A 72,089-nucleotide genomic window follows, 5' to 3' on the forward strand; every position below is an offset into this window, starting at 1 on the left:
CTCGGCCTCCGATTTGGTGGGCGGGGCCCCTCGGCCTCCAATTTGGTGGGCGGGGCCCCTCGGCCTCCAATTTGGTGGGCGGGGCCCCTCGGCCTCCGATTTGGTGGGCGGGGACCCTCGGCCTCCGATTTGGTGGGCGGGGCCCCTCGGCCTCCGATTTGGTGGGCGGGGCCCCTCGGCCTCCGATTTGGTGGGCGGGGCCCCTCGGCCTCCGATTTGGTGGGCGGGGCCCCTCGGCCTCCGATTTGGTGGGCGGGGCCCCTCGGCCTCCGATTTGGTGGGCGGGGCCCCTCGGCCTCCGATTTGGTGGGCGGGGCCCCTCGGCCTCCGATTTGGTGGGCGGGGCCCCTCGGCCTCCGATGTGGTGGGCGGGGCCCCTCGGCCTCCGATGTGGTGGGCGGGGCCCCTCAGCCTCCGCTTTGGTGGGCGGGGCCAGGCCCCTCGGCCTCCGCTTTGGTGGGCGGGGCCGCTCGGCCTTCGATTTGGTGGGCGGGGCTCCTCGGCCTCCGATTTGGTTGGCGAAGCCCCTCGGCCTCCGATTTGGTTGGCGGGGCCCCTCTGCCTCCGATTTGGTGGGCGGGGCCCCTCGGCCTCCGATTTGGTGGGCGGGGACTCTCGGCCTCCGATTTGGTGGGCGGGGACCCTCGGCCTCCGATTTGGTGGGCGGGGACCCTCGGCCTCCGATTTGGTGGGCAGGGACCCTCGGCCTCCGATTTGGTGGTCGGGGACCCTCGGCCTCCACTTTGGTGGGCGGGGCCCCTCTGCCTCCGATTTGGTGGTCGGGGACCCTCGGCCTCCGCTTTGGTGGGTGGGGCCCGTCGGCCTCCGATTTGGTGGACGGGGCCCCTCGGCCTCCGATTTGGATGGTGTGGACCCTCGGCCTCCGATTTGGTGGGCGGGGACCCTCGGCCTCCAATTTGGTGGGCGGGGACCCTCGGCCTCCGATGTGGTGGGCGGGGCCCCTCGGCCTCCGATGTGGTGGGCGGGGCCCCTCGGCCTCCGATGTGGTGGGCGGGGCCCCTCGGCCTCCGATTTGGAGGGCGGGGACCCCCGGCCTCCGATTTGGTGGGCGGGGCCCCTCGGCCTCCGATTTGGTGGGCGGGGCCCCTCGGCCTCCGATTTGGTGGGCGGGGCCCCTCGGCCTCCGATTTGGTGGGCGGGGCCCCTCGGCCTCCGATTTGGTGGGCGGGGCCCCTCGGCCTCCGATTTGGTGGGCGGGGCCCCTCGGCCTCCGATTTGGTGGGCGGGGCCCCTCGGCCTCCGATTTGGTGGGCGGGGACCCTCGGCCTCCGATTTGGTGGGCGGGGACCCTCGGCCTCCGATTTGGTGGGCAGGGACCCTCGGCCTCCGATTTGGTGGTCGGGGACCCTCGGCCTCCGCTTTGGTGGGCGGGGCCCCTCTGCCTCCGATTTGGTGGTCGGGGACCCTCGGCCTCCGCTTTGGTGGGTGGGGCCCGTCGGCCTCCGCTTTGGTGGGTGGGGACCCTCGGCCTCCGATTTGGTGGGCGGGGACCCTCGGCCTCCGATTTGGTGGTCGGGGCCCCTCAGCCTCCGCTTTGGTGGGCGGGGCCGGGCCCCTCGGCCTCCGCTTTGGTGGGCGGGGCCGCTCGGCCTTCGATTTGGTGGGCGGGGCTCCTCGGCCTCCGATTTGGTTGGCGGGGCCCCTCGGCCTCCGATTTGGTGTGTGCTCTGCCTGGGGCCACTGTGCTCTGCCTGGGGCCCCATATGCTGCCTGGGGCCCCTGTGCTCTGCCTGGGGCCCCTATGCTCTGCCTGGGGCCCCTGTGCTCTGCCTGGGGCCACTGTGCTCTGCCTGGGGCCACTGTGCTCTGCCTGGGTGTAGGACACTGGTGACGTCACTTATCTCCGGACATTAGCTCCAGACATTAGCTACGGACATTAGCTCCGGACAATAGCTCCGGACAAAGCCACGGAAGTTGGCACAAATTGCAGGAAGTAGTATTCTAGGCAATTATATATTAGATTGCTATTATCATTACAAGAACCATTAGTCTCGTTTTCCAGCATATAATCCTCTGTCTTTCAATAAAGTCATTTTTTTGTTTCTGCCTCCTCGTCTACTGTACCGTGTTTGAGTCCTCCCTGGCGGTGTCGTTCAGGCACCGCTTCACTGTTCTGCTCCGCAACTGCTTGCATCTCACTGCTGCCAGTGTAAGAAGAGAGACCGGACCGGGGGTCGGGACTGTCACCTTTGTTGTCCGGGGGGAAGCTTAGAGACCCGGACCGACCTTTGCACTCGACAGCAGGGGGTGTAGCTAGGATAAAAAGGGCAGAGCATGCAAAGCGGCAGAGAGACTTGATGGGAACATGCAGCGCGCAGCAGGGGAAGTTTGGTGCTCCGTCCTCTGAGCACCGTGACAGCGCAGGTCCATGCTACATTGTCCCTGCTGCCACTTACAAAGACTGTGACTGGAAAACGGTATTCCACTCGTTGGCCCCTACTTCTGAAGGTGCTCAACACCACGGGTCAGTGAATAATGCACGCATGCCGCCTAAGAGATGCCGGGTGACGTACGGAGAACTTTACCCTTACTCATCCGCATACTACTGCCGAGCTTTGTCAAGCCCCTACAGTGTGGGAGACTGTCCTCCTCTGTGCAACCCAAGACCCTGTGCAAGACATCAAGGACTCATCGTCACCACCTGGAACCGGATCGTTAACGCCTGCAAGTCTACACCGGACCCACCACATACTGACCGTGTCGGCACCACCGTGAACATCAAAGACTCTGCACGCAGGAAGCCATCGGACTGATAACTTTACTCTTAATGAACAGTTGTTATATCTTTTCCCCTCATTACCACCCCCAGCACACAGATTGTGCTAATATCACCTGCCTCTACTTTTCCCTCTCCCTGCATGGAGTATACCCCTGTTACAGTAAAGCTAACTTTATCCCTTGCTCTGCTTCCTGTCCGTTACTGCATCCCGCAACTTGCTCACACTAGCAGCGGGTACAGCTGAACGGCGGGGGCACCAGGTGTCGCACTCCCTTCAATCTGATATCGAGGACCTCTAGCCTAAGGAAGTTATTATTGTTAACAGCAGAAAGGGCATTAATATCTACAATACAAGTAGGAAAGATCATATGGTTAATAAGTTAATTTGCAATTTTATCAAATATTCTACAGTTCAGAAATCAGTGGGATAGAATCAGCTACATATCTAGAAGGATTGCACTTCCCAAGGTAAATACAACAAGTTGACAGTCTGGAAGCTGATATCACTTTGGAAGAAATGTTAGGATTAATTAAATTGGCACCTCTTAAGGTTCCAGAGTCAAATAGGCTATGTCACGTACCCTCTTCTCAGCACGTGACTTGGGGTTGCACCTGCAAGGGTTAATCTATTTCCCCTCTCTCAGTCCAGCATTCAACCTCTGTCCTATGCTGTAATGGGAGCATAAATCACACTCCGACACAGGCCACACACCCCGCTCATACACGCTGCCACCCCTCACTGAACATATGGGCGATGAGTCCCAGAAATATTACTACTGGTGTCTGCCAATCATAAGGATCACACACTTTAAGGCTATGGATTCTTTAGAGCATACAAGGTTCAGACTTATTAAAGTTTTAAGCTTTAATAGAAAAGGTACAGTGCTTACAATAAAAAGTGACATACAAATATGCAAAAACAGTGATAAAATAAAGGGATAACTTACAGAAATATCAAACTTTGCATTCTGATTCTCTGTCCCTGGCGGAGGGAGAAATATGGAATGGATCACATCAGCTTTCCAGGCTGCCCCCACATGCATACAGCTTTTTTTGTGTCTAGGCCTAATTTATAGAGTCAAGCTGGAGGTCAAATTTCTAGATCAGCCTCTCAGGTTAAAATTATAATTGCTGGTTTGTGACTGGAACATGGCCACTCCACCAATGAATATATTATTTTCTCTGAAACTCTTTGTGTCACGTTTCTCATAGATAGATAGTGTCAGGCTGTAATTGACATCTCTCTTCAAAAGAGCCAGAAGGTGTGAAACATTTCCCCTTCCTGGTTCTTAGCAAGGCCCCCTGGCGAAATTGGGGACAGGAGACTGCCTTCTCAGTATAACATAAGCTGTGACCCCTGTGAGACCTGCAGTCTCAGGACAGATGTTAAATTACTGCTGGCCACACACACACACACACACACACACACACACACACACACACACACACACACACACACACACATATATATATATACGGTATATATATATATATATATATATATATATATATATATATATATATATATATATATATACGGTATATATATATATATATATATACGGTATATATATATATATATATATATATATATATATATATATATATATATATATATAAATATATACATATTTCACTACAGGCTGTCATATAAATTTTACCAAAACTATAAGGAAGTGGTGACCCCTCATCTCCTGGAGACGTTTACAGCCTCTTTCATCTTGGATGCCTTCCAATTATGAAGCTACAATTACTTTAAAACCAGGTTATGAGGCAGAGGTTTATTGCCCAATTTAATCTTTTAATGTCGACACTAAGATACTGATAAAGATCTTGTTGAACTGGTTGGCCAGGGCTGTGTTCTCTATTTATATAGACTGTGTAGGTCCAATTTAATTTGCTCCCTAAATTTTCTAGTTATAATTGTCTACACAGGACATATAATCAATGGGGTCCTATGGGCTATTTGTGGATAATGCTAAACAAAATAGATCTGAGTGGGAAAAGGTTCTAAAGCAGACCCATACAGTCTCCAATCAGAGAGAGACCCCGCAACGTTTCTCTCTCTCAGCTACAGTTGACATTTTGGCTGGTCACTCACCAGCTCCTGCACACTCGATTCTGCTTCTTTGAACACAGGCCTGGTTCTAGTAAAAAGTTGGGCAAATGCATCTAGTCAAATCTGGAAAAGCTAGGACTTAACCCTTCTGCCTGGCTCAGCTACAATATGTACTTACTGATAGTATTCCAACTAGGTTATATGGCTGTCTTCGAATAAATGAATAAATCCAAGGGTGTCTAATTTATAAAGCTTATTTTTTATATTTAAATGCCTTATAAATAATTTTGAAAAATACCTAGATATTAAATACATACAGAAGAATAAATAATTTCACTCCCTGATGAGGCAGAAAAAAAAGGAGTCAGAAAAACTTTTAAAAAATTCCTAAGCCCGCTGATATTTATGTCCCAGCTATTTTTGCCTAAGGCTGGGTTCACACTGCGTTACATAGTTATTAAGGTTGAAGGAAGACTTTAAGTCCATCTAGTTCAACCCATAGCCTAACCTAACATGCCCTAACATGTTGATCCAGAGGAAGGCAAAAAAAACCCATGTGGCAAAGAGTAAGCTCCACCTTGGGGAAAAAAATTCCTTCCCGACTCCACATACGGCAATCAGACTAGTTCCCTGGATCAACGCCCTATCAAGGAATCTAGTGTATATACCCTGTAACATTATACTTTTCCAGAAAGGTATCCAGTCCCCTCTTAAATTTAAGTAATGAATCACTCATTACAACATCATACGGCAGAGAGTTCCAGAGTCTCACTGCTCTTACAGTAAAGAATCCGCGTCTGTTATTATGCTTAAACCTTTTTTCCTCCAGACGTAGAGGATGCCCCCTTGTCCCTGTCTCAGGTCTACGATTAAAAAGATCATCAGAAAGGTCTTTGTACTGTCTCCTCATATATTTATACATTAAAATGACTTCACCCCCTAGTCTTTGTTTTTCCGAAATAAATAGCCCCAAGTGTAATAACCTATCTTGGTATTGCAGACCCCCCAGTCCTCTAATAACCTTGGTTGCTCTTCTCTGCACCCGCTCTAGTTCAGCTATGTCTTTCTTATACAACGGAGACCAGAACTGTGCACAGTATTCTAAGTGTGCTCGAACTAGTGACTTGTTGTATAGAGGTAAAATTATGTTCTCCTCATGAGCATCTATGCCTCTTTTAATGCATCCCATTAATTTATTTGCCTTTGTAGCAGCTGCCTGACACTGGCCACTGAATATGAGTTTGTCATCCACCCATACACCCAGGTCTTTTTCATTGACGGTTTTACCCAGAGTTTTAGAATTAAGCACATAGTTATACATCTTATTACTTCTACCCAAGTGCATGACCTTACATTGATCCCCATTAAAGCTCATTTGCCATTTATCAGCCCAAGCTTCTAGTTTACATAAATCATCCTGTAATATAAAATTGTCCTCCCCTGTATTGATTACCCTGCAGAGTTTAGTGTCATCTGCAAATATTGAAATTCTACTCTGAATGCCCCCTACAAGGTCATTAATAAATATGTTAAAAAGAAGAGGGCCCAATACTGACCCCTGTGGTACCCCACTGCTAACCGCGACCCAGTCCGAGTGTGCTCCATTAATAACCACCCTTTGTTTCCTATCCCTGAGCCAGCTCTCAATCCACTTGCACATATTTTCCCCTATCCCCATTATTCTCATTTTATGTAACAACCTTTTGTGTGGCACCGTATCAAAAGCTTTTGAAAAGTCCATATACACTACATCCACTGGGCTCCCTTGGTCCAGACCGGAACTTACCTCTTCATAGAAGCTGATCAAATTAGTCTGACATGATCGGTCCCTAGTAAACCCGTGCTGATACTGGGTCATGAGGTTATTCCTCTTCAGATACTCCAGTATAGCATCCCTTAGAATGCCCTCCAGGATTTTACCCACAGTAGAGGTTAAGCTTACTGGCCTATAATTACTGAGTTCAGTTTTTGTCCCCTTTTTGAATATTGGCACCACATTTGCTATACGCCAGTCCTGTGGTACAGACCCTGTTATTATGGAGTCTTTAAAGATTAAAAATAATGGTCTATCAATGACTGTACTTAATTCCTGCAGTACTCGGGGGTGTATCCCATCCGGGCCCGGAGATTTGTCAATTTTAGTGATTTTTAGACGCCGCCGTACTTCCTGCTGGGTTAAGCAGGTGACATTTAATTGGGAATTTTTATCACTAGTCATTTTGTCTGCCATGGGATTTTCTTTTGTAAATACTGATGAAAAAAAGTCATTTAGCATATTGGCTTTTTCCTCATCCTCATCCACCATTTCACCCAGACTATTTTTAAGGGGTCCAACACTATCATTTTTTAGTTTCTTACTATTTATGTAGTTAACCCCTTTCTGTCATTGGACGTACTATTCCGTCCATGTGGGGTGGGCCCTACTTCCCAAGGACGGAATAGTACGTCCAGCGCGATCGGCCGCGCTCACGGGGGGAACACGGCCGATCGCGGACGGGTGTCAGCTGCCTATCACAGCTGACATCCGGCGCTATGTGCCAGGAGAGGTCACGGACCGCCCCCGGCACATTAACCCCCGGCACACCGCGATCAAACATGATTAGGGTTAGGGCTAGGGTTAGGGCTAGGGTTAGGGCTAGGTTTAGGGTTGGGGCTAGGGTTAAGGCTACAGTTAGGGTTGGGGCTAAAGTTAGGGTCAGGGTTTGGATTACATTTACGGTTGGGAATAGGGTTGGGATTAGGGTTTATCGGTGTGTCTGGGTTAGAGGTGTGGTTAGGGTTACCGTTGGGATTAGGGTTAGGGGTGTGTTTGCATTAGGGTTTCAGTTATAATTAGGGGGTTGCCACTGTTTAGGCACATCAAGGGCTCTCCAAACGCGACATGGCGTCCGATCTCAATTCCAGCCAATTCTGCGTTGAAAAAGTAAAACAGTGCTCCTTCCCTTCCGAGCTCTCCCGTGTGCACACACATTGTTTACCCCAACATATGGGGTATCAGCATACTCAGGACAAATTGGACAACAACTTTTGGGGTCCAATTTCTCCTGTTACCCTTGGGAAAATACAAAACTGGGGGCTAAAAAATAATTTTTGTGGGAAAAAAAATATTTTTTATTTTCACTGCTCTGCGTTATAAACTGTAGTGAAACACTTGGGGGCTCAAAATTCTCACAACACATCTAGATAAGTTCCTTGGGGGGTTTAGTTTCCAATATGGGGTCACTTGTGGGGGGTTTCCACTGTTTAGGTACATTAGGGGCTCTGCAAACACAATGTGACGCCTGCAGACCATTCCATCTAAGTCTGCATTCCAAATGGCGCTCCTTCCCTTCCGAGCCCTCCCATGTGCCCAAACGGTGGTTCCCCCCCACATATGGGGTATCAGCGCACTCAGGACAAATTGGACAACAACTTTGGGGGTCCAATTTCTCCTGTTACCCTCAGAAAAATACAAAACTGGGGGCTAAAAAATAATTTTTGTGGGAAAAAATTTTTGTTTTATTTTTACGGCTCTGCATTATAAACTTCTGTGAAGCCCTTGGTGGGTCAAAGTGCTCACCACACATCTAGATAAGTTCCTTAGGGGGTCTACTTTCCAAAATGGTGTCACTTGTGGGGGGTTTCAATGTTTAGGCACATCAGTGGCTCTCCAAACGCAACATGGCGTCCCATCTCAATTCCTGTCAATTTTGCATTGAAAAGTCAAACGGCCCTCCTTCCCTTCCGAGCACTCACCCAAACAGTGGTTTACCCCCACATTTGGGGTATCAGCGTACTCAGGACAAATTGTACAACAACTTTTGGGGTCCAATTTCTTCTCTTACCCTTGGGAAAATAAAAAATTGGGGGCGAAAAGATAATTTTTGTGAAAAAAAAACTATTTTTTATTTTTACGGTTCTGCATTATAAACTTCTGTGAAGCACTTGGTGGGTCAAAGTGCTCACCACACCTCTAGATAAGTTCCTTAGGGGGTCTAATTTCCAAAATGGTGTCACTTGTGGGGGGTTTCAATGTTTAGGCACATCAGTGGCTCTCCAAACGCAACATGGCGTCCCATCTCAATTCCTGTCAATTTTGCATTGAAAAGTCAAACGGCGCTCCTTCCCTTCCGAGCTCTGCCATGCGCCCAAACAGTGGTTTACCCCCACATATGGGGTATCGGCGTACTCAGGACAAATTGTACAACCACGTTTGGGGTCCATTTTCTCCTGTTACCCTTGGTAAAATAAAACAAATTGGAGCTGAAGTAAATTTTTTGTGAAAAAAGTTAAATGTTCATTTTTATTTAAACATTCCAAAAATTCCTGTGAAACACTTGAAGGGTTAATAAACTTCTTGAATGTGGTTTTGAGCACCTTGAGGGGTGCAGTTTTTAGAATGGTGTCACACTTGGGTATTTTCTATCATATAGACCCCTCAAAATGACTTCAAATGAGATGTGGTCCCTAAAAAAAATGGTGTTGTAAAAATGAGAAATTGCTGGTCAACTTTTAACCCTTATAACTCCCTAACAAAAAAAATTTTGATTCCAAAATTGTGCTGATGTAAAGTAGACATGTGGGAAATGTTACTTATTAAGTATTTTGTGTGACATATCTCTGTGATTTAATTGCATAAAAATTCAAATTTGGAAAATTGCGAAATTTTCAAAATTTTCGCCAAATTTCCATTTTTTTTACAAATAAACGCAGGTAATATCAAAGAAATTTTACCACTATCATGAAGTACAATATGTCATGAGAAAACAGTGTCAGAATCACCGGGATCCGTTGAAGCGTTCCAGAGTTATAACCTCATAAAGGGACAGTGGTCAGAATTGTAAAAATTGGCCCGGTCCATAACGTGCAAACCACCCTTGGGGGTAAAGGGGTTAAAGAATATTTTGGGATTATTTTTACTCTCTCTGGCAATGAGTCTCTCTGTCTCAGTCTTTGCTGCCTTGGTTTGCTTTTTACAGAATTTATTTAATTTTCTATATTTATTTAATGCCTCCTCACTACCTACTTCAATTCTCTAAATGCTTTCTTTTTGTCACTTATTGCGCCCCTTACAGCTCTATTTAGCCATATTGGTTTCCTCCTATTTCTAGTATGTTTATTCCCATATGGTATATACTGTGCACAGGTCCTATCCAGGATGCTAATAAACGTCTCCCATTTTCTTTGTGTATTTTTATGTCTCAGGATATCGTCCCAGTTAATTGCACCAAGATCCTCTCTCATCCGTTGGAAATTTGCCCTCCTGAAGTTTAGTGTCCTTGTAACCCCCCTATTACACATCTTATTAAAGGATACATGAAAACTTATTATTTTGTGATCACTATTCCCCAAGTGACCCCCAACCCTTATATTTGACATGCGGTCTGGCCTGTTGGTTAATATTAGGTCTAGCAGTGCCCCCCTCCTTGTTGGGTCCTGAACCAGTTGTGAAAGGTAATTGTCTCTCATAGTTGTCAAAAACCGATTACCTTTGCTGGAACTGCAGGTTTCTGTTCCCCAATCTATTTCAGGGTAGTTGAACGTTGAACCCGTCCGTTAGACGGACTACGTTACACCGTGGCATAACGCGGTGTAACGTAGTCAGCTAACGCCGCCATTGACTCCAATGTCGGACGCATCGCTAGCGCACGCCCACAATGGGCGTGCGCTAGCCATGTTCCGTCATTGAGTAACGGACCCTGAGACGCGGGCTACAGCATTTCCGGGTCCGTCACTGCTAGCGCAGATAGAGCTAGCAGATGCTCTATCTGCGCTAGTGTGCTGCCATACCGGCACTTGCGTTTACAGCAGCCCATTACCGTATGTGTTGAACGGGCTGCTGTAAATGCAGTGTGAACCCAGCCTTACTCTTCATCGTCTATCCTTCCTCTCAAATTACTGTAAAGAATCAACTTTTCTCTCAGTTTCACAGACATGATCAAGGTTCTCTAGTCTATATACAGATACAAAAGTAGAGGACAGAATAAATTTTCTTCAAGAAAGCTATTCTCCTAAGTTATCTAATGATCAGCTGGTTGCTAACTACCTGCCTGTTGTGCCTGGCTCCAACGTCTGCCGGGGCAAAGAGTAACAGACCGCTCCTACCAGCGATTCTGCTGCCTTCTGCTTATGTGACATCAACAGAGCATCGGCTTCTCTTTCCCTGTGCTCTGTCAAATGGGTGCTCCTGCCGATATCATGCCAACTGACAGCCGGCTCCCTGCTGCCTAATTGCAGGGAGTCGGGTGTCAGTCAGCATAATGCTGACAGTCATGGCCCTTTCAAGGGGATGGAGCACACTCAGCAAATTAGGTGGTGCAGGCTGTGCTTGGGAAAACCCACAAAGTCCAATAAGCGAGAAAACAGCCGCACTCTCTCAGGTTATAACTTGCAAAAATGGTGTATTTATTTACACATGTTTGACATTTAAGTATATATACACACACAGCAGGATAAGGGATAGAGTAACGTTTCGACCCTATTCCGGGTCTTTCTCAAACTGAGTTTACTGGTACTGAACGAAAATTTGAGATTTTTGGTTCCAAAGAGGGCTCCTCTTGGCGTGGCGCTGGGTATCCTGCTTCCTGGGATTGTGTTGACACCATATACTTTGCATTCCTGTGTGAACATGCCACATACAGACTATTTTTTTGCACGGGTGCTCCAAGCAGCCAATTCCTGATTGTAGGTTGGTTGCATCGGTATTATTTGCACCTGTGTTTTCGCTATCTTCATTTGGGCCTGGTGCACCCTGGGAAGTGCAATTGTTGGAGGCCTTGAACAGGTAAGCATCCCTGCCTGTGTTCTGGTGTTTTTTTGAGTGTGTTGACACAATGTGTTAATATGTTACTATATATATGTGTAAAATGCCTTCTTTGCATCTCTATCGTTTAAAGATCTAATCATCAAAGATGAAAATGCTAAGTAAATGGAATGTAAATGTTGCCAGAGGTCAGGTACATACCTTATTTTTAATTGCATAGTATAATTGTCAAGTGTCTTATTGTAACAAGCAAAATTGTGCAAAACATCAGAGGTCCCTCCCACTATTCCTGCTATTCCTGGCTGCTGACACTATATATAGGGTGAGCAAAATTACCAAATCAGTATCTTGTGGGCACGACAGATTACGGAAAGACATGGACGGGATTGGTAAGTAGAGTATTTTCCAAAGTTCTTTCTATTTGGTATACTGGCATGGTTATGTAATTTAGAAACTAATAATCATAATAGAGCCAGGAATTATTAATCAATTATTAATTATTACATATTATAATAACATAATATAATTATAAATGGAGATACACATATGTTAGCCATTAGCTGTTTCACTGTGTACTTCCATGTGCATGACTTAATATTGATTTTCATCCTAAAAGGCCTATGTTCCCACTCTGAAGCAAAATGTCATCAGTGACGTCCATTTCAGGGGCAGGGCTAGTCCTTGCTGTACTGAACATGCATTAGCTGTCAAGTCTGACATATGCTTAGTATGAGTGCCCTTCTTTATATACAATATTCTTCTCCATGCACAGTGACAGTGTGCTCCCTTACTGACATTAATATGAAATGACAAACCGACAACAGAGCACACTGTCAGTACACATTGTAAGGAAAGAATGTGTCAAGCAGGGAGAGCATGGACCAGTGAAAGTTGTCTGTTTCAGGGATGGGGCTGGCCTCTGCTCTCCATGTTCTTTCTTTACAATGTGCTGTGATAGTGCGCTGTCTTGCCAGCTCATTACTTCCGATCAGTGCAGGTGACTGAGTGCACTGTCACTGTGCACTGAGGAGACTATCACACATTAAGCAGGGAGCTTTTACTGAGCATGCATCAGAATTGACAACCAACACATGTTCAGTAAAGCAGGAACTAGCCCAGCCCCTGAAATGGATGTCACTGAGTATCCCAGCATGCACTGTGGATTGTCAAACAGAATGTCATCAAAACAGAAAAAAATAAATTTAATGGCCTTGTCTTCTTATATATATTAAATGGCATTACTGTCTCCATCTCTGTTATCCTCAGTATTTCTTCCCCTGGTATTCTGGTTATTGACTGGGAGGGTAAAGACTGATGTGAGCACTTTGGAAGATTGCTTGAAAGACCCTAAATATGAAGACTTACTGGATATTGCCAAAAATGGTCTACCCTATGCCAAACAACATAATAGCAAACACATTGTGATCGTCGGTGCAGGAGTCGCTGGACTCTCTGCAGCCAAAACTTTACAAGATGCCGGACACAGGGTAAGTTGCCTAATAAATAACTCCTATCTTCAACACGATTGTTCAAGATGCTTCTATTAAATCTGGTGGTACACAAGATAGCGTACAGAAGAATATTAGCTCAAATGACGGTTGTCTTTTCCGACACCTCCGTACAGAAGACCAAAATAGTGTAAAACCTAGAAAATCCTGATAAAAAAAGTCACCCAACACATCTGCTAGAGCAAAACGTATTGTTGACGCACATTATGGTAACTCGAAAAGTTGTTGATTCCTTAAAATCGAAAGGGTCAGCAGACCTAAACGGGAAAAAAAATGGAGAAAAGGGCTGTGAAGAACACCCTGTTCCTCCCACGTCACCAATCCGTGACGTCACTGCACAGGCACAGCTCTCCGGCGCCCCCTTTGTCTCTCAGGTCAGTAAGGGAACTGCACCTAGAGCAAATGGCCGCCGGGGAGAATGCCCTGTTACCCACGCTGGGTATTCTAAGATTCACAATCAGAGTAAAAGGATCAGCCCAAAATTAATTTATGATTTAATTGCCTTAAGGGCGCACTAGGTAATTACAAGGAATATACAGTCAAACTATATCAAGAGTTACAGTCAGAGTACAATATAACAATAATAATACAAGGCTTAAAGGTAAAAAGCTGGAGGTCAATTTATTACCAGGTTGAAGGTCGCTTGTGGAAGCCAGGGGGCTCTGCGCTCCACAGGTAGACAGCTTAGTTGCTGGGCAGCCCCCAGAAAGCGTGTGCTTGCCCCCCTCTGACTGGCCTGCCCTCTTTCGTAGTTCCTCAGTTAGTCATCTTCTTCTGTGTGTGTGTCACTCTCCAAGTGTCCCAACTCTTAACCCTGCTGCGACCCTCCCCCTGTAGCTGGGTGGGCTTAGCAATCTCCCCCCCCCTCTGCAACCTTGCAAGATTTATTCCAATATCTAATAAATGGGATAACTTCTCTCAGGATGATCGGATCAGTACACGGGCAGTACCAGCGCCTGTGGTTTGTTCTGCCGGTCGTACAGGGATCAAACCTGGACCCATTCGGTCCCTGTGGGAGGCTGATCTCTATATCTCGGGTTTCAGACCTCCCACGGACATGGGAGTCGCACTGTTAGATGCGCAATTTCTTTAGGGCGAGGGGAATATTTTTTATGAGCCGGTACCTCGGATGATGCGTCCATAATTCACGATTCCATGTTGAAGACGGTTCGACTGGACGGCCATAATAAATGTGTATCCTGTGGCCACTTGACATGCGTGCTATAATTAAGCCCCCAAGCACCTCTAGGTCCCCTGCTGGGGTGGCTTCCTCACTCAGACTTTGAAATGCTATCTGCCTGCCACATTGCGCTCAGCCAATTACCATACTAATAGGAACTTTAGTCATTAGAAAAGGTGGGGGCCAGGAGCACTCCTCTCTGCAGACCTGTGACCAGGAGACAAAATGGAGTCACGCCAATCTCTGTTAGTATACCCGTCCAAGATGGCGGCTGTTCCCTCATTACACCTCCCTGCTTTAGAGGGCGCTAGGGGGCATCACATTCCTGTGTTCCCCCATGCGCCCTTCCGCACCTTTTCCTTGCTGGGACAACCCATCAGCGTTACCATGGTCTCTGCCGCTTCTGTGGCGAATGCTGAAGTGATACTGCTGGAGAGCCAGGCTCCAGCGTAGCAACCTCCCATTTGTCCCAGAGACCGAGTGTAACCAGCTGAGGGGGTTGTGGTCTGTTTCCACGGTGAAGTGGCGTCCGTACAAGTATGGCTGCAGACGCCGCAGGGCCCATACAATTGCCAGACATTCCTTCTCCATCGTGGAATAGGCCACTTCCCTCAGCATGAGCTTCCAGCTCAGGTACAAAATGGGGTGTTCATGTCCCGTAGTGTCGACCTGGCTGAGCACAGCACCGAGGCCAAAGTCATTGGCGTCGGTCTGTACTACGAATGGCCGCGTGAAGTCGGCTGCCTGTAGTACAGGAGAGCTAGACAAGGCGGTTTTGAGCGCCTGGAAAGCTGTCTCACAGGCAACTGTCCAATCGACTGCGACGGGCAGCTTCTTCTTGGTGAGCTCCGTCAGGGGCTTGGCCAGGGTGCTATAGTGTGGAACAAACCTCCTATAGTACCCGGCCGTCCCCAAGAAGGACATCACCTGCTTCTTGGTCCTGGGGGAGGGCCAGGAGGTGATGGCATCCACCTTCCCGGGCTCTGGCTTCAGAGCTCCCCCACCTACCCGGTGTCCCAGGTACTGGACCTCACTCATACCCAGCTGGCACTTTTCCGGCTTAATGGTCAACCCTGCCCTCTGGATCCTCCCTAACACCTGCGCCAGGTGCTGTAGGTGATCCTCCCAGGTGGGACTGAAGATGGCAATGTCATCCAGGTACGCGGTCGCATACCCTTCCAGTCCTTTGAGCAGCGTGTTGACCATCCCCTGAAAAGTGTCAGGGGCATTCTTCATGCCGAAGGGCATCACCGTGGACTCGTACAGTCCAAATGGGGTGATAAAGGCAGAGCATTCCCGTGCCTTAGGGGTCAGGGGAATCTGTCAATATCCCCTGCTCAGATCCATGATGGTCAGGTACTTGGCCCCGGCCAGCTGATCGAGCAGGTCATCGATGCGCGGCATTGGGTACGCATCGGTGACTGTCACAGCATTGAGCCCCCGGTAGTCCACGCAGAACCGCGTAGTTCGGTCCTTTTTAGGGACGAGGACTACAGGCGAAGCCCACGCGCTGTTGGACGCTTGGATCACCCCCAGCTTCAGCATCTCGTCTATCTCTTGGCGCATGTGCTGCTGCACCTCGAGAGAGACCTGATATGCTGAATGCCGGATTGGGGGGTGATTGCCGGTGTCCACATCATGGACGGCTGCCTCAGTCCTTCCGGGCAGGCTGCTGAACAGCTCCCGAAAGGGGTGTAGGGTGACCCCCAGCTGGGAACGTTGGTCCTCCGAGAGCTGGTGGCCAACCCCCACATCCTCAATGGATCCACCCGCCTTGGCTTGGGTGAGCAGATCCAGGAGGGTTTCTACCTCACCTTCCTCCGGGAGGTTGCACACTGGGTGGGCACAAGCCTCCCGCTCATGATGTGCCTTCATCATGTTCACGTGGAAGACCTTCCTCCTTCCACGGGCGTGGTCCAGGGTGACCAGATAGGTGACGGCGTTGAGCTGCTGGTGCACGAGGTATGGACCCTCCCAGGCCGCCTGAAGCTTGTTTTGTGGGACGGGGACCAGTACCCACACCTTTTGACCCACCTGGTAGGTCCTCTCACAAGAATTCTGGTCGTACCACCGCTTCTGGTCAGCTTGGGCCTGGGCCATATTGTCATGCACCAGCCGTGTCAAGGCCGTCATTCTGTCCCGGAAGCGCACAACATACTCAATGGCCGACACTCCAGGGGTGGCCAAATCTCCTTCCCACGCTTCTTTCACCAGAGCAAGGGGCCCCCGTACACGTCGCCCATACAGGAGCTCAAAGGGGGAGAACCCCGTTGAGGCCTGTGGAACCTCCCGGTAGGCAAATAGAAGGTGTGGGAGATACCGCTCCCAGTCTCTCCCGTGGGAGTCGACCAACATCTTAAGCATCTGCTTTAAGGTGCCGTTGAACCGCTCACACAGGCCATTGGTCTGTGGGTGATACGGGCTGGCTACCAGATGTTGCACCTGTATCTGCTTACAGAGAGACTCCATCAGCTGTGACATGAACTGGGTCCCTCGGTCGGTGAGCATTTCCTGGGGAAACCCCACTCTGGAGAAGATCTCCAGTAAAGCAGTGGCCACTTTGTCAGCCCGAATGGATGACAAAGCGACCGCCTCCGGGTACCAAGTGGCATAGTCCACTACCGTTAATATGAAGCATTTCCCGGAGCGACTGGGAGTGGACAGAGGTCCAATGAGATCCACAGCCACCCTCGATAAAGGCTCTTCAATGATGGGCAGAGTTACCAGTGGGGCTTTGGGGTGCCGCCCCACCTTCCCCACCCTCTGACAGGTGTCACACGAACGGCAGTAGGCAATTACCTCGGTCCTCATTCCAGGCCAGTAGAAATGCTGCGCTAGCCTGGCCCTGGTTTTAGCGATCCCTAGGTGTCCGGCCATGGGAATCTTGTGTGCTATCCGCAACAATTCCGCCCTGAACGGATAGGGTACCACTAACTGTCGGTCCCTGGGCCACGCCTCCGGTGAACCCTGCTGAACCGTTACCCGGTATAGCCGTCCCTGGTCCCAGACCACCCACTCGCGGTCTGACTCCCCAGGAGGCTGTGCTGCCTGCTCCTTAAGAGCTTTCAGGCTAGCGTCAGCTTCCAACGCTGCCTGAAATCCCTGACTCGATGTGGCGAGAATGGACGACACTGCCACATCTGCTGTCAGCTCCCTGGGATCTGTCTCCTGGCCGCTGTCTGACTAGGCAGCCACTTGGTCAGAGAGGGGGAAGCCGTCGGACCTCTGCAAGGCTCCTTGGGCTCTGGCGCTCCCACTCCTGGTGACAGCGGCCACGACCGCTGTGCCCACGGGTAGCGCCTGCTTCCCCCCGGCTCCTGACCAAGTCGCCGGGTCAGGCAGACTTCCCTGCTCTCCTGACATCCCGGGTGTGGGGAACTAATGCCCTGGGGTCTTACCTGGTGGCTCCTCTCCTGAGACGCCTCCTGCCCCCATGGCCTGTTCCTCTTCCTGCAGGGGCCCTAGACTCAGCAGGCTGGATTAACTTAGGGGCCCTACACTGCCCATAGCAGCCCCTCCCTCCACCTCTGAGCTCTCCCCTACAGTCTCCTCACCTGTCCTCACTGTGAGCCCTGTGTGTGTGGTGTCAGTGTATGGAGTACCCTCAGGTTTCACTCCCTCCTCCACTGTTGGAGGCACATTCAACACATCAACATTCACAGTAGAGTCATAACATTCTTGGGGAGCCGAACTTGGGGGTTCAGTGGCCACATACTGAGACACTAGCCGCCCCAAATCGGTCCCAAGTAATACATTGGCAGGAATATTTGACGTTACTCCCACCTCCCGCACTCCCCTCCCGGCGCCCCAGTCCAAAAACACCTTGCGACAGGCAGCGCCGGTTCCACGCCTCCAATTCCGGAGACGGAAAGGGTCCTCCCCGGCACCAAGTCTTGAGGGGACACCACCTCAGGACGTACCAGGGTTCGTTCAGCGCCTGTGTCCCACAGTCCCATGACTGCTGAGCGGCCGATAGTGACGGTTTGATAATTGTCCAGGGACCTCCCACCACCCCCTCCCACACATAAAACAGTGGACGGTTTCGGGGACAGGGATGGGGCCTTAAGACGCTGGGGACATACAGCCTTGAAGTGTCCCAGCTGGTTGCAGTGATGACAACGTCTGGGTTCTGCGCCTGGCCTGGAGAGGGCAGCAAGGGGGTACACTTCTTGCACTCTGGGGGCTGGGGAAACAGGGGCAGGATTGGGCTTACCCCCTCTCCAGGAGCTGCTGTCAGGCTTCTTCGGCTCCGGCGCCCTGTTATTGGCATACTCGTCTGCCAGGGCGGCTGTAGCAGAAGCCCCCTTCGGTTTCCGGTCACGGAGGAACTGCTGGAGGTCCTCTGGGCAGTTCCACAAGAACTGCTCCGTGACAAACAGTTCCTGGATCTCCTGGCGGGTGGTGAGCGCTAGACCCGAGGTCCAGTGCTCTGCAGCTCTCAGCAACGCCCGCATGTGGTCGGTCCAGGTGTCCTTTGGGCCGCGCTGCAGGCTCCGGAACTTCTTGCGGTAGGACTCCGGGGTGAGGTTGTAGTGCTGGATCAGGGCCCGCTTGATGCTGCTGTAGTCCTGCTCTGCCCCGGCAGGTAAGTCCCCCAAAACTTCCAGGGACTTACCCCTCAAACAGGGGGTCAGGTATCTTGCCCACTGAGCCGGTGCCAGATGGTGTTGAAGGCAGGTCCTTTCAAAGGCCAGCAAGAAGGAATCCAGGTCTCCATCCTTCTCAAGCAGAGGGAAGTCCTCGGCACGGACTTTGGAAGCCCTGGACTCTGGTGGTGCTGGGGCGTCCAGCGGGAGCCCGTGTTGAGCCATCTCCAGTCGGTGCTGGCGCTCCGCTGCTCTCTCTGCCGCTGCTTGCTCCGCTGCCCGCTCTGCAGCTTTCTCTGCCTGCTCCGCTGCCTCACTGCGTTCTGCACGCTCTTGCTCCGCCGCTTCACGGTGTTCTGCACGTTCGGCCTCCGCTGCCTTCTCTGCAGCTGCCATGAGTCTCATATAGGCGTCTTCATTACCCGCCTCGAGACGTGCCACTGCCGCTGCAACAAGGGCCTCTGATGTGGACAGTCTGGGGTGGGTAGGTGGTAGGTAGTCCCTTGCCGGACTAAGCATGGGTGGCTGGCTCCTTGGGGAGTCTGGGCTGAGCTCCCCCTCGCCTTGAACAGTAAAGTCCACCACCACCTCCTCATCGACCATAGCACTGGCCTGCGCCCTCACTGCACTCCTGGTGCCATCCGCCATTTTTGGAACCTCTGATTACTGACACAGCTGAAACCCCCGACCTTGCACACAACTTATTATATCTACACTCTGACCGTCTAGTGCTGGGCTGACCTTAAGACCCCAGCAGTGAAAGTTACCACTGGTAGTCTTTAGTGTCTGGGAGTAGGGGTCCCACGCACACTATTACTCTGTTCCCACCCGCTGCCACCAATGTGAAGAACACCCTGTTCCTCCCACGTCACCAATCCGTGACGTCACTACACAGGCACAGATCTCCGGCGCCCCCTTTGTCTCTCAGGTCAGTAAGGGAACTGCACCTAGAGCAAATGGCCGCCGGGGAGAATGCCCTGTTACCCACGCTGGGTATTCTAAGATTCGCAATCAGAGTAAAAGGATCAGCCCAAAATTAATTTATGATTTAATTGCCTTAAGGGCGCACTAGGTAATTACAAGGAATATACAGTCAAACTATATCAAGAGTTACAGTCAGAGTACAATATAACAATAATAATACAAGGCTTAAAGGTATAAAGCTGGAGGTCAATTTACCAGGTTGAAGGTCGCTTGTGGAAGCCAGGGGGCTCTGCGCTCCACAGGTAGACAGCTTAGTTGCTGGGCAGCCCCCAGAAAGTGTGTGCTTGCCCCCCTCTGACTGGCCTGCCCTCTTTTGTAGTTCCTCAGTTAGTCATCTTCTTCTGTGTGTGTGTCACTCTCCAAGTGTCCCAGCTCTTAACCCTGCTGTGACCCTCCCCCCTGTAGCTGGGTGGGCTTAGCAATCTCCCCCCCTCTGCAACCCTGCAAGATTTATTCCAATATCTAATAAATGGGATAACTTCTCTCAGGATGATCGGATCAGTACACGGGCAGTACCAACCCCTGTGGTTTGTTCTGCCGGTCGTACAGGGATCAAACCTGGACCCATTCGGTCCCTGTGGGAGGCTGATCTCTATATCTCGGGTTTCAGACCTCCCACGGACATGGGAGTCGCACTGTTAGATGCGCAATTTCTTTAGGGCGAGGGGAATATTTTTTATGAGCCGGTACCTCGGACGATGCGTCCATAATTCACGATTCCATGTTGGAGACGGTTCGACTGGACGGCCATAATAAATGTGTATCCTGCGGCCACTTGACATGCGTGCTATAATTAAGCCCCCAAGCACCTCCAGGTCCCCTGCTGGGGTGGCTTCCTCACTCAGGCTTTGAAATGCTATCTGCCTGCCACATTGCGCTCAGCCAATTACCATACTAATAGGAACTTTAGTCATTAGAAAAGGTGGGGGCCAGGAGCACTCCTCTCTGCAGACCTGTGACCAGGAGACAAAATGGAGTCACGCCAATCTCTGTTAGTATGCCTGTCCAAGATGGCGGCTGTTCCCTCATCACAAGGGCATCTTGGATGAAAATTTCTGCATAAACTAAACTATACAAGCAGCTTGATTTTTTATATTTGTTAGATGTTTGTTATATATTTTTTTAATTACATGTTCTTATATCTGCTGCACGTCACTACGACTAAGATGTTAAGATGCTGAAACGCGTCGGCTCATAAAATCGCAATTTTTAAAAAATGAAGAATTAATAAAACGTTATGGCCCGGTTTATCATTTGTTGGATTTTTATAAAGTCACTTTTCTATTTTGTCTTGTATTTACTGATGTTTATTGCGCCAAATTCATCACAACGCCTCCTATAATTCATGAAAGAAAGAGCTTCTTCCCTTGTCATTCCATTTCTTTTGAGACTTTTGAGCAGAAAGTCGGATCGTTTTTTCAAATGCCGAAAAAAAAAAAAAGATGTTGAATTTTGGAAAAGAGCCATAAAACTATACTAGTTTTAGGTCCTTTGTGCTCTCTGAAAGTCATACTGTCCCACTAGCTTAGAGTCCTGGGACTGCGACCGACTTTCACATGAAAAGTACTCAGATCATGGTCCTCAACTTCATGCATTGGTCACATACTTAAATAAATAATCTCCATACATTATGCGGTTGAAAAGCAAAGTCAATGTCACATGCTCCATACGTTATACTTCATATGGCAGGTGACGGTCCTGGAAGCCGACAGCCGCGTTGGAGGTCGCGTGAGGACACACAGAGATCAAGAGGGCTGGTATGCAGATTTGGGACCCATGCGTCTGCCCGAGACTCACAGGTATCAGTTATTACTTGACTCCTGTAGCTCATAGTGCTGCGTATACCATATATGACCTACAGTGGGGGTCTGAAAATGTCTTTGGTGTCTCAACATTTTGACCTAGGAAAATAAAGAAAATGCATCTAGGTCATGTAACATACACTCTGAAATGAATTATATATTTTATGCAAAGTTTATCGAATATTTTTGAAGGTACTTCTTAAGATAACCATATTGAACTTGCATATCGATTTTCTTCAACCCTTCTCATCAGAAGATGCTCCTGTTTCGGTGTTAGTTTCTATGGTCAACCTGGACGTCTCCGTGAGATGGTTTCAGTTCCATCAATCTTTGTTCCATTTTTGTATCACTTTTGCTTTTGTAAAGCTTTGTTGATCTTCTTGTAGCCTTCATGTTTCTTGTGTACAGAAATTATTTTCTTTCTCAGGGCATTTCTCTTCCATGTGGTGCTATTGCTGACAGCATACAATGGGAAAGGGTTTTCTTTGTTAAGTAACATCGTTTTCTTGTCACCAGTATGCTGGACACCTGTGTAATGAATATTAGACTTACCTGTGGTTGAATTCTTGTTCATTAGAATTTTGTAGTCTAAATTTTAACTTTGCTTCTAAGAATTTTATTGGGACATACTAATTTTTGTGGCATGATTTTTAATTTGTTATTTTTTTGGCTTACAAAATAACAAATCTTATTTGCAATTAAGGAGAGTATTGTATCCCATAGAAAATGTTGATTTTGAAAGGAAACTAAACGATTTTGACAAATCTATTGGGGTGTGCTCATGTATGCAAAGCAATGCATGTTCATGTGAAACAGTAGACGACTGAGAATAGTGGGTGGAGGGGGATGCAGCTGCAGTATTTCTTTGAAGCAGCATAGTGGAAAAGCCTCCCCACTGAGCAGGGTGTCCCTCTGCCCCTTTATGGTTTTTGGACTGCATGATGCATTAAACAGTCACATGTTTCAGATGGATGATGATTGCATGAAGATGATGTTCCATTAGTCATTAATTAGACTTTGACATAGTGCTTGAAGAAAATCTTCATTAAAAAAATCTATATTTTTTTAACTTACCTAAGCTGAGAAATCAGCAATCAGCTGTGATCTGGGGGTTTGCTTGGAAATAAGTGTTTCATTTCCTTGCAGCGCCACCACAGGTGGAAATAAGGATTACACGGAGACAATTCAAATCAATGGTTTCTCGGTGTGATGCAAAACAGGACAGGTCCTCCAGCACAAAAGACGCTTTTGGAACCAATTAGCCAATAGATCGGCATCCTGAACAAGGGACTTCTTCTTAAAATATATGAAAATATGTTGTTTTCCTTTATATTGGGTAATTGAAAATTATAGTTCTATGGTCAGATGCTAAATATTTGTAGACCACATAATCCCAAACGATATGGGGGTCAATGGTAAATGCTTTTTTTTCAGTGAAAACAATTTATCATCCATAAGATAGTGAGAACTTGATAATTGGTGGTGGGCTGAAAGCCATGACCCGCGCCAATCGGCAGAAGGGGACACTTTGACCTCCATTAGAATATAGTGGCAGTGACCGCTGATTCATTCATTTTCTTTGGGGCTGTCGAAAGCTACCCTTGGCTTTTTCCAGAAGACCCAAAGAAGATGAATGGAGTTTTGGTCGGGTGTCCAACCTGATTCTCTATTTTGTAACTGGGATAAAAGTATTCAGTCAATGACACAATTCCCCAACTGGTGCTGGTTCCAGTGATTGGACCCCCACCGATCGGTGATGACTTGTTTTCCTGAGACAACCCCATGAATTATGCCTCTGTTCCCTCTTACAGGATTGTACGGGAGTATGTTAGGCAGTTCGGCCTGAACTTGAGACCTTTTATTTCATCAGATGAAGATAATTTTTATCTGTTCAACAACATCAGACAAATGTCTAAAGACGTGGCGAAGAATCCAAATCTGTTTGGATTTAATCTAACATCAGCGGAAAAAGGCAAATCTTTAGATGATCTGTATAATCCGCTGTTATACAAGGTGTGTTCACTTTAATGGGGCGGCTATGGGGGGCGGACGGTGTCTGCTCTTCCAAAGACCTATTTAGGGGTAACTCATAAGAAGTGCAGTCCTTTTTTGACCATATGGATGTTCTTGAGTTTTCCAAGCATTGATAAACATGTGGGGGATGTCTAAAATTCAACAGAACCTAAGGGTATACTAGACCTCCACCATGGCCAAACTGGGACTGAAATTCAGCCCTGGCATTTGAAATCACACAGGCCCATGCTTTCCCCATCCCCAAACACCAGATGGAATATATTATTAATATTACCCTGGATGGAGGCAAGCAATATTTACTAGAAGATCAATATTTCTAATAATACCCGCGACGTTGTGCTCCATCAGGCAAGCAATATTTACTACAAGACCAATATTTCTAATAATACCCGCGACGTTGTGCTCCATCAAAACTCTTAACAGTATGGGTATCTTGAGAACACTGATTCTGTTAACAACGTAGCAGACAAGGCGGATCATGACCAAATAGGCCCTTCTGGCATTTGCCAGAATTGCCAGATGGCCAGTCCGGCCCCGGCCTCCACCATGTTGTGTGCAGCCACCTAAGAAAGCATAGTATCATATCAGACATATATATGTATATAGTAGATATAGACTGTAGCAGCCAAGAATGTCCTACCCTGGTCACTCATGTATCCAGTGTCTTCTGCTATGCAAAGGGAATATCCTCATATAGATGATAGGTGGGTGAGATGGGCAACATATTGACCGTACTGGTGTTACAATCCAAACTGATCATATTCATCTTTTTCAGGTCATCAAAAAAGCAAAAGGCAATTGCTCTGAAATGCTGAATGAATTTGACCGCTCTTCCAAGCAGGTATTACAAGTCATTGATCAAAAATATATAATATTCTATGTAGACGGGAAGAGGAGGAGCTAAAGGCAGAGCTCCTCCCCCTCTGGTTGACATAGAATCTTATCAGCACCAACTGTCATCTCCTATCTCAGTAATAGAATAATCTGTCTTCACTGAATGCAGATTTTACCCTTAAATTGAGAATTTGGAAATTGAAAAATCAGTCCTGGAGGAGAAAGCAGCAGATTTCACTGATAAGATATATGACAAAGTTTCTTATTATTTTGTGCGCTATTGATTTATGAAATAAAAATTAAAATAGCGGTTACACTTTAATGGTTGGGGTTACTTAAGACACATTTTTTGTGTATCATTATCACCATCATGAGTATTTTACATACTCGTGATGGTGATAATGATACACAAAAAATGTTGCAGACTTCACTACACAGAAAGTAAAATATTTAGAATTGAGAGTCCTCAGTGGTTGATACCTTTTAATGGCTAACTGAAAAGATGGTAACAAATTGCAAGCTTTCGAGACTACACAGGTCTCTTCATCAGGCAAAGACTAAAAGAAATTCTGTAGAATCACATATTTATGCACAACATAGCATAGAAAAAAAAAAGAGGAAACACCATGGATAAGACAGGTGACATGAAGCAGAATTACCATGAGTGATAAACAGTTATGTCCATAGATATTGGGCCAGTTCTTAGATAAGGTCCTTAGATAAGGTGAAGATGCCAGTGCATGAGTATGTGACCCAGGGCTTACATTTAAAGCACCACTCCAGCACTGAAAAAAAAAAAAAAGCTGGAGTGGTGCTTTAAAGACGTTATTTCATTTTTTTAACTATGGGCTTAAGAAATAATAGACCGGTTCTGAGTGGTCATTGTCGGCAAATCTGCTCTTTCACGTCAACAGAGCAGCTCTTCCGGGCTGCTCTGTTGACAGGGTGTGAATTATGGCATCATTCTGATTGACAACTAGCGGCTCCCCGCAGTTAGGCAGCGGGGAGCTGTGTTGTGAATTCCGTTCTGGAGCTCCCTCCTGTGGTTGCTAATGGTATTTTTGTGAGTTCTGCCCTTGGGCTCCCTCTGGTGGTTTTGAGTGGAACTGCTGCTCCTTTAGGTGGCTGTAGCAGCTGCCTTCACTAATCGCCTTGCCTGGGTTTGTTATTTAAACCTGCTCTGGGCTTTAGTTCATGCCAGCTGTCAATGTTCTTGGTTGGATTTGGTTCTCTCCTTGGATTTCTCATATGGCCTGTCCTTGTCAGCAAAAGATAAGTTTTTGCTAGTCCTTGTTTGTCCATTTGTTTTGGACTTTATTGCTCTGCAAATATGTCTCTTTTTGTCCAGCTTGTCACTATGTCATATTCAGGCTAGCTGGAAGCTCTGGGAAAGCAGATTTGCCCCTCCACACCGTGAGTCAGTGTGGAGTTCATTTTTGTAAACTCTGCGTGGATTTTGTAGTTTTTAATACTGACCGCACAGTATCCTTTTCTCTCTGTCTATCAAGTTTAGTATTGGCCTCCTTTGCTGAAACCTGATTTCATTTCTGTGTACGTCATTTCCCTCTCCACTCACAGTCAATATTTGTGGGGGGGCTATCTTTCCTTTTGGGGTTTTCTCTGAGGCAAGATAGCTTTCTATTTCCTTCTTTAGGGGTAGTTAGTTCTTAGGCTGTGAAGAGGTGTCTAGGGAGAGTCAGGAACATCCCACGGCTATTACTAGTGTCGTTGTTAGGATTAGGGACTGCGGTCAGTAGAGATACCACCTTCTCAGAGCTCGTCCCATGTTGTGTTTTAGCCACCAGGTCATATCAGTGCGGCCTCTTAACCACCAGGTCATAACAGAGCTGGCTACCAATCAGCATGACGTCGACAGCAATGCCCCATCAACAGAGCACAGTGGATGAGAATCTGCTGCTCTGTCAATGTTATGTCAGTGGAAGTTACAGAATCGTCGGCAGGAGCGGTTTGTAACTGCTCTGTGCTGGCAGAGATTGGCACAACATGCAACAACCTGCCTGTTAGTTCTTAGGCCTAAAGTTAAAAAAAAATAAAACCATTCCAGATAACCCCTTCAACGTTGAAGAACTTGGCAAAATTTAACAAACCAAATCCCCGCTGACTTCACATGGGCCACAGCCAGGACTCACACAGTCCTCCTCAATTGCTAATACCTTTCCTATCGATTTCTAAGTGGATGTTCCTTCTAGAGCAGTCCCATTGTTTCCGAATACTTTGACATTGGCACGGTAGCTTGCTGTCCCCCCCATCTTCACTGGTACCCAGTACTTGGGGCATCTTCCCATGCCCCTATATAACTTCTTGCTCATACTTTATTTAGCACAATCTTGTATTTAGAGTTGGGCTTTTGCTTCTGCCAAGTTCTGTCTGTCTGGATCAGTTGGTTTTGGCCTTGGTCCCGTCATGTCTGCTAAGCTATTCTGGAGCTAGAAATCTGAACATGTAGTTTGATTGCAGAGAAAGTTGAGAATTGCAGACCTTGACGCTCAGCAGAAGCTGGTTGTGGATGGTTTGGTGTTCATCTACTGTTTTTTGCTTCTTTTGAACAGTCTTTCCTGGTGGACGAAGGACATCTAAGCGCAGGAGCGATTGAAATGCTTGGACACTATCAAAATGCTAATGGAAACTTCTACATCTCCTTCATCGAATCAGGACTGACTTTGATTAATAACAGAAGGTACCGGTTGTTCCAATTCTTCGTCAATGTCAGATGAGCCATGGTTGTGTGTCCTGTCCGTCCAACTGTGATTGACCAAATAACAATGTTTAAGGCTTCAATGAGCATTGATGATCTTAGATCTGTCCAAGACGACAAGAAATATCTAGAACTTCTCCATGAGTCCGATTGAGAGGATTCTGGAACTGTCATAGCCGACTTTCCTCACTTTATTCAAACATCTTAAAAGTCATGTTTTTAATTCAGGCTTCCAAAATTTTCCAAAGTCATAGCAAGACTTCTTCTCAACTTGTAACTAAGTATTCTGACAGCAAGACACAGCGGATATTGTTACCCCCCAACCCTTCCCCAATGGTTGGCTATTTAGCCGCCCCATACACATTAGACTAATCTCAGCAGGACAAGTCAATAATGATAGTTCGGCTGCCAGTCTAATGTGTATGGGTGCCCTTTAGAATTAATGATCGGGGGAGTTAAGGATCCAACATGTTCAGTTTCGAACTGCCGATCCTTTTGTTCTCCAAGAAATAAGTCGCCACTAGTGTTGAGCGATACCGTCCGATACTTGAAAGTATCGGTATCGGAAAGTATCGGCCGATACCGGCAAAATATCGGATCCAATCCGATACCGATACCCGATACCAATACAAGTCAATGGGACTCATGTATCGGACGGTATCCCTGATGGTTCCCAGGGTCTGAAGGAGAGGAAACTCTCCTTCAGGCCCTGGGATCCATATAAATGTGTAAAAGAAAGAATTAAAATAAAAAAATAGGGATATACTCACCCTCTGACGCGCCCTGGACTTTACCGCCGTAACCGGGAGCCTTCTTTGCTTCAAATGCGCGCGTTTTCTTCATTCCGTGACGTCACGGCTTGTGATTGGTCGCGTGCCGCCCATGTGGCGGCGACGCAACCAATCACAGCAAGCCGTGACGTAATTTTAGGTCCTTCAGGATTTTAAAATTACGTTCCGGCGTTGTGATTGGTTGCGTCGCGGTCACATGGGCGACGCACCCAATCACAAGCCGTGACGTCACGGGAGGCTGGACACGCGCGCATTTTAAAATGCACGCGTCTCCTGCCTCCCGTGACGTCCCGGCTTGTGATTGGTCACGTCGCCCATGTGACCGCGACGCAACCAATCACAACGCCGGAACGTAATTTTAAAATCCTTAAGGACCTAAAATTACGTCACGGCTTGCTGTGATTGGTTGCGTCGCCGCCACATGGGCGGCACGCGACCAATCACAAGCCGTGACGTCACGGAATGAAGAAAACGCGCGCATTTGAAGCAAAGAAGGCTCCCGGTTACGGCGGTAAAGTCCAGGGCGCGTCAGAGGGTGAGTATATCCCTATTTTTTTATTTTAATTCTTTCTTTTACACATTTTTACATTAATGTTGTTTCGATACCGATACCCGATACCACAAAAGTATCGGATCTCGGTATCGGAATTCCGATACCCGCAAGTATCGGCCGATACCCGATACTTGCGGTATCGGAATGCTCAACACTAGTCGCCACTAGAGATGTCTGGCAGGAGCTCTTTAATATTGTCAAGCGAAATAGCTGTCAGCTGAACGATCGTTCTGTGGAACCCATATAATGCGTGCGGGAGGGTTTATGCTATTGTGGAGCTAAAAAATTGAAGATATAAAGGATGGATGGATGGATGAATAGAATGATGGATATTTAGAGAGATGATGTATAGAGAGATGGATGGATGTATCAATAAAGGGATGGATGAATTTATAGAAGGATGGATATATAGAGAGATGGATGGATGTATAGAGAGATGGATATATAGATGGATGTATAGAGGGATGAATGTATAGAGAGATGGATGGATGTATATAGAGAGATGGATATATAGAGAGATGGATATGTAGAGAGATGGATGGATGTATAGAGAGATGGATATATAGAGAGATGGATGGATGTTATAGAGAGATGGATATATAGACAGATGGATGTATAGAGGGATGGATGTATAGAATGAAGGATGGATGAATATATAGAGGGATGAATGGATGAATGGAAATATATAGAGATGGATGGATGTATAGAGGGATGGATATATAGACAGATGATGTATAGAGAGATGGATGTATAGAAGGATGGATGAATAAATAGAGGGATGAATGGATATATACAGATGGATGGATGTATACTGTAGAAAGAGGGATGGATGGATGGATGGATGGATGGATGGATGGATGGATATAAAAAGGAATGATAGAGGGATGGATATATAGAGAGATGGATGGATGTATAGAGGGATGGATATGTAGAGAGATGGATGGATTTATAGAAGGAAGGATGGATGAATGGATATATAGAGATGGATGGATGGATGTATATAGAGAGGGATGGATATAAAAAGGATGGACAGATGGATGGATGAATGAATATATATAGAGATGGATGGATGGATGTATAAAGGGATGGATGTATATATAGAGGGATGGATGAATGGATTTATAGAGGGTGGATGGATAAAGGGATGGATGGATGGAAGGGTGGATGGATAATATTTGTAACATCTTAGTTGTTTGTGGGTCAAAAAATTAAAAACTTCTACTTTATTTATTTAATAGGTTAGATGAGATTATCGGCGGTTTCGAGCAGTTGCCCTTAGCATTTGCTAGTAGGCTAAAAAACATCATCAAGCTAAACACCACTGTAGTCAAAGTTACGCAAGGAAAAAAGAAGATAGATGTCCAATATCGGAGAACCAATTCCTCAGATCTGACCAGCCTATCTGCAGACTATGTCATCATCACTGCCACTGCCAAGGCCACCAGACTTATGGATTTCAGCCCTCCTTTGAGTAATCAGAAGTCCAACGCTTTGAGTTTCGTTCACTATACAAGCGCCACAAAGATTTTCCTGAGCTGCAATGAGAGGTTTTGGGAGAAGGATGGAATAGTGGGTGGCATAAGTTCTACTGATCGACCATCTCGTTACATCTACTACCCAAGTCATAACTTCACCAATGGAAGAGGTGTCCTGCTGGCGTCATACACTTTAGAAGAAGATTCACTGTTCTTTCTGTCACTCAGTGATGAAAAATGTGTTGATGTTGTCCTGGAAGACTTGTCCATCATCCACCGGAGACCAAAAGAGGAGCTGAGAAAACTCTGCCCAAAGTCAGTGGTGAAGAAGTGGAGCCTGGATCCATATTCCATGGGGGCATTTGCTTATTTCACACCCTATCAGTTTGGAGATATGTACGAAGATTTATCCAAACCAGAAGGAAGAATTTTCTTTGCTGGGGAACACACTTCATTTCCTCATGGCTGGATTGACTCGGCTATTCAAAGTGGCCTGAACGCAGCATGGGATGTTCACAAACTCTCCATCATTCCTATCCATTATTGATCACCTTGTATAGCCTCATATACATGTAGAAATACAATATAATCCATGGAATAGACGTGGCCATAGATGGCTGATGACTGGGGAACATCTGCCGCTTATGTGGATCGGTTAGAGACGTTCATGGCCATCTTTGTAGTGTCCTGCTAAATGCGGACGTCGATGGATGTCTTGGTCTTGCACGCAGGACAGCACCTTTCTTCTGATATATGGACACAAGCAATTGTTACCATCCACCCTTCGTGTCTCCCCTATTTCCTTATAGATTGTTAGCTTGCAAGCAGGGCCCTCACTCCTCTTGGTATCTGCTGTTATGTGATTATTGTTATCTGTAATGTCCGATATTGTATGTACAAGTCCCCTATAAAATGTAAAGTGGTGCGGAATATGTTGGTGCAGCGCCCCAGAGTCCTGGTCGTTGCAGTACTGTGGCTCCGCCAGTATGGGGAGCTATGGTGCGTCTGATGGCACTGAAGGAGTTCATCGGATCAGGTATCACAGACACCAATACATTTCACAGTCGGGCCTCCGGGGGGAGCTAAGTGTTCTATTCACTAGGCCACTCCCCACCATAGTGGGTAAACTGGGGGTCAGGCAGGAAGTTAGATCAGAAAGCTGACTGGGTTGGAACCAGGCAACACCTTGTGGCAGAGGGTGTTGTGGGGGAAGATACAGTAGGGTCTCTGTCAGGGGTGGGATCCTGACAGAGGCTTGGCAACTTGAACGAACGTAACGGGACTGCGCCTGCTCCGGGTAGCGGCGGTGCCCAAGGAAGGAATAGAAGCGAGATAGATTGTGCTGAGTGAGAAACGAGATCACGCAAAAGGAGTAATACCAGTAGGAGTCGTGCTGTAAGACCGAAGCAACATCCTACTGAGGCGCACTACCGGTGGCCGGAACGCCGAGGGAGTATCATAACATTCAGCTTCAAGCAATACTCCAAACAGCGGCAGGACAGTCAGTCTAAGGCGGGCTGTCTAACTTTAATCACCTATGCAGTCTTGGGGGGCAACTTGTGGAGAGGGGCGACTCTAGGGTCCCGGAAGAGCTCCGAGCCTACCCGTCAAACGGGTGCCGTCCCAACCAGAACACCAGGGAGGGACGGAGGATTAGCAGAACATCATCTAATCGAGTTGTGAGGGAACTTAAGAAACAGACACAACAGTTGTGGGGACTTTCTGTAAGCACAGCAGGGAAGGACCACAACACCTAGCGCTAGAAGGAAGGCACAGATTTCCACCTGCTAAGAGAACTCTGGAGGTGCCATTGGGCCGGCCGGACTTGCGCAGCCTGGTTATCCGGATTCCGGACTGAGGACCTAGAGACCTTCAGTAAAGAGGTAAAGAGACTGCAACCTGGTGTCCTCGTTATTTACTGCACCGCACCACTACAGCCTCACCACTACCATCATCCATCATATCTATCACTGTACGCCCCTCAGCAGGGTCACGGACCGGGCCTAGCCACCGTGACAACCCCAGAGCAGAGACTCAGAGGCCCGGTACCGGGTACCCCTCGGCCCTGCGGCAGTGGGGGGGCGTTACATTGGCACTAGAGAAATAAAATTATTATTATTTATTATTACTGTGGAATGAAATAGCACAAGAAGTAGTAATGACACATACAGTATCAAAGCCTGGATGTGTACCATAATAAATGAAATCCAGTAGAGATGAGCTAACCAGTTCTATGCTAATTAAATTCACTATAAATTTCCCCCAAAAAACTCGTAATGAATTCTAATTTTTGAATTTTTGAGAATTCTATTTGCGCAATGTCACGATTCCAGGCCGTGAATCAGCGAAGTCAAATGTTCCGGGGTCAATACCAAAAGAGCATGTAGTTAACCAAGGGAAAATAAGAAGTTGTAAGTCAGGTCACATGCCAGGGTCAGAAAACCCTGATGAGCAAAGGGGCAATAACAAACGGGTAGTCAGAACATGGTCCAAAGGTCGGCAGCAGAATATTATTGTTTTGAGAGTATTTTTACACATGCACTTTATTAGCTGGGTTAGGTTCATGAATGTGGTGGGACGGTCATAGCCTTATTACAGGCTTGTTTGCTGTGTGAGCCCTTTTGACTTTTTAATGTTTTTACAATTGGAGTATCTCTTGTATGTTAATAAAGGTACATATGTTTTACATTTAATATTTGTGAGTGATCCCTGATATTAGTATGCCTCGTTTTCTTCCTTTTTGGGCTTCTAAGATCACAACTTACAGCGCAGGGTACAGGCGAACACACCAGAGGGCACAAGCTTAGAACAAGCTTTTCACTGGCAGTGATCTGGGCCAGACAGCTCACCTAAATAGCAGGGCAATTACCAAGAACAGGGAGCACCTGTGGAAATCTCTGCACCTCCCAGTCAGATAGGTCAACCATGCTGTCAATCAAAGCATTGACAGCTCAATACACCCCAGCACAGGATGACAAAGCTGTCCATCAAAGAGCCTAGACACTGAGCAGAGGAATTGTGACACACAGCCATCTGAGCTGCCATTTTGCTGGATTCTGATGACCTGGAAAAGGCTAAAAAAATCTTATAGTTGCCTCTCCTTGGCACTCAACACTTTTCCTACAGCTGCTGCTCCTCCTTCTATCACCGGTCTTCCATTGGGCTCTGCCGCTGACTACTCTCCACGTTGTCACGTCAGGCGCAAGGACTGTAGAGCACAACACGTAATTTACATAAATGATGAGCGTCTCACCCTACATGATGGCGAAGGGTTTAATGAGTGACTGTTATGATCCTTAGTGGTTGAGGATCACAAATTACTCCAGCTAAGTAACAAACATAGGACAAGCTCTAGGGAGGTGGCAAACTGGACTGACCGCAAATCTGAACCTATCCAAACACACTAGAAGTAGCCGGTGAACGTGCCTAAAAATCCTAGACGTCTCAAGCCAGCCTGAGGAACTAACTACCCTTAGAGAGAAAGAAAGACCTCTCTTGCCTCCAGAGAAATAATCCCCAAAGATATAGAAGCCCCCAACAAATAATAACGGTGAGGTAAGAGGAAGGCACATACACAGGGGTGAAAGCAGATTCAGCAAATGAGGCCCACTAATACTAGATAGCAGAAAATAGAAAAGGGAATCTATGCGGTCAGTAAAAAACCCTTACAAAATATCCACTCTGAGATTTCAAGAACCCCCACACCAACTAACGGTGTGGGGGGAGAAACTCAGTCCCCTAGAGCAACCAGCAAGCGAGGAAATCACATTTTAGCGAGCTGGACTAAAAACATAATGAACGCTGATAATCAAAAAATGATCAAACAAAAACTTAGCTTGTCTTGGAGAGACTGGGAGCAAGGTAGACACAAGGAATCTGAAGAGCACTGAATACATTAATAGCAGGCAAGGAACTGAGTATCCAGGTGGGCTAAATAGGAAACCAACCAAGGATAACGAACCAGCTGATGCTGCAACCTGCAGAAAGACAACACTACACAGTACCGCTTGTGACCACTAGAGGGAGCCCAAAAATAGAGTTCACAACAGTACCCCCCCTTAAGGAGGGGTCACCGAACCCTCATCAAGACCCCCAGGGCGATCAGGATGAGCCGCGTGGAAGGCACGAACCAAATCGGCCGCATGAACATCAGAGGTGACAACCCAGGAATTATCCTCCTGACCATAGCCCTTCCACTTAACCAAATACTGCAGCCTCCGTCTAGAGATACGAGAATCCAAAATCTTCTCCACCACGTACTCCAATTCGCCCTCGACCAGCACCGGAGCAGGAGGCTCAACAGAAGGAACCACAGGTACCACATACCTCCGCAACAAAGACCTATGGAACACATTATGAATGGCAAACGATGCTGGGAGATCCAAACGAAAAGACACCGGGTTAAGGATTTCCAAGATCTTATAAGGACCGATGAAGCGAGGCTTGAATTTAGGAGAGGATACCTTCATAGGAACATACCGAGAAGACAGCCACACCAAATCCCCAACACGAAGTCGGGGACCCACACCGCGGCGGCGGTTGGCAAAGCGCTGAGCCTTCTCCTGTGACAACCTCAAATTGTCCACCACATGGTTCCAAATCTGCTGCAAGCTATCCACCACAGAATCCACCCCAGGACAGTCAGAAGGCTCAACCTGACCCGAGGAAAAACGAGGATGGAAACCAGAATTGCAGAAAAAAGGCGAAACCAAAGTAGCAGAACTAGCCCGGTTATTAAGGGCAAACTCGTCCAAAGGCAAAAAAGTCACCCAATCATCCTGATCAGCAGAAACAAAACATCTCAAATAAGTTTCCAACGTCTGATTAGTTCGCTCGGTTTGGCCATTAGTCTGAGGATGGAAGGCCGACGAAAAAGACAAATCAATGCCCATCTTAGCACAAAAAGTCCGCCAAAACCTGGACACAAACTGGGATCGTCTATCAGACACAATATTTTCAGGAATGCCGTGCAAGCGAACCACATTCTGAAAAAATAGAGGAACCAAATCGGAGGAAGAAGGCAACTTAGGCAAGGGCACCAAATGGACCATCTTGGAAAAACGATCACACACCACCCAGATGACAGACATTTTCTGAGATACTGGAAGATCCGAAATAAAATCCATGGAAATGTGCGTCCAAGGCCTTTTCGGAACAGGCAAAGGCAAAAGCAAACCGCTGGCACGAGAACAGCAAGGCTTAGCCCGAGCACAAATCCCACAAGACTGCACAAAGGAACGCACATCCCGCGACAAGGAAGGCCACCAGAAGGACCTAGCCACCAAATCTCTGGTACCAAAAATCCCAGGATGACCCGCCAACACCGAAGAATGAACCTCGGAAATAACTCTGCTGGTCCATCTATCCGGAACAAACAGTCTCTCTTGTGGACAACAGTCAGGTCTATCCGCCTGAAATTTCTGCAGCACTCGTCGCAAATCTGGGGAAATGGCCGACAAAATAACTCCCTCTCCGAGAATACCAGCCGGCTCAGAAACTCCCGGAGAGTCAGGCACAAAACTCCTAGAAAGTGCATCAGCTTTCACGTTCTTCGAACCGGGCAGGTATGAGACCACGAAGTTGAAACGGGAGAAAAACAACGACCAACGAGCCTGTCTAGGATTCAGGCGCTTGGCAGATTCAAGGTAAATCAGATTTTTGTGATCCGTCAAGACCACCACACGATGTTTAGCTCCTTCGAGCCAATGTCGCCACTCCTCAAATGCCCACTTCATAGCCAACAACTCCCGATTACCAACATCATAATTCCGCTCGGCAGGCGAAAACTTTCTTGAAAAGAAAGCACATGGCTTCATCACAGAGCCATCAGAGCTTCTCTGCGACAAAACAGCCCCTGCTCCAATCTCAGAAGCATCAACCTCGACCTGGAAGGGGAGAGAGACATCTGGCTGACATAAGACTGGAGCTGAAGAAAACCGGTGCTTCAGCTCCCGAAAGGCCTCCACGGCCGCAGGAGACCAATTAGTCACATCAGAACCCTTCTTGGTCAAATCCGTCAAAGGTTTAACCACGCTAGAAAAATTAGCGATGAAACGACGGTAAAAATTAGCAAAACCCAAGAACTTCTGAAGACTCTTAACAGACGTGGGCTGAGTCCAGTCATGAATAGCCTGGACCTTGACTGGGTCCATCTCCACAGTAGAAGGAGAAAAAATAAAACCCAAAAAGGAGACCTTCTGTACTCCGAAGAGGCATTTTGAGCCCTTCACAAATAAAGCATTAGCACGCAGGACCTGAAACACCATCCTGACCTGCTTCACATGGGACTCCCAATCATCAGAAAAGACCAAAATGTCATCCAGATAAACAATCATAAATTTATCCAGATATTCTCGGAAGATGTCATGCATGAAGGACTGAAACACAGAAGGAGCATTAGAGAGTCCAAAAGGCATCACTAAGTACTCAAAATGGCCTTCGGGCGTATTAAATGCTGTTTTCCATTCATCTCCCTGCTTAATGCGCACAAGGTTATACGCACCACGGAGATCTATCTTGGTGAACCAACTGGCACCCTTAATCCGAGCAAACAAATCAGACAATAGTGGCAAAGGATACTGAAATTTTACTGTAATTTTATTCAGAAGATGATAATCTATACAAGGTCTCAAAGAACCGTCCTTCTTGGCCACAAAAAAAAAATCCTGCACCAAGAGGGGAAGAGGATGGGCGAATATGTCCCTTCTCCAAAGACTCCTTTATATAACTCCGCATCGCGGCATGCTCTGGTATAGACAAATTAAAAAGTCGTCCCTTAGGGAATTTACTACCAGGAATTAAATTTATAGCACAGTCACAATCCCTATGAGGGGGCAGGGCACTGGACCTGGGCTCATCAAATACATCCTGGAAGTCAGACAAAAACTCAGGGACCTCAGAAGGAGTGGAAGAAGCAATAGACACCAACGGAGTATCGCCATGAATTCCCTGACAACCCCAACTCGACACAGACATAGCTTTCCAATCTAAAACTGGATTATGAGCTTGCAGCCATGGCAGACCCAAAACGACAACATCATGCAAATTATGCAGAACAAGAAAGCGAATCACCTCCTGATGTACGGGAGTCATGCACATGGTCATTTGCGTCCAATACTGAGGCTTATTCTCAGCCAATGGCGTAGCATCAATTCCCCTCAGAGGAATATGAAATTCCAAAGGCTCCAGGACAAAACCACAGCGCCTGGCAAACGACAAATCCATCAGATTCAGGGCAGCACCCGAATCCACAAAAGCCATAACCGGGTAGGACGACAAAGAACAAATCAAAGTAACAGACAAAATAAATTTAGGCTGTATAGTACCAATGGTGACAGGTTTAGTGATTTTTTTTAAGCGTTTAGAGCATGCTGAGATAACATGAGTAGAATCACCACAGTAAAAGCACAACCCATTTTGACGTCTATGACTTTGTCGCTCAATTCTGGTCAGAGTTCGGTCACATTGCATAGACTCAGGTCTCTGTCCAGAAAATACCACCAAAGGATGAGCAGATTTGCGCTCCCGCAAACGCCGATCAAACTGAATGGCTAAAGCCATAGAATCACTCAGACTTGTAGGGGTGGGAAACCCCAACCCCACCATAACATTATTAACGGCCTCAGAAAGACCTTCTCTGAAATTTGCAGCCAGGGCACACTCATTCCATTGAGTAAGCACCGACCATTTCCGAAATTTTTGACAATACACCTCTGCTTCATCCTGACCTTGAGAGATAGCCAGCAACGCTTTTTCTGCCTGATTCTCAAGATTAGGCTCCTCATAAAGCAGTCCAAGAGCCAGAAAAAATGCATCTACATTAAGCAATGCAGGATCTCCTGGCGCCAGAGAGAAAGCCCAATCTTGAGGGTCGCCACGCAACAAGGAGATAACAATTTCAACTTGCTGAGCGGAATCACCAGAGGAACGAGGTCTCAGAGATAGAAATAACTTACAATTATTCTTAAAATTTAGAAACCTAGATCTATCTCCAGAAAACAACTCAGGAATGGGTATCTTTGGTTCTGACATAGGGCTATGAATAACAAAATCCTGAATACTTTGCACCCGTGCAGTAAGATGATCCACACTAGAAGTCAGAGTCTGAACATTCATGTCTGCAGCTGAGCTCAAAACCACCCAGAGTTCAAGGGGATGAAAGAAGCTAAACAGACTGCAGCAAAGGAAAGGCGGGAGGGAAAAAAAAAAAAAAAATGTACTCAGGTCTTCTTTTTATCCCACTTCTGCGATGCATTAAACACTTTTTGGCCTGCTATACTGTTATGATCCTTAGTGGTTGAGGATCACAAATTACTCCAGCTAAGTAACAAACATAGGACAAGCTCTAGGGAGGTGGCAAACTGGACTGACCGCAAATCTGAACCTATCCAAACACACTAGAAGTAGCCGGTGAACGTGCCTAAAAATCCTAGACGTCTCGAGCCAGCCTGAGGAACTAACTACCCCTAGAGAGAAAGAAAGACCTCTCTTGCCTCCAGAGAAATAATCCCCAAAGATATAGAAGCCCCCAACAAATAATAACGGTGAGGTAAGAGGAAGGCACATACACAGGGGTGAAAGCAGATTCAGCAAATGAGGCCCACTAATACTAGATAGCAGAAAATAGAAAAGGGAATCTATGCGGTCAGTAAAAAACCCTTACAAAATATCCACTCTGAGATTTCAAGAACCCCCACACCAACTAACGGTGTGGGGGGAGAAACTCAGTCCCCTAGAGCAACCAGCAAGTGAGGAAATCACATTTTAGCGAGCTGGATTAAAAACATAATGAACGCTGATAATCAAAAAATGATCAAACAAAAACTTAGCTTGTCTTGGAGAGACTGGGAGCAAGGTAGACACAAGGAATCTGAAGAGCACTGAATACATTGATAGCAGGCAAGGAACTGAGTATCCAGGTGGGCTAAATAGGAAACCAACCAAGGATAACGAACCAGCTGATGCTGCAACCTGCAGAAAGACAACACTACACAGTACCGCTTGTGACCACTGGAGGGAGCCCAAAAATAGAGTTCACAACAGTGACTGCGCCATCTGGAAGACCACTGGGAGAAGGAAGTGGAGCTGATCGGAGAAGGAAGTGGAGCTAATCGGAGAAGGAAGGGGAGCTGATCGGAGAAGGAAGTGGGGCTGATCGGAGAAGGAAGTGGGGCTGATCGGAGAAGGAAGTGGGGCTGATCGGAGAAGGAAGGGGAGCTGATCGGAGAAGGAAGGGGAGCTGATCGGAGACGGAAGGGGAGCTGATCGGAGAAGGAAGTGGAGCTGATCGGAGAAGGAAGTGGAGCTGATCGGAGAAGGAAGAGGAGCTGATCAGAGAAGGAAGTGGAGCTGATTTTAGAAGGAAGTGGAGCTGATTTTAGAAGGAAGTGGAGCTGATTTTAGAAGGAAGTGGAGTTCATCGGAGAAGGAAGTGGAGCTGATCGGAGAAGGAAGTGGAGCTGATCGGAGAAGAAAGGGGAGCTGATCGGAGAAGAAAGGGGAGCTGATCGGAGAAGAAAGGGGAGCTGATCGGAGAAGGAAGTGCATCTAATCGGAGAAGGAAGGGGAGCTGATCGGAGAAGGAAGTGGATCTAATCGGAGAAGGAAGTGGAGCTGATCGGAGATGGAAGTGGAGCTAATCGGAGAAGGAAGGGGAGCAGATCGGAGATGGAAGTGGAGCTAATTGGAGAAGGAAGGGGAGCTGATCGGAGAGGAAGTGGAGCTGATCGGAGAAGGAAGTGGAGCTAATCGGAGAAGGAAGGGGAGCAGATCGGAGATGGAAGTGGAGCTAATCGGAGAAGGAAGGGAAGCTGATCGGAGAAGAAGTGGAGCTGATCGGAGAAGGAAGGGGAGCTGATCGGAGAGGAAGTGGAACTTATCGAAGAAGGAAGTGGAGCTGATCGGAGAAGGAAGTGGAGCTAATCGGAGAAGGAAGGGGAGCTGATCGGAGAAGGAAGGGGAGCTGGTCTGAGAGGAAGTGGAGCTTATCGGAGAAGGAAGTGGAGCTGATCGGAGAAGGAAGTGGAGCTAATCGGAGAAGGAAGGGGAGCTGATCGGAGAAGGAAATGGAGCTAATCGGAGAAGGAAGGGGAGCTGATCAGAGAGGAAGTGGAGCTTATTGGAGAAGCAGCAGGACTGGTATGGGGTGGGCTGAGGTGAGCATAAGAATAAATCTTTTTACCCTCTACCTCGCAGACTCAGTTTTGCCCTGAATTTATTCCATGTGATTCAAATCTCTTTCCTGAATTGAGCAAACCTGCCTGAATCAAATTTTGGGAGATCCTCTTAACTCTAGTGAAGAAGATTGTATAACTAACCAGGAAAGGTTGATTGTGATGCTCCTGTGTCTTCTTCAGCCTATGAAAGTACTAGCTACTGAACCTGTTCTATGCCCAGGTGGTGAGCATTTTTAGGGTAAGTTCACACAGGGCGTTTTTGCTGCATTTTTTTGCTGCTTTTTTTATGCTAATTTTCAGCTGCTTTTTACAGTACCAGCAAAGCCTATGAGATTTCAGAAATCTCATGCACACATTGGGTTTTTGTGTGAACAGTATTTTGCGCTTTGCATCGTTTATTTGACATAGGGCATGTCACTTCTTTCAGTGTTTTTTCAGCGTTTTTCTCCCATTGACTTGAATGGATGGTGAAAAAACGCTGCAAATATGCAAGGAGAGCCGGATGTGACGTCACACTCGGCTCTGCTACATCTAGATGGCAGGCTGCATGATGTGTCTATACAGCCTGTCATCCAGTAGAGTGGACCCGATCCCCATTCACTTAAATGGAGGGGGCCCGACATTACAGTATTTGACACGCTGTCATATGTATGACAGAGCAGTAAATACCGCTTCTGATCGGCGGGGAAATCCTCCCCGCCGGTCAGAGAGCCACGGTTCCCACGCTGTCAGAAGACAGCGGGAGCAATCAACTTCACCTCCAATCACTGGTGTCAGCTGATGGGACTACTGCTCCCATTATCTGACACCTACTGCCGCTAATTACAGTGAGAGCAGGAGGGGCGGATGGGAGTTTTCATCTGCCGCTCCTGTGCTATAAATAATTTAAAAAAAAAATAGTGTGGGTTCCCCCCTAATTTTGATAACCAGCCAGACAAAACTCACAGCTGGGGTCTGTGAGCTTCAGCAAGGCTAGTTATCAAGAATAGAGGGGTCCTCATACTTTTTTCAAATTATTTAAATAATTTAAAAAGTCCTCCCCATTTTTGACAACCAGCCTTACTAAAGCTCACAGCTGGGGGCTGGTATTCTCAGGCTGGTAAGGGGCCATTGATATAGGCCCCCCCAGCCTAAAAATAGCAGCCCGCAGCTGCCAATTCTGGCGCTTTGCCTGTCTCTTCCCACTTGCCCTGTAGAGGTGGCAAGCGGGGTAATGAGGGGTTAATGTCACCTTCCTATTGAAAGGTGACATTAAAGGGAACCTGTCACCTGAATTTGGCGGGACCAGTTTTGGGTCATATGGGCGGGGTTTTCGGGTGTTTGATTCACCCTTTCCTTACCCACTGGCTGCATGCTGGCCGCAATATTGGATTGAAGTTCATTCTCTGTCCTCCGGAGTACACGCCTGCGCAAGGCACGATCCACTAATCCCTCATAACAGTGCGCCAGCCACTGATCCCCCATAACAGTGCACCAGCCACTGATCCCCCATAACAGTGCACTATCCACTGATCCCCCATAACAGTGCACCATCCACTGATCCCCCATAACGGTGCGCCAGTCACAGATCCCCCATAACAGTTCGCCAGCCACAGATCCCCCATAACAGTGCGGCAGCCACAGATCCCCCATAACAGTGCACCAGCCACAGATCCCCCATAACAGTGCGCCAGCCACAGATCCCCCATAACAGTGCGGCAGCCACAGATCCCCCATAACAGTGCACCAGCCACAGATCCCCCATAACAGTGCGCCAGCCACAGATCCCCCATAACAGTGCGGCAGCCACAGATCCCCCATAACAGTGCACCATCCACTGATCCCCCATAACGGTGCGCCAGTCACATATCCCCCATAACAGTTCGCCAGCCACAGATCCCCCATAACAGTGCGGCAGCCACAGATCCCCCATAACAGTGCACCAGCCACAGAGCACCAGCCACAGATCCCCCATAACAGTGCGCCAGCCACAGATCCCCCATAACAGTGCGGCAGCCACTGATCCCCCATAACAGTGCGGCAGCCACTGATCCCCCATAACAGTGCGGCAGCCACTGATCCCCCATAACAGTGCGCCAGCCACAGATCCCCCATAACAGTGCGGCAGCCACTGATCCCCCATAACAGTGCGGCAGCCACTGATCCCCCATAACAGTGCGCCAGCCACAGATCCCCCATAACAGTGCGGCAGCCACTGATCCCCCATAACAGTGCGGCAGCCACTGATCCCCCATAACAGTGCGCCAGCCACAGATCCCCCATAACAGTGCGGCAGCCACTGATCCCCCATAACAGTGCGGCAGCCACTGATCCCCCATAACAGTGCGCCAGCCACCGATCCCCACAGGTCACAGATCCCCCATAGCAATATGTCAGTCACATATTTCTTCAGGACAGTGTGCCAAGCTGCCAGCCGCACAAATGTTATGTTGCGGCACTTTCAGCGCCTCATGTTGGGTGCGCAGTTTACAGGAGGACACATTAGAAGGTGTGCACCTCTCTACCTGTCCTCGGTGTACAGTACACAGATTCGCCTTTTTGCTATCCCTTGTAACACAGGAGACGGTCTTTCCTTTCCATGCAGTTCATCTTTGTACCACCAGAGAGCAGCAGTTCCATTGATATCTCGGTATTCACAGCAATCACCTAATAACGAGGCAGAATTATTACATAAAATAACAAATATTTACATAAAGCATAAAACAACTGGTCTAAAATACAAAGTAATATGTAATGCAGGGAGAAAAATGAGAACCACCCCAGATGGGACTCGAACCCACAATCCCTGGCTTAGGAGGCCAGTGCCTTATCCATTAGGCCACTGGGGCTGATGAGGTTTGGTGGGGGACAGCGGCCATAGATCTATTCTCCCTGATCTCAGGTCTGTGGCTTATACTGGAGCTGATGTGGGGGGATCCTTGCTTTACTGAGGGATCTGTACTCTATGACTAGATGTCAGAGAGCAGAAGACAGGACTGCAGCTCCGGCCGCCTCCTGCTGAATGCAGCTCTGCAGCATATCCACGTGCAGTCAGGATGGCCGAGCGGTCTAAGGCGCTGCGTTCAGGTCGCAGTCTCCCCTGGAGGCGTGGGTTCGAATCCCACTTCTGACATCTTTTGCTTTGACTCCTAAAATGAATAAAGTGTATTCCTAAGGCTGTGTGCAGTATATATGAGAATATGATCAATTAATTGCTTGATCATTAAGACTTAGGCTTCTTTCGCAGTGCGCCGGGCCGAGGTTACCGACGCTAGCGTTGTATACGCCGCACAACGGGGGCAGCGGATGCATTTTTCCAGTGCATCCACTGCCCCATTGTGAGGTGCGGGGAGGTGGGGGCGGAAAAAGCGGACCGTCGGCAGCAAAAAACATTACATGTAGCGTTTTTTTGTGCCGACGGTCCGCCAAAGCACAACGCATCCGTCGCACGACAGATGCGACGTGTGTCAATCCGTCGCAGTGCGTCGCTTAATGTTAGTCTATGGGGAAAAAACGCATCCTGCAAGCACTTTTGCAGGATGAGTTTTTTCGGCAAAACGACGCATTGCGACGGATTGCAAAAAACGCTAGTGTGAAAGTAGCCTAAGTTACAGTGGGCACAGGGGTGTCTGGTACATAGCAGAAGGTCAGCCTTGTGATGGTGGTAGCATTCAGTAATGTACAGGAATAACTTTGTTATTCATATTGCATTTTTTGTTTGGTCCCAGTATAATGGAATTAATCAGTGTGCATGGTGACATGGAGATGGGAAGTGTGCGGTCTCCGGTCAAGGGTTGCCCATGGGAAACTAATTATGGGGTATGTTGACCACCATTGATCTGAGGTGTATGTAGAGCTGACAACCCTACCGATGAGGGCCGGCTCCAAGTTTTTGTGGGCCTCGGGTGAAAGAGTCTCAGTGGGCCCCTTTATCACATTCCGCAATTCAGAGAAATATAGATATAGTACAACGCCAAAGATTTAAGTTCTTACATTACACGTGATATCTATTGTAAACTCTAGAATAGCTCAGAAACCGGACAGTATAGTCCTCCATGCCGTATTATAGGCACCACACTGAACTCCATACAGAATAATGGACCCAATATAATGCTTCACACAGTATAATGAGCCCCATATATTGCTCCATACAGAGTAATGAGCCCCATATTATGCTCCATACAGAATAATGAGCTCCATATAATGCTCCATACAGTATGAGCCCCATATAATGCTCCGTACAGAATAATGAGCCCCATATAATGCTCCATACAGTATAATGAGCCCCATATAATGCTCCATACAGTATAATGAGCCCCATATAATGCTCCATACAGTATAATGAGCCCCATATAATGCTCCATACAGTATAATGAGCCCAATATAATGCTTCATACAGTATAATGAGCCTCATATAATGCTCCATACAGTATATGATGGGCCCATTTAAAGCTTCATACATATTGGGCCCCATATAATGCTCCATACAGTATATGATGGGCCCATATAATGCTCCATACATAATGGGCTCCACATAATGCTCCAGACAGTACGTGATGGGCCCAGTATATTGCTCCATACAGAATGGGCCCCATATAATGCTACAGTATATAATGGGCCCCATATATTGCTCTATTTATAATGGGCCCCATATAGTGCTACAAACATAAAAAAAAAATACTCACCTCTCCTCACTGGTCTGCTTCAGACTCCTCAGCGTCGCCATCTTCCAGCTCTCTGCAGTGTGACTGTTCAGAGCAGAGAGCGCACTTTAGTGAAGTCTTTCTCTGACCTGAAACCTCACAGAGTCAGTCACGTGGGGCTGGTCCGCGTTGCGTGCCATTCGCACATGGGGCCTGTGCTGGCTGCCTGCTGTTTGCATGCGTGGGGCTAGTCCGCGCTGCCTGCCGTTCGCATGTGGGGCTGGTCCGCGCTGCCTGCCGTTCACACGTGGGGCTGGTCCGCGCTGCCTGCCGTTCACACGTGCGGCTGGTCCGCGCTGCCTGCCGTTCACACGTGGGGCTGGTCCGCGCTGCCTGCCGTTCACACGTGGGGCTGGTCCGCGCTGCCTGCCGTTCACACGTGGGGCTGGTCCGCGCTGCCTGCCGTTCACACGTGGGGCTGGTCCGCGCTGCCTGCCGTTCGCATGTGGGGCTGGTCCGTGCTGCCTGCCGTTCACACGTGGGGCTGGTCCGCGCTGCCTGCCGTTCACACGTGGGGCTGGTCCGCGCTGCCTGCCGTTCACACGTGGGGCTGGTCCGCGCTGCCTGCCGTTCACACGTGGGGCTGGTCCGCGCTGCCTGCCGTTCACACGTGGGGCTGGTCCGCGCTGCCTGCCGTTCACACGTGGGGCTGGTCCGCGCTGCCTGCCGTTCACACGTGGGGCTGGTCCGCGCTGCCTGCCGTTCACACGTTTGACTTAAAATGTGACTCACTGTGCTTGACAAGCAGTGACGATTACGAACCATTAAGGGCCTGTTAAAGGGATTTCTTGGCTCTTTGCTATGATATGCCATCACTTGACTTTAGGATATAGGACGGACCCCCACTCTACCCTAAAACAACCATAACTACAGTAAACCTCGACATTGGAATAAATACACAAAACACATTATTTTGGTTGTCAAAATGGCCACAGCTTTATTTAGATCACAGGATTAAAACAACCACAGTAGGAGTCAGGTGAAGTGCTAGTACATTGGGATTCACAAGTACTACGATAGCCCCAGGCCCAGCTGTCTGACATACAGCACCAGGACAGACAGCCATAAAGGGGCGGCACCAGGACAGTTATAAAGGGGTGGCACCAGGACAGACAGCTATAAAGGGGCGGCACCAGGACAGCCAGCCATGAAGGGGCGACACCAGGACAGACAGCCATAAAGGGGCGGCACCAGGACAGACAGCCATAAAGGGGCGGCACCAGGACAGACAGCCATAAAGGGGCGGCACCAGGACAGACAGCCATAAAGGGGTGGCACCAGGACAGACAGCCATAAAGGGGCGGCACCAGGACAGCCATAAAGGGGCGGCACCAGGACAGACAGCCATAAAGGGGCGGCACCAGGACAGACAGCCATAAAGGGGCGGCACCAGGACAGACAGCAATAAAGGGGCGGCACGAGGACAGACAGCCATAAAGGGGCAGCACGAGGACAGACAGCCATAAAGGGGCAGCACCACTATTAGAATTCAACAAACAGTATTTTACATTATTTATAAGTTAGCATTTATCTCTATGCTTCTCTCTCCACCTGTTTACAGCTGTTCTTCCTTTCCCTTTTGTTCCCTTGCCTTTCCCATTCCTTTTCTTCGCCTCCTGGCTCTTAAATATTTTATATATATAAGGTATCTTATACATGCAACGTAACCCCTTTCCCTCGCCTATCCTGTGCAGACCAATCTTTTTCATTTTCCTTCTATCCCTTTAATTTTTTCTCTTTCCCTTTTCCCCATTTTCCTTAATAAACCATATTTTTCCTTCCCCCGCCATCCTTAACCTTTTCCACCCTTTATTTTGCTTATATCTTTCATCCCTTTACATTTCGCTTTTTTGCTTTTATTCAGTTCTCCCCCCTTTTTCTTTACCTCATTTATGTAAAAAATCCTTAATATAAACTACTTTAGCAAAGAAGGCTCCTGTGGGCGCCCAAGCACGCAGCTGAACTGTACAGTTTTGGTTTTGCAGCTTTTGTTGTCTCTTTTTTTTCTATGTGGAGCTGAAAAAAAGGCTGGCATCACTACCATAAGGCTGGACTACCCCTTTAATTTGCTTCTGATGTTACTTCTATTAGTCTAAATTCAGAATAAAATAAAGAATTGACATGCATAAAAAAACAAACACATTAAATAAATTTTTATCTGCTCCTTGATGAGGTTTTGCCCCTTCTTGCAGCTGCACAGATGCCAAGGAAGTCAATAATGAGCACGACCTTTGTTTTTTGACTTGAGTGTATTATCCTTGGTACAGTGAAATCCCATAAAAAGAATGGAATGACACCAGGGGTTGTGCCAGACATGACATTTGGACAGAGGAACTTACAGGTGTGTTATACTTTTTTTGGTTTCCTGATAAGTGCAGTAGCTTCTCATAGACTGTAGGTGTCACTGTTGTTTGTATCATTATTAATGGCCATGGATGGCACAATCCTTCACTTGCTCATTTGCTGGAAGTTGTGGTTTTTCAACAGATCCAGGGGTTGAGTCGTATCGCAAAATTCATATAACCTGGATATATTATTCCGAGCGTCAACTAACCTGGCATTTGCCTAAACATAGGATTAGCATGATTCTTGATTTTTGTCCAGGGTCGTCTTCATCAGAAATTGTATTGCGCCATGAAAGATGGCGGCACTATAAAAATCAGATGATTGTTTCATATAGGCTGTCATCAGCAGTTACTGGCACAATTGGTCATGTGCACAAGTCTCCCATCCCCCTCTTCCAACCCCGAAGAGATTACGGGGTGCCGATGGGTCGTCATAAAAGCCGGGGACCTTCTAAAAGCCCCCATGGTGTCCATCTCCATACTTCTTATAACTCGCAGCCAACCTTAGTCCTCATATCACCCCCTTAAACCTGTTAAAATTGGAGAGAAAAAAAAAAGCGTGTTTGGTATCGCTGCGTCTATAAAAATCCAATCTATGAAAATATAACATTAAATAACTCAACAGTAAACGGCATAAAGCGGAAAAAAAAAATTGGAAAGCCAAATTTACAATTGTAAAAATTGATAAAAACATTGTATGTGCCCCAAACTGGTATCAATAATAAGCCCAGACGGATGGAAAAAAAAAAAAGTTACGGGTCTCTGAGAACGTAGACTCATTTTTACTGTACAATGAGCACTGTAAAATCAAAAATTATGTTTATTAATTTTTTTTGCCATTTTACCGCACTTAGAATTTTTATTTCTTTTTTCCAATATGTTGTAAAATAAATGAATGAGCCCTCGTATGGCCGTGTCCCATGTGTGACTTATTCTAGGAAGTCTACAAAGTCCAGTATATACGCTCCTGACTTTGGGGTTAGTAGCTCTCTAACATCAGCTCTGCTTCCATCCGTTTTTTCCATTAGTGTCTCTGCGGTGAATATACATGTAAAACATGCCCTGTGTTTTCCTCTGCAGGCCAACAGCGGCCCCGGAACGAGCGACTGCCAATTTTTCATCGCTTGCTGTAAGCGCGATTGGCTGGATGGGAAGCATGTGGGTTTTGCGAGTGTTCGGTTACACAATAGCCCAGACCACACAAACGCATTACTTTCCACTAAGATCTGTAACAAAGGCTCGGGTGTAAGGCAGCGAGTACGTACAATACGACTGTTGTGATCCTGCGCCGAGATGTGCGGAGGCTTCATGTGGCATTAAGACCGCGGCTGAATTATCTGCATTTGTTATTGTGTTGTGTTGCGCCATGGTATTTGCAGAAATGAACATTAATCTCGTGCCTCATTACAGATTAAATCCAGTTTCCTTACTCCGCGCACAATGACCTTTATCCATGTTTATCTCTACACAAACACGTACCCATGTACCGATCATGCACATTTCACTTTGCTCTGGCACTGATCGCATGGACACAGATGTCTGATAGTATCAGAAACAAATATCTGCACCCAATCCTGCCAAGATGGGCTGAATCAGGCACCTTATGATCAGAAATCACTGGACACAAATGGATCAGAGCCCAGTGGTGTATGTTTTACTCTGAAAAAAAATGGCTGTTTTAGAGAAAATCCTTCCGGGCACTGTATGTCTGGAATGACTAGTCCTAGAGGCCGGTCCTCAATGACATGCTCCACCTTGCTCAGTTCCCAGTGGCTTGCTCCACCTTGGCTTGGTCTCGGCGGCTTGCTCCACCGTGCTCGGTCCCCAGTGGTTTGCTCCACCTTGCTCGATTCCCAGTGGCTTGCTCCACCTTCCTTGGTCCCCAGTGGCTTGCTCCACCGTGCTTGGTCCCCAATGGTTTGCTCCACCTTGCTCGGTTCCCAGTGGCTTGCTCCACCTTGGCTTGGTCTCGGTGGCTTGCTCCACCGTGCTCGGTCCCCAGTGGTTTGCTCCACCTTGCTCGATTCCCAGTGGCTTGCTCCACCTTCCTTGGTCCCCAGTGGCTTGCTCCACCGTGCTCGGTCCCCAGTGGCTTGCTCCACCTTGCTCGGTTCCCAGTGGCTTGCTCCACCTTGCTCGGTTCCCAGTGGCTTGCTCCACCTTGGCTAGGACTCAGTGGCTTGCTCCACCTTGCTTGGTCCCCAGTGGCTTTCTCCACCGTGCTCAGTTCCAAGTGGCTTGCTGCACCGTGCTTGGTCCTCAGTGACTTGCTCCATCTTATAGTAATATAAGAATAATTTTTATTTTTATAGCGCCAACATATTCCGCAGCACTTTACAATAAGCGGGGACATGTACAGACAATAAATTCAATACAAGTTAAGACAATTTAAACAGTGTCATTAGGAGTGAGGCCCCTGCTCGCAAGCTTACAATCTACAAGGAAATGGGGGGGGGACACAATAGGTGAAAAAAGTGCTTGTTATTTCAGGTCTGGCAATTATAATAAATAGGGATTTCAATAGTCAAGTATCAAGTGCAGTTATCATGTGCATGGAGGGTGTGGAGACAGATGAATAGTAGGGTGCAGATTCAAAATAATATATGGAAGGAGGGAACAGGGCAAGGTTAGTTTACTGAGTAGTTGATGTGGTAGGCTTGTTTGAGGAGATGGGTTTTCAAAGTAGCGCTTGAATAGATCAGGGCTAGGTATCAGTCTAATCCTCTGGGGATGTGCATTCCAGAGAGCTGGCGCAGCACGAGAGAAGTCTTGGAGATGGAGGTGCGAGGTTCGGATTACGGGGGATGTTAGTCTTAGGTCATTTGTAGAACGGAGGGCACGTGTAGGGCAATAGACAGAGATGAGAGAGGAGATATAAGGCGGTGCAGAACTGTGGAGAGCTTTGTGGGTGAGAGACCTTGGCTTGGTCTTCAGTGGCTTGCTCTACCTTGGCTTGGTCCTCAATGGTTAGCTCCACATTGGCTCGGTCCTCAGTGGCTTGCTTCACCGTGCTCGGTCCTCAGTAGCTTGCTCTACCTTGGCTTGATCCTCAGTGGCTTGCTCCACCGTGCTCGGTCCTCAGTAACTTGCTGCACCTTGGCTTGATCCTCAGTGACTTGCTCCACCTTGCTCGGTTCCCAGTAACTTGCTCCAGCTTGGCTCGGTCCTCAGTGGCTTGCTCCACCGTGCTTGGTCACCAGTGGCTTGCTCAGCCTTGCTCAGTCCTCAGTGGCTTGCCCCACCTTGCTTCCCTGGAGGCTGGGAAGAGAGGCTGGAAGAAGTCGCTGGGGACCTGCCTCTTAGACCAATTATCCTATTCACATGGTCCCCAGGTGAAGCATTTTAGAGGGAAACATACAATAGTGCTGCCAGTGTCTGATTTATGCTACATGCAGATATAGGTCCAAGTGGGGGAACACTTATGCCATAACCTGCAGAATTTAAGTCCTCAAGGACAGGGTCCTCTCCCCTCTGTATCAGTCTGTCATTGTAAAATTTGTTTACTGTAAACGATATCTGTAACTTTGTATGTAACCCCTTTCTCATGTACAGCACCATGCAATTAATGGTGCTATATAAATAAATAATAATGATAATTAGAAGGGCGTCTGTCAGCACAAAATGACTGTTCAAAACTAGCACAGGCTCTTGGTGCATCAGGGCTGGGTCAAATATTTCATTACACCTTCCCACCTGTTTTTTTTCCATCTATCTCTTCCCTTCTATGGTTTTATGAAGCCAGAACTGTCCATCAAAGAAGAGGCGGTGGAGATTGTCCGATGAGTGTCATTGCTGTGGCACCTGTCCCTCTTCTTTCCTGCTAAAAACTGTCCTCCCGCTGTGACTGATGTGGATGACGCATCCTGTGTCATCCATATAGCCAAATTAAATCTCGCGCCTGCGCAGGGACATCACCAGCTTGCACAGGCGCACTTTGCTCTGCCCTACTGCAGAACCATTTTGCCCATATTGTTTTGTTCCCTGCTGCCAGATATCACAGAGTTTAATTCCTGCAGTGAGGAACAAAACATTATGAGCAATATGGTTCCGGTAAGCAGGAGACATAAAGATGTGTGTCGGCGCATGCACAGTTAGGTTTTAGACTGTCTGCAGTCATGCAGAGAAAAGTGCGCCTGCGCAAGCTGGCGATGTGCCTGCGCAGGGGCGAAACTTGGTTCGGCTATATGGATGACACTGGACGCATCATCCACAGCAGGGGGACGACGTTTAGCAGGGGATGGGTGGGACAGGCACCGCTGCAAATGGCACCCATCAGATCGGACTATGTGAATTTGCATAACTTGATGTAGCATTTCAAAAGTTTTTTGAAGGGATAGAAGGGGAGTCAGGACATAATATAGAACTTTCTACAATGCAGAACAGGGGCTGAGGAAGGTGGTGGTCTTGGTTCATACATGGAGAAACTGGTGACAGGTTAATTTAAAGCTGCAAAATAATCAAACGAGTTTTGCCCCCAAAAATGCTCGTTTCACGATTTTCTTGCTGTGTAAACAGGTTGCCAATCTCCCGATGAACGAGCAAAGCACTTATTTATTGGGTTGTGCAGTGTGAAAAGCCTCTTGGCGGTGCATTGTCCCATGTAAACAGGACTCGCATTGCTGAGAATAATGGCAGCCCATGTGCCCTCAGCGATCTAGTATAGCATCGTTTACTTTGGTCTGCCCGTGTAAACAGGCATTTAAATGACTACGGATCTGTAAAAGTTCAGCGATCGCTGGTCGTATCATACTGTCGTTCGTTCCAATTAAAAGGACCCAAAAAACATATCTTTGCAGAATGCCATCGATATCTTTCCTATCTTCGACTGAGTTCCTGTAACAGGACCGGTCCAATGCTTGCATTCTCCATGAAATAACAATTGTGGAGAACCTTCCTCTGTTATTACTTCTGGAAATGTATGACTAATGATAGCTAGGTACAAATATTACTTTTGTCAAGGAGGGGTGTAAAATCAGAGCTGATAGTGTAAGATTGCATAACGACACACCCTTTCGGCATGGGGAAAGGAAACACCCAGTTGTCAATGAAGTCATATATTCCTGGGAGGGACAAGTGAGGAGCAGCAGATCACTTTTCTAGGAATACAAGTTTATGAATGATAGAAGTTTTGCCGAGGCTGCGACTACACAGTGATAATGGCCGCGACACAGGTCTTGTGGGAAACGTTCGTTACACTGTGAAAATCCACAGGAGCCACAAGGTACCTCAATAAGCAAGTCACAAAGAGCCAGAAGCAGTTGGATTTTTCACTACCCCTTAACTTATTCTTTGCTGCGATGTAGCAGCAGTACACAATGATCTTTGGCAACACAACCCACGTCACAACCGAAGTTGCAATATAGTACCAGCCTATAGCCGACATGCCGGGAGAGAATGTAGCAAACCAATGTGCGTATATAGAAAAGGGGTGTGTGTGTGTGTGTGTGTGTGTGTGTGTGTATGCAAGACAGCTGTTTATATACAGTGGGGAAAAAAAATATTTAGTCAGCCACCAATTGTGCAAGTTCTCCTACTTAAAAAGATTCTTTAAGAGGCTCCTCTGTCCTCCACTCATTAGCTGTAGTAATGGCACCTATTTGAACTTGTTGTCAGCCCCAAAGCATGATGTTGCCACCCCCATGCTTCACAGTAGGTATGGTGTTTTTTGGATGCAACTCCGCATTATGTCTCCTCCAAACATGACAAGTTTTGCTTCTACCAAACAGTTCTACTTTGGTTTCATCTGACCATATGACATTCTCCCAATACTCTTCTGGATAATCTAAATGCTCTCTAGCAAACTTCAGACGGGCCCGGACATGTACTTAATCTGTGGGACACATCTGGCACTGCAGGATCTAAGTCCCTGGCAGCGTAGTGTGTTACTGATGGTAGCTTTTGAGGTCGTGAACAGATTTTTTTTATACTGATAAGTAAAAATAGGTGCCATTACTACTGTACAGCTAATGAGTGGAGGACAGAGGAGCCTCTTAAAGAAGAATTTACAGGTCTGTGAGAGCCAGAAATCTTGCTGACCAAATACTTCTTTTCCACCATAATTTGCAAAATAAATCTTGCCAAATCAGACAAGGTGATTTTCTGGATTTGTTTTCTCATTTTGACTCTCATAGTTATTTTCTACCTATGATGTCAATTACAGGCCTCTCTCATCTTTTTAAGTGGGAGAACTTGCACAATTGGTGGCCATTGTATAGGGGAGTTGTGTGTTTATACATAGCAGAGATGTGTAGGTATGTAGCAGAGCACCATGTGTATATGAGAGCTTTGTGTGTATGTGAGTTGCCCGACAGGGCCGTGGGGTACTCGGTACCAGGTCCGGTACTTAAAGGGATGTGTCACAGCGGCAGCGACCTGGTCCGTGGGCCTGGGCACCCATGTTAAAGGAAATGTCCTTAAAGGGGTTTTGAATAAAGTTTGTGTTCGTGATGCCACCTGTGGTATTCGGTCAGTGGGGACCGACGCTGCGTAAAGGGGTCCTCTGGGGTGATGTTATGGCAGCTAGATGGTATAACTTCCCACAGGTGAAGTAGGTCCCCAGGGCTCCCGATGTATAGATGAAGATGGTGAATGGTGCGGTAAGAAACGGAGGACACAGGTTTGTAGTCTCTACCTGGTTTACTGTAGGCTTCAGGCAACCGCAGTCCAGGGCACCAGATAACAGGTACAGGCAGAGTCCGGCCGGCTTGGAAGCGAATCCAGAGTCCCTTTTACCAAGTGGAGATGAAAGCCTTCCTCAAAGCACGGTGGTGTTGTAGTCCCTTACTGCCTATGGCTTCTGATAAGGTCCTCACAGTACCCCTTTGTCCCCCATCTAGGTTAGGGCTCAAACGCGTATGACAGGTGACTCAAGCCTTTTGACAGGGTCTCTATCACGATCCAAGCCCTATGTGTCACTGTGCCTCCTTGGTGTAAAGGCGGACAAGTAACTTAAAGTCCAGCTGTCCTGCCGGTTTCAGTTATGTCTCTTAGAGTCTAACACGGCCTCGGTCTTCCGGCTACTGGAATCTGAGCTAGCCAGGGAGGTAGCCAAATTACTGCTCTTCTCCCCTGGTGTCACTCTCCTGTGCCTTCTCTCTCCTGCACACTTTCCACAAGCTGTCCTTTCCTTATCTGTTTCCCTTCTCCAGGAGCTGTAGCTACTTCGGCTACACAGCCCCTTCAGTCTTTCCGACACTCACTGTACAACTGCACTCTCCTCTGTCCTCTGACAGACTGCCTACTCACTTCCCCTCCAGCCAGAATATATCAGGGAAGTACCCCTTAATCTGGATTCAGAGCTCCCCCTTCTGGCCTGGAGTATGAACGTGTTGTGTGTATGTGATTACCTGGTGAAAGATATCCTTCATCGCTTCCAAGCGTGACATCACTCTCCCTGTGAGGAAAGCAATGACACTGTGACGACCAGGACCCTGGGGCATCACATATGCAGCAGAGCACTGTGTATGTAGCAGAGCTGTGTGTATATATAGGAGAGTGTTTATATACAGCAGCGTTGAGTGTGAAGGCAGCAGTGTTATGCATGTTTGTGCTGCACAGTGCACATAATGTGTGCTGTATAGATATGTGTAGAGAAACAATAGATCTGTTACCTTCCTATTCTACCACAGTTCATTACAATTAGTGAGATTGATCCCTCCTCGTCTTTACACCTCCAGGGAAGTTTAAACTAGTAGGAAATATATGTTTTTTCTGTTTAAACCTGGGATTTGCTTTATAGTAAGGGGCATCCTACAGTCCGAAAAAATACGGCAGGTCAAACTGTGGGGTCATTTAGTAATGTTTTACATTTTCTTTGTTTTCATGTAAAGTCATCACTTCTTAAAATGTGAAAAATGTAGGTCATTTCATGTTCCTTATAGAGCAATTTTCAGTTTATGAATGAAGAAATCATTTACTACTCAGTCCGGGGTGTAACCACATGCATTGCCGGGGCGTGCAGTAAATGGTTAGAGATAAGGGAGACATTACAGGCCTATAATAAAGTGATCTCTGTGAGGTGATAATGCTATGGAGGGCTGCGCTCTGTGCTGCTATCAACCGTTGTCTTATCTGGCCCAGATCATGGATTATACGCCATAACTCCAGCTGATGTGACCAAGCGACTGTTCCTATGTGTGGGAGAGTTGGCCAAACGATCGGCAGAAGCATCGATCTAATGTGCATGGCCGGCTTCAGTTTCATTAACTCGCCATTGGTAGGCAAGTAAGAAGTGGGGGACAGATTGGTGCAGTGTGAAAGTCACAATCAGACTACGCAAGGTTTACGTGTAGTCTGTTACCATGGAGATATATACTGGTGCACTGGAGCTGCAGACACAAAGCACTAGGAGATGTTTTATTAAGACTTATTGAAAAGTTGCCTTATTTTTCACTCTAGTGGCATTTTTTGAAGGCAGGCATTTGCTCTTATATAGCCATATAATAATAATAATCTTTATTTATATAGCGCCAACATATTCCGCAGCGCTTTACAGTTTAACAGTTTCAAACACATCTGTTATGGTCTGGTGATGTAGGAGCGACATGCGACTAGCTCTGAGCAGGTGGTAACTATACAGACCGCAGTTCCTGATCTTAACACAGACACTAGCAGTAGCCGTGGGATGTTCCTGTCACTCCCTGGACACCTCGTCACAGCCGGAGAACTAGCTACCCCTACAGGTAGAAACAGGAAAGCTATCTTGCCTCAGACAAAATCCCCAAAGGATAGGACAGCCCCCCACAAATAATGACTGTGAGAGGAGAAGGAAATGACATACGTTGTATGAAACAAGATTTAGCAAAGGAGGCCACTTCTAGCTAGATAGAATTAGTACAGGACAGAACACTGTGCGGTCAGTAAAAAAAAACTAGAAAAAGTCCACCGCAGAGAAATGCAAAAATCTCCACACCTGACTAAAGGTGTGGAGGGCAAACTCTGCTGCCCAGAGCTTCCAGCTTAGCGGAATAGGTTCATACTGATAAGATGGACAAATGAGCAAAACATAGAAAGTGCTGAACAACAAAGTCCAAGTCCAAGTGAACTGCAAAAGGACAAGCAAGGACTTAGCTTTGCTGAACTGGTCAGAGTGTCAGGGAAATCCAAAGAGCCGTGACTCCAGGCTGGAATAATTGACAACTGGCATTGAATGAGAGAACAGGCCAGACTAATATAGCCGAGCCAGAAAGACGATCAGTGAAAACAGCTGCTGATGCTAAATCCCAGAAGCAGCCATACCACTCAAAACCACAGGAGGGAGCCCAAAAACAGAATTCACAAAAATGCCACTTACAACCACTGGAGGGAGCCCAAGAGCGGAATTCAGAACACACATCAGTCATAAGTAACAACATTAGCAATACAATAATTAAAGCACAATAAGCCGCCCCTGCTCGTGAGAGCTTGCAATCTACAGATTAGGGTAAGGATAGGATATCACAGAGGTTTTTTTAAAAAACATTTTTATATGGTATTTTAAGGAGGATTTGTTCCAAAATTCACAGCAAAGTATTTGATGAGGATTTCGCAGTGAATTTGATTTAAAATACACATTAAAAAAAAACACGTGAAAACATGACCTCATAATAAAGCTAACGAAATGGATGCAATTACCCCAGTGAAACAAGTAATACACCGATTTAGATATTGTTCACGCAGATTTTTTTTTACTAAATGGCATAAAAAATACCTTTAGTTCCATTCATTGAGAAACCTGCCTATAGTGTATGTGGTGTTTTTTTTTCCTGCGCAGTCTTTAATTTGTCCAAAAAAGCATCATGTCGATTCTTGCAGAATTTTCTTGGCTGGAAAACACACCATGACACTAATAAAAACGCCCTTTACAAAATTTATTTTATTTTTTTTGTGGGGGGGGGGGTCTCTGGCTTGATAGGGCCAGTGAAGGGCGGAGATAGATGGAAAACAAGCAGGTGGGACAGCGAGGGTCTGTGCTTGGTTGGAGCAGTCAGTCTGTGCTGACAGAGTCCCTTTAACAGATCCAAATGTAAAACTTATTTTTATTCTTGATCTATTAATTAAAATGTACTTTGTACAGTTTAATAACTTTGCCCAGTTTGCTTTCTACAGCCTCTATGTTTAAATGGCCGTTGCTAACTGAAGAATGAGTTAACTAAGAATCCGTCAGTGAACTTCATTCTTTTGCAACTCCTTTTATCTGTTTTTTTAGCTCCTCTCAGCTGATTTATGATCACAGTTCTCCTTTTGATACTGTTTGCGGTGATAAACCAGGTGAGAGGAGATAAAATGGTTGCAAACTCCCATCGGAATGAGCTCGCTGGATGGAGTCTTTCTTAATCTCATTCTGCAGGGAAACAAACTGATTTAAAAGCCAAAAACAATGCAAATTTTGTAATGAAACCTAAATGCAAAAGCTCTTTTTAGCCCATAATACATGCACTTAAGATTAAAGAAAAGTTGCAGCCGGACGCCTCTATATTGATTTATCAATAAATGGGTGAAGAATCCGCTGGCAGCTGTCGGTTGTGGTGGTGACTTGTGCTCTTTATTCTGTTAGGTTATAGGCGTGGGTATCTTTCATGCTTTTTATTGCTTGTTACACTGGGCACAGCCGCTGATCAACACGTTCTAAGGAAATTATAGGGCACCTGCCATCTGGCACCGATCCACCTCTCTACGAGTGACAGATATAGCTTACATCAGGGCACCATCTCCTCCACCTCCATGTACCAGCTGCATACTACGGGGCATGTTTACCACCGAGGCGGACGTGCTGCCATTCTTTCATCATCTTTTTATTTGCAGCATTCTGTAGTCTTCTTTTAGGAAGTTTCCATTGTGCAATGTTTTCTGTTGTTGTTGGTAGTAATTCATTATAGAGGAAAGGAACTAAATATTCTCTAGAATGAGGTGTGAAGTTAGCGGCTGAGAGCCCGAGACCGCACTCCTGAGATGACAGCATTCCCCGTTCTGGCAGGGCGGTCGCCGAATAACTTTCTCAGGCAACTGTTGAAAGTGATGGAGCGTTGACCCCACACTCATCCTCAGGCTGTAGGCCCACAGCACCTGAATATGGGTGGATACCAGATATGATTCATTATTGAGCCGGGCACAATACATTTCCGATATCTCACCTGGCCTTTCTATCTTTTCTCCGACCCTCTGATTGCTACCTGTACTTGAAGTCAGGACTCCGTATTTTGCGGATTATAAGATGCACCTAGATTTTAGAGGATGAAAATAGAAAATAAATTTTAAGTAAAAAATGTGGTCATGACGTACTGATATGGGGAGGGGGGAATCTGCTGCTGACATTGTTATGGGGGTAATGTCCCCCAACTGTGTACTAATGTTCCCCATCTTGGTGTATATGTAGCCCATCCTTGACCCATCCTCGTATACATGACCCCCATGCGGCTATATATGGCCCCCCATGCTGGTATATATGGCCCCCCCATGCTGGTATATATGAACCCTCCTGCTGGTATATATAGCCCCCCATGCTGGTATATATGAACCCTCCTGCTGGTATATATGGCCCCCATCCTGGTATATATGAACCCTCCTGCTGGTATATATGGCCCCCCATGCTGGTATATATGAACCCTCCTGCTGGTATATATGGCCCCCCATGCTGGTATATATGAACCCTCCTGCTGGTATATATGAACCCTCCTGCTGGTATATATGAACCCCCATGCTGGTATATATGGGCCCCCCCATGCTGGTATATATGGGCCCCCCCATGCTGGTATATATGGGCCCCCCCATGCTGGTATATATGGGCCCCCCATGCTGGTATATATGGGCCCCCCAATGCTGGTATATATGGCCCCCATCCTGGTATATATGAACCCTCCTGCTGGTATATATGGCCCCCCATGCTGGTATATATGAACCCTCCTGCTGGTATATATGGCCCCCCATGCTGGTATATATGAACCCTCCTGCTGGTATATATGAACCCTCCTGCTGGTATATATGGGCCCCCCCATGCTGGTATATATGGGCCCCCCCATGCTGGTATATATGGCCCCCCCCATGCTGGTATATATGGGCCCCCCATGCTGGTATATATGGGCCCCCCCATCCTGGTATATATGGGCCCCCCCATCCTGGTATATATGGGCCCCCCCATCCTGGTATATATGGGCCCCCCCATCCTGGTATATATGGGCCCCCCCATCCTGGTATATATGGGCCCCCCCATCCTGGTATATATGGGCCCCCCCATCCTGGTATATATGGCTCCCATCCTGCTGGTATATATGACCCTCCATGCTGGTATATATGGCCCCCCCATTCTGGTATATATAGCATTCCATCCTGGTATATATGGCCCCCATCATGCCGCACACATAAAAAAAAAAATATTCTACTCACCTTCCTTCCACTTCCTCACAGCGCGGCATCCTCTTCTGATGCCGGTAACGGACTTCAGCATGCAAGCAGTGCATGACTTTACTGCTATGCGCCCCCACACACAGTCTGGCCAACACCCGGGACTATGGGCATGGGGAGCAGTGAATATTCATTTTCCTTAATAGTGGGAACATGTGATCACACAGGAAGCTGGCAGCCGCGGCTAACACGTGTTCCTGCTATTAAAGAATATGAATATGCACTGCTCTCCACTCCCATAGTCCGGCCAACTCTCAGCGTCGGCTTCTGTTTAGAGAGGTAGGCAGGTTTATGAGTGCGGGGAGCAATGCATATTCATGACCTATAATAGCGAGCACACGTGTAAGACCCAATGCCGCTCCTGCCTCCTGTGATGCACTCCGCCACCATCCACAGCCACAGCTTCCTTCCCTCTGGTATTGCAATGGTCAGATGAGTATTTCTGCCAACTCACTCCACCGGCCAGCAACTACACCATGGAAATAACCCAGGGACATTCACAGTAGAGGCCAACGAATGTTCACAGAGGCCAGATCCCTTTATAGCGATGAAAGGCTGAAGACCAACATGCTCTCTAAGACTTAGAATGGCTTTCCAGAAGACTATACGGGAAAGCACTCTTAAGAGTTGTCAGAACTCCACAAACAGCCTACATAACAGTATGTGACACTAATAGGACACTCATAGACATCTATGTACCCCAGTTCTGCTGTCCAATTTTATATTGAAGCATGCATAGAATTTTTCTGTTGGATTTTGCATAAATTTGAAAAAAAATCAATTTTTTTTACAGATGCTACGTGAGAGACTACGAACTGACCTTTGTGCCCTTTCTTTTTGTGGGACAAGTTAAAGGCCCTGGAGAAAGAATCTTCACAATCAGATTACCATAACATTCTAAGTTGGGAGTTTCCACCTTTTAACTGTTTTCTAATAAGTATCATTTAGGGGACTTTTCTCAGCATCTCATGCAGGAGCGCACTGCTCCCCTGCCTCACATTTTGTTGCTTGCTTCTTTAGATGGTATACTCCTGCTTGATTGACCGTTAGGTCCAGCAGCATCTTCATGCTACTCGCCCGAAGTATGTACTCTCCAATGCTGCAATCAGAGGCAGTTTTACCTTTGCAGCATCAAAGGAATAAGGGGGCACTGAAGCGGGCCGGATCCCCCTGCTTAAAGGCAGTGTTTACAAGCTTTATTGGAAAGAATTTGTAAGAGCTTTATAGAGCTGGTAAGCGCTGCGCTCCTTGCTTTTAAGACCAGCTACGGCTGATTTAAATTAAAAATCCCTCCGTTCTTGAGAATGAAGAGGATTTTTAATGGCAAGTAAATTGCAAAGTTTACAGGATGATGATTTATTATTAGCTGCTGTGGTCACGGGAATAGTCAGCAGGACGGCATCACTGCAAGACAACAGCGTCATGAGGTTCTAAGACATACCGGTAAGTAATGATTATTTATTTTATAATATTCCCAACTTTTGCAAAAGTTTTGTAAAATCCTGGATTCCTGTTTTAAGGTTGTAACCAAACTATTTTAGAGAAAATTTGGTAAACAATAAATGAATATAAATTACTCTGAAATGTAAATGTAAAAAAAAAAATCTCTGTATAAAGCTCGTGGTTGTCATATGTTAGTCACTGCCTGTTGGTGCCTCAGGGTAAGAACTGGTAAAAGCGGGGAAATCACAGCGATGGTGCTCTTTGACAGAGGAAAAGTTTTTTAACTTCAGAATCCGACCTGGTAAAAAAATGGAATCTGTGAAATCAAGTGAATGGGGCAATGCACCACTTTTCTATCACACGTTAATTTTTTGAGACCGGTCCTTGGCTTCATCCTCCCCAACCTCTGTTCATTTAACAATGTTTTACCACCCTTTTCTCAAGGTACATTTACATGATAAGGGATTTTAGTTTCACTGTGTTGCTTTTGCTGGGAATTTCTGAATCTCTGCTAAAAAAAACCAAAACACTTTTTGTTAATTTTAAAAATCACTGCAAATAAAAAAATGGAAAAAAAAATCATAAGAAAATTTCCACTTAAAAAAAAAAAAAACGGAAAACAAATAGGAGATCCAGTCTCGCTGCATTCAGATCCAGTAACCCTTTCACAGCCAGTTATTTTTTTCTCATTGGGGGGGTGAAGGGGTTTGCATTTAGCGCCTAGGGTAGCCAAGACCATTTTTGTACTTTTGACTTGTACAACTAAAATCTAAACAACATTACAAGCTAATAAGAAAAACAAAAATATAATGTAAAAATATGATATTCCTTACCATTACATTTTTTGAAAGTCGACACAGGGCACATTGTCACCCAGCAATTTTGAGCCCAAATTAGTTTGGGGGGATTTTTTGTAAAAAAAAAAAAAAAAAAATTTCTTACAAATGGATATTAGCGGCTAAAAATCTGACCCAAACCAAAAATTAGATGCACCATACCATACATTAATTATCATAAACCACAAATTCTGGCTTTATTTTTTTTTCTATTTTTGGGGGAGGTGTTTTTAGGGTGTTTACTAGGTGCAATAAATCGAGTGCTCATTTTATAGTTTAGGTTGGTATGAAAATGTATTTATTTATTTTTTTTTTTTAGAAAAGTAGAGCCTATATCAGTCTTAGGGCCCGCTCACAGTCTCGAGTGGCCAGTGTAAAACTCAGACAAGTGCTATATATGTTACATTCGACAGCATTCGGCCCAGTGTTATACTATGATGTAGTGCCGACTATCGTTTTTTTCTCATGCTGAAATTGGCGCAGTGCACCCATACAAGTCTATGGGTGCGTGCAAAACATCAGACTGCACTCGGATGTCCAACGAGTGCATTCCAATATACACTGACGCACAGAATGGAGAAGGTGGAGAAATAGAGTTCTCCATCTTCACTGCACCTGTGATCCACCCGTGTCTATTAACCAGTTAAATGCTCCTGTCAAACTGACAGCGGCATTTAAATCGAGGATCTGGTGTGTTGGCATGACAACCTGAGGTCTCCTGGAGTCCTCTACGGTTGTCAGTGCCGGCTTGTTGTGAGCGCCACCCAGTGGTCAGCACTCATATCAAGTCAGTAAATCTGCTATATAGAGGCGATCTGATCATCGCCTCCATGTAGCAGAGCTGATCGGGTTGCGGCAGCTTCTAGTCTACTATGGAGGCTATGAAGCATGCCAAAAGTAAAAAAAAAAAAAAATGTTTTCAAAAATATATATATATAAAAAATAAAATTATATATATAAGTTCAAATCAAGTTTTTTTTTGTTTTGTTTTTTAACAAAGTTTGGAATTTTTTTTCACCACTTAGATAAAAAAAGAAGATAGACATGTTTGGTGTCTATGAACTCATAATGATCTGGAGAATCAAAATGGCAGGTCAGATTTAGCATTTAGTGAAGCTAGTAAAAAGGCCAAACAAAAAATAAGTGTGGGATTGCACTTTTTTTTGCAATTTCACCCCATTTGGAATTTTTTTCCCGTTCTCTAGTACATTACATGGTACAACCAATGAAGTTCAAAAGTGCAACTCATCCCACGAAAAATAAGCCCTCAGATGGCCATATTGACGGAAAAATGTATGGCTCTGGGAAGAAGGGGAGTGAAAAACGAAAACGCAAAACCGATAAAAGCTCTGTAGGTTAAGGAGTTAAAGTGACAGTCACTAGTGATTGAGACGGATACCTGCAACTCTCATATCTTGGACTGGGTCGTGACTACTGCAGAGAAGCGAAGAGCCCTGGATGTCTCCTCATTATCTGCCATCCAAGCTGAGATATGACTACTAGTAGTCAAGACATATTTTATACATCCTTGGCTACTGAGTGGCCATCTTGCAAAGATGTATGTTGCATCCATGCCACTCAGGATATGAAGGCTGTACAAAGGAAACGTGAGTTCTTTTGGAATCCTGAGGAAATCTTACTCAGGGTGACCATTAATTATAATTCTTCACAGTAGATGGGAAGTAACAGCTTAAAGGCACACAGCTATGACACAGTTCTGAAATGAATTCTATCACAAGGGTTTTATTCAAGCTTCTTTTCAACACTCAGAATCCCTTCTCTTCATGCAATGCTTCATCAACATATATAAAACTTTCTTCACAGATAACTTCTCTTCATGGATAACTTCTCCTCACACGGTGTCTTAACCTAAGCAGAACTGTACCTTGCTCATGCAGTGAGGTGGGGGGAGAGGAATGAGTCCGGTGCTGTAGCTCTCTCACTTCTTTCTTGCACTAATAGAGATGTTCCTGGCTGTCCTGACTACTTCTATGATTACAGCAATCGCTTTTCAGGAAGGTCTGATCTATACCGCTTGTCTGATTTCACTCTGACAGGAGACTCTCTAGCACACACCTTACTCTTGTATGTCCAGGACACAGTAACCACTTTCCCAGTATCACCTGGGGCTGAGCTAACCACTCCCTGTCCGCTATAGCCATTTTAACTCCTATAGTTGCTGGATGATTCTGAATCAACAGTGCAGCTTCTATCTGTTGCACATATGAAATACGTCCTTGATGGGGAAAGTGTTAAAGGGTAAAGTTATCCCATATTCCTGCCCTGACACATTCTAGGTTCCCTGGCGGTCTCTCCTTCCTCCTCCCTGTTGAATCACAGGCAATAAGGGTATGTGCACACGTTGCGGATTTGGCTGCGGATCCGCTGGTGATTGGCCGCTGCGGATTCGCAGCTGTTTTCCATGCGGTTTACAGTACCATGTAAACCTATGGAAAACCAAATCCGCAGTGCCCATGGTGCGGAAAATACCGCACATAAACGCTGCATTGTATTTTCCACAGCATGTCAATTCTTTGTGAGGATTCCACAGCGGTTTACACCTGCTCCTCAATAGGAATCCACAGATGTAAAACCGCAGGTGGAATCCGCACAAAAACCGCAGGAAAGCCGGGGTAAATCCGCAGGTAAAACGCAGTGCATTTTACCTGCGGATTTTGCAAAAACAGTGCGGAAAAATGCGCACACGAATCCGCAACGTGGGCACATAGCCTAAAGGTACCTTCACACTGAGCGACTTTAGAACGATAACGACAGCGATCCGTGACGTTGCAGCGTCCTGGATAGCGATATCGTTGTGTTTGACACGCAGCAGCGATCAGGATCCTGCTGTGATATCGCTGGTCGGAGCTAGAAGGCCAGAACTTTATTTGGTCGTCAGATCGGCGTGTATCGTTGTGTTTGACAGCAAAAGCAACGATGCCAGCAATGTTTTACAATGGTAACCAGGGTAAATATCGGGTTACTAAGCGCAGGGCCGCGCTTAGTAACCCGATGTTTACCCTGGTTACCATTGTAAATGTAAAAAAAAAAAACACTACATACTCACATTCCGGTGCCTGTCACGTCCCCCGGCGTCCGCTTCCCTGCGCTCCTCCTGCATCCTATGTCAGCGCCGGCCGGCCGTAAAGCTGGGCACAGCGGTGACGTCACCGCTCTGCTTTCTGGCGGTGCTTACACAGGATGCAGGAGGAGTGCAGGGAAGCAGACGTGACAGGCACCGGAATGTGAGTATGTGGGGTTTTTTTTACGTTTACAATGGTAACCAGGGTAAACATCGGGTTACTAAGCGCGGCCCTGCTCTTAGTAACCCGATGTTTACCCTGGTTACCCGGGGACTTCGGCATCGTTGGTCGCTGGAGAGCTGTCTGTGTGACAGCTCTCCAGCGACCACACAGCGACGCTGCAGCGATCGGCATCGTTGTCTATATCGCTGCAGCGTCGCTTAATGTGACGGTACGAGTGTTCAGCTAATGGACACAGCTGTGATTAGCCTGGGCTAGTGTTAGAAAATGAAGCTCTCCAATGTGTGGAATGGGTCCAGGAAGCAGAGACCGCCAGGGGTCCTGGAATGTGTCAGCACAGTAGCAGTAGAGAAGCTAAAAGGTTTCTTTGTGGGGGTTCTTTTGTTTGACCAGATATCTTCTTTAAATTGCAAATGTCCTTTTGTTGCATTTGGCGTATATTGTGCTCTAAGATTATGTGCACACAGAGGTTTTTTTTAAAAAAGATTTTTGGAATGGAACAACTAAAAAAAAATCTGAAAAAGCACTATAAAAACCTCCCAAAAATATTATTTTCTACTGTAAACCCGCTTTTCTTTTCATATAGTCAGTATTTTGAACATTTTCTTCAGGTTTTTAAAACACCTGGTGGAAAAGAAAAGTGAATGTCATTTCTTTGAAGTGGCTCCTGATGGAAAATGCTCCAAACGCTGTAAAAAAGCTTCAGAAAAAAAACTCTTTCAAAAGCTCTGCAAGGCTATGTGCACACAGAATCTTTTTGCAGAGATTTCGAAGCAAAAACTGAGCAGAACATCAGGTTTTTTTTAGAAGAATTTGGAGCGTTTTTGCAGCAAAAACTGCACATAGCCCCAAAAAAGAAAGTTTCCCAAAGCGGTTTCCACTAGAAAACTTAGTTTTTGACTGCCTCAGAAATTGTCTGTGTGCACATGGCCTTGGCGGTGCATCGGTTTTAGGGTCTATTGACATTGTGCGTTTTCTTTTTCTAGATTGTTTTGACACCTGATGTGTGAAGTAACCTATCCACCTTAGTTTCACCCTGTAGGATACCGGGAACGTCTACAAAACCTGATGTTTTGTCCTTTTGTTGCATCTTCCAATGGGTTTCGCTTGGCAGGTGTCTCTCTTGGGAAAATTAGTTTTTTTTTTTATGTGGGAAGATGGCAAAGTGTCTTTGTACTGTAGACTTTGACTGCCTGGGAGGGAGTGTCAGAAGCTCGGCAGGGAATGAATGCGATAAAGTCGACTATCAGAATTCCAGGATTTTATGGTCCTGGGAAGGGAAGGTGTAAACATCCATAATGTACATGACCTGCAACTTTCTCTTTACAGAATGAACCAGCTGACCCCACACTGCCTATTATTGCCCACGGTGGAGAAATGGAATTGCCGCTGAGCGGTAAATGTGTATTCTGACTTAAGATAATGAGCTGAAGTTTGTGAACATCATATATTCATATAGTACATAAAGTATACACTATAAAACATACTCAATACTTCACCTGGATGCAGCCATTTATGCTGTTTATTGAATATTTTCTATAATTATAGGTGGCTCTTAAATAATTTATTTATAAGAATGGTTAGCATAGCGTATCGTCAGCACTCTGTTATCCCAGCCTTCGGACAGACACCCATAGCAATAAATGTAGAGAGGCGGCATATGCACCACTACATCTCCACTCACTGCTGGTCAGACGCCAGTGAGAACAAGAGGTCAGATAACTCCTGGTCTGGAGATAGGAACAGGTCCCAAAGGCGAGATTTTATGGCACATCCAATAGATATCTAACAAATAAAGTTGCACTCTGCAGAGCTATAGCATGTAAGCATGAAATATATGAAATTTAAATTGCATTACTGCTTTAGAAAATAGGAAAAAACTAAGATACTTCACACATAATTTGGCCAATTTATGTGTGCCCAGCAGCCAACGACAAGGCGATCTACTGTTGCTGGGAACCTATCCTAATGTGATTCTTCTCCTGGGCTGACAGCCTACATTTATATGGGTAGGTAGGATCCTGCTTTAATTAAAACCGTCATGGGCCGATGGGTGGAGTCCTCAATCAGAGAGCCTATATGTACAAAGACTGACCGTCACTTCCAAACAGAATACTGGTGTGAATGGAGCGCCCCCAAACGCAGGGCCGCGGGATACTCGGTACTGGGCCTCTCTGTCTCGGTCCTGGGGTTGTCACGGTGGCTAGACCCGGTCCGTGACCCTGCTAAGGGGCGTCCAATGAAAGGGGTGATGATGGTGCATGGTGCAAGTCGCGATGAATAACGAGGACAGAGGGTTGCAGTCTCTTTACCTCTTTACTGAAGACTTCGGGATCTGCAATCCAGAGCACTGCTAACAGGGCTGGCTGAGACCGGCCGGTCCGAAGGCACATCCAGAGTTCCCTTTGCGGGTGGAAATCAGTGCCTACCTACTAGCGCCTGTGTGTTGTAGTACCTCCCTGCTGAGCACCACGGGATAGTCCTCACAACTGTTGTCTGTTTCTGATGTTCTTTCTCTCTCCGTCCCCCAGATGATATGGCTAGGACGCACCCGTATGACGGGGTAGGCCTGGAGTTATTTTATAGGGACCCTAGAGACGCCCCTCTCCCACAATTGCCTCCATTGTCTGCTTAGGTGAATTAGGTGAGACAACCAACCTATAATTAACTGTCCTACCGCTGTTTGAAGTAATGCTTGGAGCCCAATACTTCCTCGGCGTTCCGGCCACCGGCTACGCGCCTCAGTAGGATGTTGCCACGATCTTAGGGCACGACTCCTACTGGTTCTATCCTCCTTTGTGCTGTGTTCTCGTTTCTCACTTCTCCACAATAAACCTCGCTTCGTGTCCTTTCTTAAGATGCCGCCGCAACGGGTGCAGGCGCGGCTCCGTAACGATCTGTCCTTCTCGCTAGGCCACTGTCAGGATCCCACCCCTGACAGAGACCCCCCTGAGTCTTCCCAGTACTCCCTCTCTCACAGGATGTTGCCTGGGCAAAAACCCAGTCAGCTTCTCTCTAACTTCCTATCTAACCCCCAGTTTTACCAGAGTGTGAGGAGTGGCCTAATACATAGAACCCTTTGCTCCCCCTGGTGGCCAGAGTGTGAAGTGTAATGTGTGACTGTGATACCTGGTCAGGTGAACTCCTTTAGTGCAATCAGACATAACATCACTCCCCTTAGTGGCAGAGCGACATTACTGCAACGACCAGGACTCTGGGGCGCTGCATGAACAGGTGCTTACTAAGAGTAGCCCTCTCCATACATAACTAACAAACAAAGTAGCACTCTATAGCACTATAGCATGTAAACATAAAATTGAATTGCATTACTGCTCTTGTAAATAATTAAAGACAAAGATACTTGGCACATCATGTGGCCAATTCATGCATGCCCAGCAGCCATGGCAAGGTGATCTTCTTTTGCTGAGAACCTATCGAAATGTGATTCCTCTCCGGGGCTGATAGCATACATTTGTATGACTGAGCACTTCACCTATCAGACTGTGGTGGTTTTTATTACAACAGAATCCGACCTATCCATATAAATGTAGACTATCAGTCCAGGAGAGGAATCACATTAATATAGGTTCCCAACGAAAGAAGATCACCTTGCCATGGCTGCTGGGCATGCAACAATTGGCCAGATTAAGCGCTAATTAACTTTGTTTTTTCTTATTTTCTAGAGCAGTAATGTAATTCATATTTCATATATTTCATGTTTGCATGCTATAACGTTACAGAGTACTACTTTATTTGTTAGTTATATATGGAGAAGGCTACTTTTAGTATGCACCTTTTCACACCAGTATTGTTTGGAAGTGACGGTCAGTATTCTGATATTTATATCCAATAGATATGTCATAAGTGTCTCTCATGAGTCAGCCTCTGTAATGTACTAGCCGATAGAGATACTGTATATCTAGTATATCAGTATAGATAATACTGTTGAGGTTTTTAGGCAGAGAAAATCCTCTTGGACAACAGTGCGGCTCCTGGCTCACTGCTAGTGTTTCTGCCTCACATACAGTGTTTGCAATGTCTGAGACAATGTAAAAGAAAAGGCTGAAAAATAGACATATAGAGGAATCATCCAAACAACCGGCACCCATGTTTTCTCAATGCCGACTTCAGGACTGTGTAACGTCTACAAACTTGAGATCAGGACAGCTTATGTTATGTGAAGTATATGAACTCTTCTTATATACAACGGTATAAATTATACTATTGAAGTTTTTAGGCAGAGAAAATCCACTGACAATGGTGCAGCCTGTTATAATCTGGTGACCTTGGAGCCGCATGAAAACTTTCTCTGGAGTCGGTGGAACCTGTACTGACCGCAAATCCTGAACTAACGCCGCAATTAGAAGTAGCCGTGGGGTGTGTGTCATGATTCCCCAATGGCATGGGAACATCAGAAACACAAAAATAACAGACTAGCTCTCGGGTGATGGAAACTCAAGCTGACCGTGACCTAAATCTACCACACAACTAACAGTAGCCAGAAAGCATTCCTACGGCTGCCTAGATGCCATGCGCCAGCCGGAGAACTAACTACGCCTGGAAGAGGAAGGAACAGACCTGGCTTACCTCTAGAGAAATCCCCAAAGATGATAGTAGCCCCCACGTATATTGACGGTGAGTTCAGAGGAAAAGACATACACAGTATGAAGGTAGATTTAGCAAAGCGAGGTCCACTTACTAGATAGAGGAAGGATACAAAAGAGGACTTCACGGTCAGCTGAAAAACCCTTTCAAAAACCCATCCTGAAATTACTTTAAGACTCCTGTGTCAACTCATGACACAGGAGTGGCAATTTCAGTCCACAAGAGCTTCCAGTAACAGGAAATGACAAAACTGTAAACTGGACAAGAAAAACAAAACAATAAGGACAAGAGTCCACTTAGCTGATCAGCAGACTAGTAGCAGGAACATGCAACTGAAAGACTCAGGTTACAATGATGACCGGCAAGGAAGTGACTGGAGAGCAAGGCTAAATAGGGAACTCCCAAAACTGATGGAAGCAGGTGAGCTGAGGCAGAAAAGCACACACAAGTCTCCAGTACCACCAGCCACCACCAGGGGAGCCAAAAAGCGGATCACAACAGTACCCCCCCCTTAAGGAGGGGGCACCGAACCCTCACAAGAACCGCCAGGGCGACCTGGATGAGCCCTATGAAAGGCACGAACCAAATCCGAGGCATGAACATCAGAGGCAGTTACCCAAGAATTATCTTCCTGACCATAGCCCTTCCATTTAACCAGGTACTGGAGTCTCCGCCTGGAAATACGGGAGTCCAAGATCTTCTCTATAACGTACTCCAATTCACCCTCAACCAGCACAGGAGCAGGAGGCCCAGCAGAAGGAACCACCGGCACCTCGTATCTCCGCAACAACGACCGATGGAACACATTATGGATAGCGAAAGATGCCGGAAGGTCCAAACGAAAGGAAACAGGGTTAATAATCTCCAAAATCCTATAGGGACCGATGAACCGAGGCTTAAATTTAGGAGAAGAAACCCTCATTGGGACAAAACGGGAAGACAACCACACCAAGTCCCCAACACGAAGGCGAGGACCAACCCGACGCTGGCGGTTAGCAAACCGCTGAGTCCTCTCCTGGGACAAATTCAAATTGTCCACCACTTGTTCCCAAATCCGATACAACCGATCCACCACAGCATCTACTCCAGGACAATCCGAAGACTCCACCTGACCAGAAGAAAAACGGGGATGAAACCCCGAATTGCAAAAGAAAGGGGAAACCAAAGTGGCAGAACTGGCCCGATTAATAAGAGCAAACTCCGCCAACGGCAAAAAGGCAACCCAATCATCCTGATCCGCAGACACAAAACACCTCAAATACGTCTCCAAAGTTTGATTAGTTCGCTCCGTCTGGCCATTAGTCTGAGGATGGAAGGCAGACGAAAAAGACAAATCAATGCCCAACCTGGCACAGAATGCCCGCCAAAATCTAGAAACGAACTGGGTACCCCTATCAGAAACGATATTTTCAGGAATACCATGCAAGCGAACCACATTTTGAAAAAACAAAGGAACCAACTCAGACGAGGAAGGCAACTTCGGCAATGGCACCAAATGAACCATCTTAGAAAAACGGTCACACACCACCCAGATAACAGACATCCTCTGAGAGACAGGAAGATCAGAAATAAAGTCCATCGAGATGTGCGTCCAAGGCCTCTTCGGAATAGGCAAGGGCAACAACAACCCGCTAGCCCTAGAACAACAAGGCTTGGCCCGAGCACACACATCACAAGACTGCACAAAAACACGCACATCACGAGACAGAGATGGCCACCAGAAGGATCTAGCCACCAAATCCCTGGTACCAAAAATTCCAGGATGACCCGCCAGCGTAGAAGAATGAACCTCCGAGATGACTCTACTGGTCCAATCATCAGGAACAAACAGTCTACCAGGTGGACAGCGATCAGGTCTATCCGCCTGAAACTCTTGCAAAGCACGTCGCAGATCTGGGGAAATAGCGGATAATATCACCCCCACCTTAAGGATACCTGTAGGTTCCGAATCACCAGGGGAATCAGGCTCAAAACTCCTAGAAAGGGCATCCGCCTTCACATTCTTAGAACCTGGTAGATATGAGACCACAAAATTAAACCGAGAGAAAAACAACGACCAGCGCGCCTGTCTAGGATTCAGGCGCCTGGCAGACTCAAGATAAATCAGATTCTTGTGATCAGTCAAAACCACCACGTGATGTCTAGCACCCTCAAGCCAATGACGCCACTCCTCAAATGCCCACTTCATGGCCAAAAGCTCCCGATTACCGACATCATAATTTCTTTCGGCGGCAGAAAATTTTCGAGAAAAGAACGCACAAGGTCTCATCACTGAGCAATCGGAACTTTTCTGCGACAAAACCGCCCCCGCTCCGATCTCGGAAGCATCGACCTCAACCTGAAAGGGGAGAGAGACAT

The 72,089-nt window shown here is 46.7% G+C and overlaps 1 protein-coding gene and 2 non-coding genes across 3 annotated transcripts; 2 read left to right on the top strand and 1 right to left on the bottom strand.

Moving 5' to 3' along the window:
- The first annotated feature begins 11,826 nt into the window (after positions 1-11,826).
- On the top strand, positions 11,827-30,664 carry IL4I1 (interleukin 4 induced 1). Its single transcript, XM_077250178.1, has 7 exons — positions 11,827-11,930; positions 12,808-13,028; positions 21,489-21,598; positions 23,413-23,614; positions 24,411-24,476; positions 27,040-27,167; positions 29,768-30,664. The coding sequence occupies exons 1-7, from the start codon at positions 11,918-11,920 to the stop codon at positions 30,549-30,551; spliced, it is 1,524 nt and encodes a 507-aa protein (XP_077106293.1). The 5' UTR covers positions 11,827-11,917; the 3' UTR covers positions 30,552-30,664.
- A 12,270-nt stretch (positions 30,665-42,934) lies between these two features.
- Positions 42,935-43,007, bottom strand: TRNAR-CCU (transfer RNA arginine (anticodon CCU)). The gene has a single exon. It is a non-coding gene; the product is annotated as a tRNA-Arg (tRNA).
- A 201-nt stretch (positions 43,008-43,208) lies between these two features.
- On the top strand, positions 43,209-43,291 carry TRNAL-CAG (transfer RNA leucine (anticodon CAG)). Its single transcript has one exon. It is a non-coding gene; the product is annotated as a tRNA-Leu (tRNA).
- Positions 43,292-72,089: the final 28,798 nt, after the last annotated feature.

The sequence above is a fragment of the Ranitomeya variabilis genome, chromosome 4 (genome assembly GCF_051348905.1).
Source record: "Ranitomeya variabilis isolate aRanVar5 chromosome 4, aRanVar5.hap1, whole genome shotgun sequence".
In the NCBI taxonomy this organism is placed as follows: Eukaryota; Metazoa; Chordata; class Amphibia; order Anura; family Dendrobatidae; genus Ranitomeya; species Ranitomeya variabilis.

Coding starts and splice junctions, on each gene's coding strand:
- IL4I1 (XM_077250178.1), top strand. Junction 21,599..23,412: donor CGTCTGCCCGAGACTCACAG/GTATCAGTTATT, acceptor TCCCTCTTACAG/GATTGTACGGGAGTATGTTA. Junction 27,168..29,767: donor ACTTTGATTAATAACAGAAG/GTACCGGTTGTT, acceptor TTTATTTAATAG/GTTAGATGAGATTATCGGCG.